Genomic DNA, 72,089 nt, shown 5'->3' on the forward strand with positions numbered 1-72,089 from the left:
AGATCCTTCTGTATCTTAAGCCTATCTTCTGGAGTGTTAGCTAGCTTGGTGTGGTCTGCAAATTTGATGAGTTCCCCATCTATCCCCTCATCTGAATCATTGATGAATATGTTGAAGAGTACTGTGCTGCAGCTGCCAAAAAAGCCAACAGAGTTCTAGGCTGCATAAACAGAGGGATAGAATCAATATCACATGAAGTGATATTTTATAATGCCTTAGTAAGGCCACACTTGGAATATTGCATCCAGTTTTGGTTGCCACAATGTAAAAAAGATGTGGAGACTCTGGAAAAAGTGCAGAGAAGAACAACAAAGATGATTAGGGGACTTGAGGATAAAACATATAAAGAATAGTTGCTGGAACTGGATATGTCTTATCCACTTTCTTATCTTATGAAAAGAAGGATTAGGGATGACATGATAGCAGTGTTCTGATATCTCAGGGGTTGCCACAAAGAAGAGGGAGTCAAAGTATTCTCCAAAGCACCTGAGAGTAGAACAAGAAGCAATGGGTGGAAACTAATCAAGGAGAGAAGCAACTTAGAACTAAGGAGAAATTTCCTGACAGTTAGAACAATTAATCAATGGAATAACTTGCCTCCAGAAGTTGTGAATGCTCCAACACTGGAGGTTTTTAAGAAGAGATTAGATAACCATTTGCCTGAAGTGGTGTAGGGTTTCCTGCTTAAGCAGGTGGTTGGACTTGAAGACCTCCAAGGTCCCTTCCAACTTTGTTAAATTATAACTAGCTACTACTGCATTCAACACCCAGCAAGTCTTCAGAGCTTCAGCATCTTGGCTTGTTACATACAAAATGGCACCCCACATTGTGCTCATATAGATAAAAGAGTTTGATGCAATATGGACATACACACCCCTTAGAGCTAAGTGCAAATCCCAATGGATTTGCACTGGATAGAAGGGACCAATGTAAATGTGACTTTTTCCTTCTTTTGGCCATGTAAGATGCATAAGTTGCATAATACTAGACAACACAATATCAACAGTAGAGACCTTCAAATTTCTAGGTTCTATCATATCGCAAGATCTAAAATGGACAGCTAACATTAAAACATTATCAAAAAAAGCACAACAAAGAATGTTCTGTCTGCACCAACTCAAAAAGCTCAAACTGCCGAAGGAGCTGGTGATTCAGTTCTACAGAGGAATTATTGAGTTTGTCATCTGCACCTCTATAACTGTCTGGTTTGGCTCTGCAACCCAACAAGACAGACACAGACTTCAGAGGATAATTAGAACTGCAGAAAAAACAATTGCTACCAACCTGCCTTCCATTGAGAACCTGTATACTGCACGAGTCAAAAAGAGGGCTGTGAAAATATTTACAGTCCCATCGCATCCTAGACATACACTGTATCAACTCCTACCCTCAAAATGACGCTATAGAGCATTGCACATTAAAACAACTAGACACAAGAACATTTTTTTCCTGAACGCCATCACTCTGTTAAACAAATAATTCCCTCAACACTTTCAAACTATTTACTAAGTCTACACTGCTATTAATCTTCTCATCGTTCCTACCACTTATGACTGTATGACTGTCTTTTTGTTGCCTGGATCCTTACGATTTATATTGATATTGTTTCCTGATTGCTTATTTGTAACTTATGACTATCATTAAGTGTTGTACCTTATGATTCTTGATGAAAATATCTTCTTTTATGTACACTGAGAGCATATGCACCAAGACAAATTCCTTGTGTCCAATCACAGTTGGCCTATTCTATTCTATTCTATTCTATTCTATTCTATTCTATTCTATTCTATTCTATTCTATTCTATTAAGTGGTTTGAATAAGCAACTCTTATGATAAAAGACCTTGCCATTTGAAAAACTCTCCACATAATCCTATGAAATTTGGCACACATAAAACTCTAAAATTCCTGCAAATTTCATCCTCTGCTGATAAAAACAAACATACAAACAAGTTATATATGCTCTTTCTAAATGTTTTTCCAAATGCATGTTAATGGAAAGTTATGCTTCCAGTTTTGATTCACATTCTACAATTGGAAATAGAATAAACTACCTGACCTGATATCCTTATGATTAAAAGCTTCTCTATGGCTTTGGTGTTACAGCACCAAAGAATCATTCTAAATGCATATCCAGATATCCGCTTGAAGAAGAAAGGTAAATTTCAAATTTTAAGGGATTGAAAATAAACCCATCGGCATTGCAATGCCCTTATACAAATCTGTGTCCCATGTACAGTACATCTTGAGAAATATATACACTTCTGCTCACACCATATGAAAAGAATAAAATAGTATAAAATTTTATTCCTTTATGGTTTGTAAATCGTGCAAATGAGAACAAACAAAATTAAGAGAGAATCAAACACCTTCCTTACAAAAGAATAAAAAGGATAGGTGGTTTAGGACTTCTTAGCTCAACAAAGACGTGACAGAGAAGAGATGTGATTGATGTATATAAAAACCAGGTATGTCATGAAGAAAGTAGATAGGAATAGATTTTTATTTATTTATTTATTGCAATCCAAAACCAGGTTTAGTCAGACTTGGTGGAGAGAAAAGATCTATTTCTTCATTCAGAATGTAATTAACCTCTGGAGTTTTTTACTGCAAGATATGTTGATGGCCAGCTTCAATAGTTTTATTTATATTTAACTTTTATTTTAAAAATATTAAAAAATAAAAACCACACACATTTTAAAAAAGAAAAGTAAGGAAAGTGAGGAAAAGTAATAAGTGAAAAAAGTGCAAAGAAAGAAATAGAAAAAAGAAAGCTTCTTTTAAAGAAGCAGCTTTTGGTCTTTTTAACAACAGATTTATATTTTTCTTTCTCCATCCAAGCTTACCATTTAATTTCCTTCCTTCCATAGTCCATCCTTTCTAAACATCAAACCCATAAATCACAAGTTCATTTTTTTCCCAGCAAAAAGTCCATAAGGGGTTTCCAGTCACTAATAAATGTAGTTATTATCCTTTCTCTGATGATACCTTTTTGCCATCTCTGCTAAATCTGTCATCTTCATCAGCCAGCCCTCCATTGTGGGTTTTTCAGAGTCTTTCCTCTCTCTTTTTTGTACACGTAACACTCTTACAGCACTTATCATATATTTTAAAAAAAAACTCAGCCTTTCATAACTCTTTTATAATTGTCTATCCATTAGACCCACCAAGAAAGGTCTGGTTTCAATTGAATATTAATCTTTAAATTGTTCTGCACTGCACAATAATACATACACTGCACTGTATGTATTATTTGAACCCAACATTTCCTGGCAAGGTTGAGTAGTGTTAAAAGGGGATTGGATAAATTGCAGAAGAAAGTCTATCTATTTTGGGAAGAGCACGCCTCCAAGTACTAGTTGAAGGAAATAATGATGGGAGAGAAATACAGCTGTATCTTCTCCTTGCAAGCACCCTAGAGACAGTTGTGAGAAACAAAATACTGGATAAAGATGAACCTTGAACTAATCCAGCAGGATCATTTTTACATTATCAGTTGTCACTAACTTTTGCGTAAAATGAAAATCAAGTGTTGTAACTACTCCCAAACAATGCATTTGTAAAACATTTCAGCACAATAACCACTTTGTGTAGTTTTGTCCTAGAGGAATTCAGAAATGGAAAGCATGTATCTTTTACAACATCAGATCCAGGTGAACAAGGTACTTAGCTCTGTTCAGTCACTCCTAATTAATTTTCTGTACTTTAGAGGCACAAGTGTTTTCTGAATGCTCTGGATTTCCTTAGGGAAGTGATCCTCCACATCTGTACTACACTATTGTTCATAAGCATTTTCAGGTCAAAAGGATGGATAGGAGGAGCGGTGATAACAGAGGAAGTAGCAGAAGAGGAGGAGGAGGACAATGACAAGTTGCCATTGCGTTTAGAAGAACGGCGCAACATAATAACACATCTATTTTAGGTAATGAAAAATCTGATATGGCATGTGGTGAGAAGGCAATTATCCTCTGTGTTAGCACAATATGGGTGGTTTGTGAGTGATTGATAGGCCAGTGACTTAAAGGAAAAGTGAGTTATGTTTGATGTCAGTCAGTTTTGACAGATTCCCCACTCTTACTGTAGCCATACATATCATTACTTTACAGCATGCACTTTGAAAGTTTAAAGTCATCAAAAACAAGCCTCAGACTTTATGAAATTAACAGAAGGAGAGCAGTGTCTGGGTTAACAAGCCAGAGAATAAACTCCAATTCCCATCCTGATCTGACCTGCACCCTATCATCATGCTAAGCAGCACAAAACATGTGAGTCATGTGTCGTGGTTTGCCAGGTGTTGACATCTTTTTCAATCCGATTCTGGTTGGTATAACAGAAAATTAATTAATAGATTAACAGAGTTGGAAGAGATTTATAGGTCACCTAGTCCAACCCTCCATTGAAAGGGGGAACTTATGTGTATTTCTGACAAATGGCAGTCCAATCTTTTCTTGAAAGTCTCAAGTGATGAAGCTCCCACAACTTCCGAAGGCAAGCTCTTCCACTGGTTGATTGTTCTCACTGTCAGAAAGTTCCTTCTCATTTCTAGGTTGAATCTCTCCTTTGTCCAGTGGTGGGTTGCTACCGGTTTGGCCCGGTTCTACTGAATAGGTAGTAACTTTAGGAACTAGTTTTCTGAACTGGTAGTAACAGCAGCCTGGCCATGCCCCCAAGCCAGTCCCCCGGTCGCTGCTTGCTCACCCACCCGACACGTCCATCAGGCGGTAAGCTGACCGGAGCAAAGAAGCCTCTCAGCCGCCTGGCTGCAGGGTGCCAAAAAGTCCTTCAGCCGGTGAGAAGAAATCTGCGTATGTGCGAAGATGGCGGCAGTGACCAGAGGTCTTTCCGGTGCTGTGCACCAGCAGCTGCATGGAAAAGAAGCATCTAAGCTTCCAAGTTCAGCAGCAGGCTCAGTCCCTTCAAAAGGTCACTTTTCTCCGCGCCTGAGAAAGTTAAAAAAGCACAGAGCAACCTTTAATGACAAAGTTGGCGCAGCTGCCTAGACGAGGTAAAAGAAAATGAACCACTGAGGGAAGGAGCCCCCTCCAAAACTGCCAGCATTGCACCCGCCCCCCTCCCCACAGCTTGGAGCTCCAAGCGGATGATGTCCTCGGCTGTTGCGAAGAAACTGCAGCTCTGGGTGCGCCATGCCAGCTTCTTTCTCTTTGAGAGGTGCTTTGCAAAGAAGGTGCAAAGCAGCTCTCAAAAAAACCAAAGTGGGTGTGGCACATCCAGAGCTGTTGCTTCTTCGCAACAGCTGAGGACGGAAGAGTTCACTCAGGAGGGATGCAGGTGGGAAGGCGGCCAGGTCGGAGGGAGGCGTAGCCCGAGCTGTCTGGGTAAACAAGTGTGGGGAGGCAAAGGAGTGTGGACTTGGGGCCCCGCATGTTGCATCCCCCTCCCAGCCTTCATACCACCAGCATCTCCAGAAGCCACCACCATTGGAGCCGTGACAGGGACTGGGGCAGCTAGTAGCAGCCATGAGCTATGCTTTCCTCAGGTGCTTCTCTCTGCACAGAGCTTTCTGGATGAGACTTGGAGGAAAGCACAGCTCATGGTTGCTAAATTTCACTGTGCTGTGCCAAACGCTTTCCCATAAAGAGCAACAAAGGAAAGAAACAGCCACTGACCTGAAGAACACGTGGACTGGACCAGCTCTGTGTGCTCTCCACTGGCTGTTTCTTCCCTTTCACTAGCACAGCACAGTGAAATGTAGCAGCCATGACCTGCGCTTTCCTCCAAGTCTCATCCGGAAAGCTCTGTGCAGAGAGAAACACTTGTTTCCGTCTGCCACCCACAGCGCTTAGAGGAAAGCCCAGCTCATGGCTGCTAAACCACCTCTGGTTTCTTCTCCTTCGCTCACGCAGCACAGTGAAATGTAGCAGCCATTAGCTGCTCCTCTAAGTCAAATCTGGAAAGATCTGGCTGGGGAGGGGTGCCTCCATCTGCCGGCTCAGGGCACTGTGCTCAGCTGCAGCCCAGATGAGCTGAGGAACTGCGAGGAGCCTCCCGTGTGTTGCAACCCCCTCCCAGCCTTCGCCCATGCCTCCGTGGCACCAGTGTCTCTCGAAGCCGCCGTTGTTGGACCCGTGACAGGGACGGGGGCAGCCCAGGAAGCTGGGCACCCGAAAACAGCGCGGAGGTGCAGGAGGAAGGTTGGGAGGGGGTGCAACACACGGGAGGCTCCCCGCAGTTCCTCGGCTCATCTGGGCTGCAGCTGAGTCCGCTGCCCTGAGCCAGCGGAGTAGGTTGCTCCAGCTGCAACCATGAGGAAGGCCCATCAGAGGTGAGAAGGGGCACTTTTTGCCAGGAAGGGCAACAGTGGGAAAGCCAAGATGACCACCGCCACCCCACCACATCCTGACCTTGATATGGGACCGGAGTGTCAAAAAAAAAAAGTGTCAAAAAGTCCCAAAAATTTTAGCCACCTTTTCGGTGGGCATGGCTTGGGGGGATCATGTGACTGAGTGCATGAGTGATGTCACATTGGCCATGCCCAATCAGTCATGCCCCCCCACCTGGCCACACCCACAGAACGGGTAGTAAAATAATTTAGAACCCACCACTGCCTTTGTCAGTTTCCATCCATTATTCCTTGTCTGCCCTTCAGGTGCTTTAGAAAATAGCTTGACCCCCTCCTCTCTGTGGCAACCCCTCACATATTGGAACACTGCTATCATGTCTCCCCTGGTCCTTCTCTTCACTAGACTAGCCATGCCCAATTCCTGTAACCGTTCTTCATATGTTTTAGTCTCCAACCCCCTAATCATCCTGGTTGCTCTCCTCTGCACTTTTTCTAGAGTCTCAACATCTTTTTTATAGTGTGGTGACCAAAACTGGATGCAGAACTCTAGGTGTTGTCTTACTTGGGCTTTATAGAGTGGTATTAGTACCTCACTTGATCTTGATTGTATCCCTCTGTTAATGCAATTTAGGATTGCATTGGCTTTTTTGGCTGCTGCTGCACACTACTGGCTCATATTTAGCTGGTTGTCCACTAAGACTCCAAGATCCCTCTCACAGTCACTGCTATTAAGCCTGGTTTCACCCAGTTTATATGTGTACTTTTGGTTTTTCTTACCTAAGTGTAGGACTTTACTTTTCTCTACATTGAATTTCATTTTGTTAGATAGGGTTCAGTGTTCAAATCAATGGTGAAATCCAATTTTTTTTACTACCAGTTCTGTGGGCATGGCTTGGTGGGTGTGGTGTGGCTTGGTGGCCATGGCTTGGTCGCTGTGGCTTGGTGGGCATAGCAGGGGAAGGATTCTGCAAAATCTCCATTCCCACCCCACTCCAGGGGAAGGATTCTGCAAAATCTCCATTCCCACTCCACTCCAGGGGAAGGATATTACAAAATCCCTATTCCCTCCCCACTCCTGGGGGAAGGATATTGCAAAATCTCCATTCCCACCCCACTCTGGGACTAGCCAGGGGTGGTATTTTCTGGTTACTCAAAATTTCCACTACCGGTTCTATGAACTGCTCAAAATTTCCACTACCAGTTTTCCAGAACCTGTCAGAACCTGCTGGATTTCACCCCTGGTTCAAGTCTGTCAAGATCCATCATTAAGTCACAGCAGAGGTTGCATCGTTTTCATTCCTGTCTTTTACAAGTAACAATGGACCCTACCAGCATCCTTGCCCACCATCCCATCTAGACCAATGGATAGAAGCCCTCTGTGCCAGCATAAAGTATAGCCCAAGGGCAGCCCTAACAAGTCAATTGCCACATAAAGGATCCTCAACATTCCATCCTCAATCAGCCTGATGACCTCAATTCTTCATTTTTTCAACAAGGTCTTTGCTGCTGCTCCTGGAAGGGAAGGTTTGCCCAACCAAAGAAGTAACCCCAGGTTCAGGAACAAGAACCTGCCTACCTTCTCCAAAAGTTGCCAGCAAATCAAATCTCAAAAATTTCCCACTTTGTAGCCCTCAACTTTTATATATATATAAAAAAACCCAACAAACTTTGTTTTCCCATTGTTTAGGATCTCCCTTTCTTAAAAACCCAAATATCCTAGCAAGAAACATAGATCTTCTGTTCAGGCTGTGCTCTGTACTTCTGAATTTTCCATGCTGCTAAATGACAGGTAGAAAATATTCATGATAGGAGAATTGAGTTTCAGACACTGCAGCAATATAGGGACACCTAAATTACCTTGAATAATTTCTCCTCCTCCCTCCAATAGAGAGAGAGAGAGAGAGAGAGAGAGAGAGAGAGAGAGAGAGAGAGAGAGAGAGAGAGAGAGAGAGCGCTAAACATGGTTGTCCTGAACTATTACTTGGGAAGGAGACCTTCAAGAAGTCTCAAGGTTATCGGTTGGATTGGGAAACTGAAAAGCATCTTGGAAGAAGCAAGTGGCAAAGGACTTCAGTCATGAAAATAATGGACATTTAGTCACAAGGAATTGAATGTAAAGCAAGGAAGCTTTTATCTTTGCTTTCACTCTATAGTTCAAAGAGGTTGGATTACTTCCAGAGGTGCTATCAAGATCCAGTGTTTTGCCATCACAATACAAGCTTTGTCCCTTTTTACACATATGCGCAGCATCATGGTCCAGATATAAAAGGGGCAGCCCTTGTGTCATGAGGGTACAGTGATGCATTTGTTCTTTGCTGTCCCCTTCTTCACCTCTGTGGCCCCCTATAATTATTAGAATCTGCTCTACATAGACTATTTGAGAGTTCTAACTAGTCTAAATTGGTGCTATTAGACATCTGACTAGAGCAAAATGTTAAAACAATACAACTCGTTCCTTTTATCAACTGCCCAGACTGCTGCTCTTTTCTGAGCATAATTCAGACAACAGTAAGTTTAAGAATAAGTATATTATTCTTATCAATAATAAGTATATTATTGTTTGTGTTGATAATATAAAACTTTATGGCATAATTCCCCATCTCTTCTGCCAACGTTTAGGATTGCTTATTAAGATTAAGGTTGTGAAGACATGCTTACAAGCCTATGAGAAGCCTCTTGGAAATGTCTCAAAAACAAATAAGGTTCTTGAATAGTACTTTTTCAGTGAAAGATTAGAACGGTTTTAGTCTGTTTAGTATCCTTCCAATGACTAGCAGCTGTGGAAATCAGAATGTATTGTGGAAAATTAAGCATAATGAAGCTTGCTTAGGGCTCCTCCTCATGGCTGTATCAAGGTGGTTTCCTTTAGCTTCTGAAGTAATGTGTGCTAGTTTGCCTCATTACTGAGATTTAATTTGCCTCAGTAACCAAGGTAAACTTCCTTACAGATTTATTGAGGAATAAATTAAGGAAAGTTATATACTTTGTTTTTCTCTCAGCAAAGTTACCGGTCAGCAGGGAAAACATCACACGATCATTCTCCCTAATGGGAGTTGGTTCTGAGAGAGGAGGCAAGCTTTGATGACGGTTGGACTTATAGGTTTTTCTGTCTGCCAAGCCTGGTTCTCAGACCACTGAGCTATAATTTGGATGAGCACAGCCTGCTAAAGCAGAAAAGGCTCCTTGCTATATTGGGCATCCCTCCCCCCTACCCCCAGTGTCATAGCAAGATAGATCGTGGCTGTCCAGTAAAGCAGGAAGCCACCATCCATCCTCTATTAACCAGTGGGGAGCCGACCCATCAACACTTGTTAGTCTGAGAAGTAGCTGACAGGCACTTTAGGGAAGCTTCAAGTGAAAATGAAGGGATCCTGGTGACTGTGTCTGTCTGTTTTAAAAATAGTTCCAAAACACAGTTGACAGTGGGGAGTTGTTACAAGATGCAGATGGGATCACTTCTTCTCACTTCAATTCATTTCACTTCCATTGCATTCCTCCATGCTGGTACATTGTTTGAGTGCTTTTAAACACAATTTAGAAATAGTAAACCCAGGTTTCATTGTAATCAGAAAAGAGTCTTGAAAGAGTTGTGTGAGTCATGTCAAGAAACAGGATCTCTCCCCCTTCTCTGTACTTCCCCTCCTGTCAACTCTTTTCTTTTCTGTTTTAGGTTGGCTGACAGGTTTTAGATAGTTGGCAGCCAACTGTTTACCTAACAGATCTCTAACACATTTTTCAGTTCTCTGGGATCAGAGACCTGGTGAGTAAACAGCTGGACTCCCTCGCCATTTTTATTGCCATGTCTTTTATAAACTGGCAGGAGAAACGAGAAGGGAAACTCTTTATCTTCTAAGACCACAGCCGTATGAATCAGCTCTGTGGGTGTAGATGAACAAACTCAGTTTCCTTTTCTTTTCATCCTGGTTACCTGAGGATAAGCTGCTGGTAAGGTAGGGATGGCGGGAGAAGTGGAAGGACTTAGTGGGTACAAGAGAAAACTCAACTGGACTATCCCATTGCTCAAAGTAGAACAATCCTATAAAACAACATTACAACCAAATGGACATGTCTGAAGCTGCCTGATATGGCCAGTAGGATGTGGGTAAATCCCAAACTCATCTAGAAAACATTTTACATATCTCATTCCCAGCCTATTGTGGTGACAGCTTAAAAGCATACAGTATATAAATGCTTCAGTTTTAAAGACTATTTTTTTGTGTGGACATGACATATGAAATTGTGACTTGTTTAAAACTGGAACATTTATTTAAATTGTCTCTACAGTGGACCGGAAATGAAAGCAAAGCTATATCATGTCATTTATAAATGGTTAGTGAAGCATCCTCTTGCTGCAGTTCCAGGAATGCATGGAGGGGCCATGATCCACAGAAGTGATAGTGGACTAGAAGTCTTCTACAATTACCTCAGGAAAAGTTATGCCATAAAGAAAGATCAATGTCGAAAGCAAAACTTTTGGCTAATTTAACCACATTGGTAAAACTGTCAATTGTAGCTTTTGGTCAGTAATTGATTGATGGTATAGAGCAGGGGTGTCAAACTGGTGGCCCATGGGCTGGATGCGTCACATGAAGCCCATGCCCACCCCAACTCTGCGAAGGGAAAAAATGTCACAAAAGTCACATGATGGCAACATGACGTGGCGAGTTAAACACCTGTGGTATAGAGCATTATAACTTTTGAAATGGGGGGGGGAGGAAGAGGAAGAGGGAGGATTTAAGAAAGGGGTTCTGTGTAGAAATTGGAACACTTTGTCAACATTTAGAGCCAACTTGATATAGTGGCAACAGGCTAGAAACCAGGAGATGGTTTCCAAGTCAAATAGCCATGAAATCAAATAAATGACTTTGGGGCAGTCATGCTCTCTCAGAAAGAAGAAAATGGCAAATCGCTTCCAAAATGATGCCTAGAAAACTGCAGAGACTTGTCCAAATAATCACTAGTAGTCAAAATGACTTGCAGTTTTACCCACTCTCCCCAAAAAAACCTTTCTAAGATTATTTAGTGACTATTTTGCCTTTTACATGACCGTAGAGCTATAAAATGAAGTGATGTTGCAGATGAAGAATTTGAAATACTTAGTCAATGTTATATACATGGATAGCGGTTTGTTCCTTTTATCCAGCATGTCTTTTTGGGTTAAGGTACAGGTTTCAAATCAACCATTATCACTTAATGCATTTATAGTAGCAGAGGTTACTTAAGATGAGGATCTAATTTATGTGATTTAGTAATTTTGCCAAATCAAGTTTATTTCTGGGTTTCTAGTGTGAAATATATACTGTGTGTTGTTCACAAGAATTTCCAGTTCAAGTTTATCAACTGCTGATAGAAAAATGTTGCCGTTCTTTTTCCTATTACTTCATTTCTCTTGATTTTGCTTTACTCTTCAACTCCATTACTGCTTCCATGACAATCCCTTGAAAAGGATTGCTTTAGATGATGAATCTCTAAGCACAGTTGGATTTGTGAATGTTATGAACATTCAAACTTATTGAATGTCACAGTGGGTGACAAGAAAAAGCTGTCTGGTTGCTTCTTATCACCTCCTTTCTTTTAGAATACTTCTTACCACCTCACTTTCCCTTTGATTTTTTTTTTGACAGATGGACACAATTCCAAGTAAAGCATTGAATCTTTTAATTTTCTAGTGAGACCTCACCCTTCCTCCCCATGTAAGATCTGGAGGCATTGTTGTATTACAAGTCACATTTGAGGCTAGCTTTTTTTTTTTTTTGCTCATTTCTATTTTTTTTTCATTAAAATAATCCTTTAAAAAATATAAAGTGAATTTGCCAAAACAGACATCAATTGGGGGCTTTGCTTTAGCTATCCCTACCCTTCTGATTTGTCCTTACTTTCTAAGAATTCAATCTATTTAACCCTTCCCTTCCCAAATATTACTAATGATGCATCTTTTATTTCTATTCTTTGTCTATTTGCATATCTGCAACTTAAGACATCCTCAATGCTTGAACTTCATTTGTTGCTTTAAATGCATTGATTGCCCTGAGTCTTCAGAGAAAGGTGGCATATAAATTGAACTAATAATAATAATAACCTCTAAGCATTCAGTTGTAGAACTTCCTACAGAGCATGAAGCCATGATGTCTTTCCACCATCTTGCAATTGCCTCAGAAAGACAATAATGAATAGGTATAAAGAAGCTCTGAACATCATACTGTAGAGTCGTATGATGAGAAACAGGTAGATGTTGAATAGGATAGGGAGGAATCAGAATAGCATTTTCAGAGACAACCATCTATTTATCCTGATGTGCAATTTCACCCTGACAGACAGAAGCAATCTAGAAAAATTAAAAACAAACAAAAAAAAATACCTGGATGGAGTATGGAATATGTTATCCTAAAACAATACTTGAATATGTGAATGGAATATCAATCATTACATTGGGCTTCAGAGTTAGAAAACCAAAAATACAGGTACCTAATAATCTAAGCCTACTCATTAAAATTGTGGAAGAGAATAACAGGGTGTCTGCTGAGGGGAAATTGTATATGTGCATCAAGGGACATGCATCATGGCATCATTGGGCAAATGAAACAAATTATATAATGTCATGATGCCAATTCTCCAACTTTTATTCCATCATTTATGTCACTGAGGCAGTGTTATACTTTATCTCACAAAGACACTCTCAGCTTTTGCAAATGTGAAAGGAGGCTAAAGGAAGCTGCAGAGGAGAGTTGAGCAGAGTGAAGTGAAGTAACATAGCCACTTTGTTTTACTCTTAGGAGTCCATGTTGCTTCATGAAAGAATTTCAAGCTTTGTCAAATGTATGACCAACAGAGAGAAGTGAGCAAGTGACAAAATATGACATGGCATCTTACATATCTGGATTTGATGCTGGCACTCGAGTTGAAAAGAATAAAGTAGGGTTAAACATGTTTCACCTTTAAAAACAAAAAACAACAAAAATAAAATAATAAAAACTATTTTTTAAAAAAGAATAAAGTAGGGTTTCCCGTTTGAGCAGGGGGTTAGAGTAGAAGACCACCAAGGTTCCTTCCAACTCTGTTATTCTATTGTTATTCTGTTATCCTGTTAGATCGTGAGTTCCCTATGCACATATCATTGCTTTATCATTGTGGTTACCTGCTGATACCTATGTGCATAGGGTGCTTCCCTCAAACCTTTGTAGAGTTCTAATATCTATTGCCCTGTTTCCGAAAATATTTCTCTTTATCTCAGAAAGGTTATGAAGTATTTCTCTGAAGCTTTGAAGCACATGCATACAAGATATGAATCCTTTTTTTCTTCTAAAGACTAACGAACTTCAATTATATCAACTTGCTGAATATACCAACTGCATTATCTTAAGAGCCATTTCATGTATATAGAAGGGCTTTTTGTTCCATTATAAAACAAACAGGTGTCAGTTCTGCCTTTTTTCCCCCGTTGCCAGCATCTGAATATGAAAGTTGCAGTCCTTTGTTAATGATTCATCCAGCTCATCTCCATTCTATTCATAGCTTCGCACTGCCACTGTCGCCTTGCCAGGGCTTCCATTGCTGAATCTTTTGTTTCAAATAAAGAAACAGGCTGTTCTGATCTCCTGTAGTGCCAGGACTGAAGAGACTGACTTCTCTTTTATTTTTTTTAAAATAGTAATAATCTTTAAAAATGTTGGAATAAGTTAAATACTTTATCAAAGATGGGTAGAATAAATAAGTATACAAGCTTCCCAAGTGCACCAACTTCAAGTAAATAACTTTCCGATATCTATGTCAGTTTCTGATTCATCAGTGCATATATTCAGGAATATATAGCAATAGCACTTAGACTTAGATACCGCTTTATAGTGCTTTGCAGCCCTCTTTAAGTGGTTTACAGAGCATAATGCTCCCAACAATCTGGGTCCTCATTTTACCGACCTCGGAAGGATAGAGACTGAGTCAACCTTGAGCCAGTGAGAATCAAACTGCTGGCAGTCAGCAGTCAGCCGAATTAACCTGCAATGCTGCATTCTAACCACTGTGCCACCACTAATAAACATTAGTCTCCCATGACCATCTCAACAACTCCCGATTTTCTACCTTGGGAACTCTTTAAGGTATTATTCTCTATCTATGGACATACTGCAAATCGTAAGAATTTCTGAACAGATGCATCATCCTTCCTTCTCCGATGCAAACATCATAATAAAAATACATAATAAAAAAGTATTATCATGTAAATATTCTGTTTTTAATACAGATTGTCATTTGCTTCTTTATTTCAGCCTCCAAAGAAATCCTACCTAATTATGTAAATAAGAATGCTATCTTTTTTCTGAAACCACTGAGTTCATTAAGATTCATATACATATTTCCATAAAAAGTAAGACAGACCTTATTTTTGTTAGTTTATCATTTTTTTATCCCAATTTCCCTTTCCATTTTGGAGACAATTAAACATCTTGCAAACTCAGAGCGGGTTGCTTGCCCATGTGCCAAATGCGTTACAAGCTTTTCTGAAGAATTTAATGCCAATCTATTCCTTCTCCTACTAACTTTCTCCATACTGCATATTATAGTTCTGAATTCAAGATGAATTCTCTATGTTCTCTTTTGTTTCAATTTAAATCTGCAAAGTGTTAATATGTCTTGTGTTACTGTTGTTGGAAGAAATGTCCATCTGGGTTCAGTTCCAAGTGGGAAGAAAGACACTGGAAACATGGAGGAAATTTGGAAAGATGGTTTAATGGTGGACAGGACCATATGGTTTGAGTCCTGGGCAACATGGATGAAAGAGAGAGAGAGAGATTTACACCCTCTCTTGGACTTTGAACTTGCTTCCTGTTCCTGTGAAAGAAATGTACTCTGATTGGTTGTCAGACTCCCATGGGGCAACGCAGGGGTAACTTTGTAGGTTGTCTTGAGTCCTAGGTTTGGCTGAATCTTGCTGGGGGATGTAATGAAGGGGCTTTGGGCAATTCCTATTATGTCTTAATGGCTTTGTCCTGGTTTGGATCTTGAGCGAGGGCTAATCCTATCACCCTGGAGCTGGAGATCTTTTGTCTTGTAGATAAACTGGCACCAAAATATCTGCTGGGCTGAGTTTCTGTATCCCTTAAGATTTCTATTCTTTTAGGGGAAATATTCTGCCTTTTTAATATTTCCTAGAATATTTCAATTTTCTAGGAGAAGGGTGGGTGCTAACTTTCTACATTGTACACAAAGCAAGTTTGGAATTTCCTTCTGCTTTCACACCAATTACGCTCAAAGGTTTTTAGAAATCAAACCACTAGTGGCACTAATGGAGAGTGTTGTGTGCTATTTTTAATATCTATATGTAAAAAGAGACAGGAGTAGGTGGAGAAATGTAGAGAAAAGTTTAACCTGTCTTTCTCCACACACAGCAGTTTTGATTGATATTGGTGCTTCTACAGCTATTAATATGTAATTGAAAAAACCTGAGAAGTACAGATAATCCTCGATTTACAACAGTTCTTTTAGTGACTGTTCAAAGTTAAAACAGCACTGAAAAAGTGACGTATGACCAGTTTTCACACTTATGACCATTGTAGCATCCCCATAGTCATGTGATCAAAATTCAGATGCTTGGCAATTGAGTCATATTTATGACGATTGCAGTGTTCCTTTTGCGACCTGAGAAGTCAGATTCATATAAACTTGTTTGACTAATTTAACAACTTGAGTGATTCATTTAACAACTGGAGCAAGAAAGGTCATAAAATGGGGCAAACTCACTTAACAAATGTTTCACTTAGCAACAGAAAGTTTGGACTCAATTGTAGTTGTAAGTCAAGGGCTAGGTAATTAATGTTACATTGGCAATTTTGGGAGGAATCCCTAAATAAAGGTCCATGGTAAAATAGAAGTAGTCTTCACAAAGCTTAAAGATATTTACTTTTGAACCCATGCAAAGCTTTTAAGCTCCTAAAGGGCAGGATATTGAGGAATTAAAATTAAGAATGGGAATGAAAACAGATGTCAGCCTTCCTAGGTAGTCCAGACTATTTTATTTTATTTTATTTTATTTTATTTTTCAAAGCTGCATTAACTGAATCTTGCAAGTCTGAAGGTACAACTCTCCTGACATCTCTTTTTATAGCTCATAATTTAGTGAGGATCCTTTCCGAGTTTCTTTCTCTGCCTGTTATGCAGCTTCAGTACATACATACATCCTTTATCTGATCATTCTCTTGGCAGCTTCTTCCCCCCCTCCCTCATCTGCCAAGGTCATTCCCAAATACCATTAAACAAGAGGCTTCCATTCTCATCTTTCAAAAGTCTCCAAATAGGTGAAAAACATACTGAAATCCAGCTATTTTGGCTTAGACAGTAACATGACTTTGGAAAGTACCTCATTGCATGAGAGAAGGGGTTAACAAGGTGGGAGGAATTAAGCACATTGCCTCCTAAAGCACCTCACACCTATTTCAGCTCTTAACTTTACCAAGGCAAAGCAGCAAGCTTTCTTCTAAATCCTCAGTTGCTGGAGAAAAATTGATCCTAACACAGTATCTGATACATCTGTTTGAATGATAAAAAGGCATATGGGGTTTGGATGGTGGAGGAGGAGCTGTGAAACAAAAGTCTGTTTGAGTGAGTGAAAGGCCTGTTGAGCATAGGGATATACTTGAAGGGAACCTTGTAGTGAGATGAAATATATTATTCATAAATCTCATGAAGACTAAAAGCTTGAAAGGAAGCCAAATGACATACTGTGTGTTCAAACTTGCCATAACATTTGTCAAAGGCAGTTAAATACTTGCGCCCATCTTTTATGAAAATCATTTAGAAGGTTCCCTCTAAGTTGCTAAAAAATAATGTTTGGTGTAGCAGTTGTAAGAATTCAGAGATTAGGGGGAAAAGGTAGAGATATCTGACATCTACAGAGTTTAGAAGTCAATAAACATAAATACCACCAAATGGCCCATCTTTCCTTTTAACAAAAAAATAAAAAATGTAGGCACTGAACTAGTGATGATGAGGAGAGAGTAAATCCCTTTTGCAATTTTTATCAAAAAATTTTAGGCAATCCTATTCCAGGAATAATTTCTTTCAGCAGGATATTATGCTTTGGAAAGAACTTTTATACAGCAGTCCCAAATCTGAAGGTTTATGCCTGTCCTTTCCCAAAAGTGGCAGCATAACCAGAGGATTTGAAACATAAGGCAAGATAAATGTTTTGTAGATCTATGTTGGAAAAGTATTTCAATATTTGAAAACAATGAGATTGAATGTCTATGGAGATTCTCGGTCATCCAGGTCATGGTTGTCCCAAATGTGCTTTTTCAAGAGGCAACTGGACTTTCTGATTTTTCTTTGAAGACATTTCACTTCTCATCCAAGAAGCTTCTTCAGCTCTTTTTAGATGAGAAGTGAAACGTCTTCAAAGAAAAAAACAGAAAGTCCAGTTGCCTCTTGAAAAAGCACCTTTGGGACAATGAGATTGAAGTTCCTAAAAATCAAATATAAAGAATTTTCATTTCAAATAAATATGCAGATTATATCATTAATTGTACTTGAAGTACCCAGTGTTAGGGCCTTGTATGAGCCCCACTTAATTTTCAGATGCTCTCCTCTGATCCTTTTGTTGGGGTGGGGGCTGCTGATTTTTATTTCAACAAGCCAGTTGGGCTCTCTTCTCACAGCACGCTATCCTTTACCACAGATTTGACACTTAACAGCTGCCTCAGATAGGGAGGTTTTAGCAGGACATTCTTGTGTAAATGGGCAGATCCTCCACAATTTTTAGCACAGACTATGTTTGTACTGGTGCTGTTTCTCTCCATCTGACAGCAGAGTCCAGCTGGTTCCCATAGGTTCAACATTCAAACTCTTTGATAAATGGGCAAAGAAGGAGAAGAATGTATGAAAGAGAATAGAGGAATTTCTCTCTTCTATTAAAAATCTGCCAAAATTCAGGCCTTCTATCAATACTCATGTAGAGCTGAATTAATGTTTCCAAGGTATCTGAGATCCCCTGTTGAATTATCTTTTTCTGTGGTAATGTCATCACTCTAAGACCCTGAATTGATTTAGAATTCGGGAAAGCTACAAAAAGATTATTTCATGAGGCTGAGTGCCTGGCTTATCCTGTGGTTTTGTCTATGTATGTTATTTGAACCGATATTTATGATATGTTTTGATAAAAGCTACTCAGATTCAGTGGAACTGAGCAGAATATATACTTTGTAAAATAAACCAATATAAATTTCATACTTTATGAAATATACTTTAACTGTTTCATTCATATCTATATTATCATTTTGAGCACATACCCACCAGCTGCACTCTACAAGGCTAGACTCCTTTTGTCTAGTTCTATTACATATTTCCCCTTTCTTTATATGAGTTTATTTTCCCTTTTCTTTTTCTTTTCTCCTTTAAGGCCATAATAATTAATAATTAATTAATAATAATTAATAAAATTGAAATTGCTTTTTTCTCTTTGTTTCATGCTCATAGTTAATATTTTAAAATTCATCTCGTATTAATTTGCATTCTTTACTATTTTTTTAAATAAATGTATTAGTAGGCTGTATTAGTAAAAAAAAAAAAATCTCAGCAGCACATACAGATCTCATTACAGCCTCTTACTCTTCTCACATTCTAAGTCACAGTTTTCCTTATGATCATCATGCAAGCCTTTAAAGTTTAGCTTCCACTGCTTATCATGCCTATTGAGGCTTCCACACTTTTGCTTTTCAGTATGCTAGAGAAAATATAGACTAGAATGTCAACCATAATGAGACCTGTATCCCATGCAGCATTTCCCACTAACAGTAAAGACAGTACTGATTGGTTCAGGCAAATTTTCACTAGTATGTCAAAAGTTCTCAAGCATGAACAAACCTCAGTACAGAACCTGTGGGATACTACTAAGGCCTATATAAGAGGCCTCACAACAGCATATACAACAACAACAAAAATAAAGATAAACAACAAAAGAGGAAGAATCTATTAGAAGAACTCAGCATATACGAGTCACAATTACAGGAAAAACCTGAAGATAAAACAATAAGGGCAAAACTGAACCTCACTAAACATAAATTGAATTTAATTATGCAAACAGAAATCGCACAGAAAATGAAAACGGCCAAACAGAAATATTTCGAACATGCAAACAAAACAGGTCACTGGCTGGCGTATAGACTGAAGAAAGAGAGGGAAAAGAGAATAATATATCAGTTGCAAGATGAAACAGGACAAACATATAATATGAACCACGACAAAAAACGTATAGTTAAGGAATTCTATCAAAACCTCTACATACAAGATGAGATTCAAGACCAAGATATTAAGAAATATCTACAAAAGGCAAATATCCCAAAATTGGAGGAAACCCACAGAGATATATTAAATAAACCGATAACAATGATGGAGTTGATGGAAGCACAAAAGAAACAGAAGAACAACAAGGTCCCAGGCCCAGACGGAATTCCAACAGAATTTTATAAAAACTGCCAGTCTGCAATAGATGAACTACTACTACAGGTCCTCAATGAGGCATTACTGGAAGCAGAAACACCTAAATCTTGGGCTGAAACAATCATCTCACTTATCCCTAAGGAAGATACGGACCCGACTAAGGTCCAAAATTATAGACCTATCTCACTGTTAAATGTTGACTATAAACTATTCACGACAATTATAGCACAGAGACTGAAAACAATTATACATAATTATATACATCCTGACCAAAATGGCTTCGTCTCAAGGAGGCAGATAAAAAATAACATGAGGACAATAATAAACGTTTTAGAATATTACGAGCAAAAAATTAACAAACAGGTAGCCTTAATTTTTCTTGATGTGCAAAAGGCGTTCGACAATTTGAATTGGAAATTTCTTATAGCACAATTAGAGACTATGGATTTTGGCGACAAATTTTTAAAAATGATTAAGAAAGTATATTCTTCTCAGACAGCGAGAATCACAATTAATGGGGACATGACTGAAAAAATAAACATACAAAAAGGGATAAGACAAGGATGTCCGCTATCGCCCCTATTGTTTATAATCTCATTGGAAGTCCTTCTAAACGAAGTAAGAAAGGAAGAAGAAATAAAAGGACTGAGGATTCGGAATGAGGATTTTAAATTACAGGCCTTCGCAGATGACGTGGTTTTCATAGTGGAACAACCAGAAGAAGTAGGAATTAAACTATTAGAGAAGATAGAAGAATATGGCAAAGTGGCGGGACTCAAAATTAACAGGCAAAAAACCAAAGTTTTGACTAAAAACATGACAACGACACAGGAGGAAAAATTAGAAGAGGAACTAGGAATACAAATTGTAAAGAAAGTAAAATACCTGGGAATCTGGCTCACCACAAAAGTAACAACTATTAGAGAAGACAATTATGTTAAATTGATGAAACAAATTAAAAAAGATTTGGAAAGATGGAATAAGGTACAACTGTCATTTCTAGGTAGAATAGCGTCAGTCAAAATGAACATATTACCAAGACTCCTCTACCTCTTTCAAGTAATATCAATTGGCCCAGGAAAAGACTTTTTTAAAGATCTTAATAAGACGATAAGGAAATACATTTGGCAAGGAAAGAAGGCCAGAATCAAAATAAAATGCTTACAGGACACAAAGGAGAAGGGAGGCCTTGGTTTACCAGACTGGGAGCTATACTACAAGGTGGCGGCGTTAAATTGGATCAGAGAATGGATTGACCTATCAGACAGGAGAACTCTATATTTAGAGGGATTTGACTTGAGTCGAGGTTGGCATGCCTTTCTGTGTGGGAAGGTGCAGACAAGCAACATGGGTACTTTCAGAGACATTTAATCAGAGGTTCACTATATAAAACGTGGCAAGGTATCAGAAGATAACACTATAGTAAAATCCCGCGATGGTGGTCGCCCATGGAAGCACTAATCTACCCAAATACTATAGAAATAGAAAAGATGAGGAAATACCAAGAGCTGCTGAATAGTGAAGGAGACCTATATACGAGACAAGAATTGGAAAGACGGGGTATAATTATCGAGTGGTGGCCATATCTCCAAATAGAATCAAGATTTACGGTAGACCGGACACAATATGGATTCCAAAGCAAACCGAACAAATTGGATAAAATATTAAAAGGCAAGGATGAGAAAATGATATCAAAATTTTATGGATATTTAATAAAATATAAATTAGAGGAGGAAACGGTGAAAGAAAACATGATAAGTTGGGCAAGAAATATAGGTCACAATATAGAATTGGACAGATGGGATAAACTATGGGCAGAAAATCTCAAGATGACAATGTCAATCCCATACAAAGAAAATCTATACAAGATATTCTATAGATGGCATCTCCCACCGGCACGTTTGGCTAAAATGTTTCCAAGTACATCACCAATGTGTTGGAAATGCAAGACACAAAAGGGGACATACTACCATCTCTGGTGGTCGTGCAGGAAGGCACAACACTACTGGCAGGAGATTAAGAGAATAATTGAAGAAATAAGGCAAAAAGTAGAAATGAAACCAGAATTTTTCCTATTCAGAATGACTACACCACAATACACTAAAGAGATAAAATATCTTACCATCCACATTTTGACAGCGGCACGTACAGTGTACGCTCAAAATTGGAAATCCGAACTATTACCAACAGAAGAAAAAATAATTGCAAAAATAACTGAATGTGCAGAGATGGATAAGCTCACTAAGGAGCTTCAAGAAAAAGAGGATACCGATTATTATTTAGTTTGACAAAGATGGTACCTATGGTTAGAGGGAAGGATAGGGCCAACAACATAGGATATCAGGAGAACTCAAATTAAGAAACATAGAACTAGTCACATGAGAAGAGTTGTATGATGGTATAAACAAATGGTTAACATGACTGTAGAAAGATACAGCTCAAAATGTATAAAGTATATCAAAGTGAAAGCAAACTAATCTGAAAACTGTAAGATAAAGGAAAAATAAGGGAAATAGAAATTAACCACTGATGCGAGAGTTTCTTAAGAGCTAGTCGATAGACTTCTTGTTTCTTTTTTGTTTTAGTACTGTGTTAATGTATATGTGTTCGTATGTATTTGTGTTTTACGTCTGTTCATGTTAATAAAAAATTTAAAAAAAAAAGTTCTCAAGCATGCTCATGCCATATTATGCAAAGTAGGGTTTCTAAATGACAAAGTACCTTGCAAGACAAATGATTGTTGACCTTGTCCCAACAGTGGGACAATGTCCAATCTCTAACTCAGATAAGTTGTTTTACCACTTTAACTAAAAAAAAGTCAAATTTAAATATTTAGCATGAGCTGCTACCCTAAGTAAGCAAAAAAAAAGTTAGATTATAATGACTCATATGTTTTATTCCCTTTAATGTTGCCAAAGGTGCTTTTTTCAATAGGCAACTGGACTTTCTGGTTTTTCTTTGAAGACATTTCACTTCTCATTCAAGAGGTTTCTTCAGCTCTGGATGACCTGGATGACTGAGAATATCCATAGACATTAATTCCCTTTAATGCAGTGCTTCTAAAAAAAATCAGGGATAAGTCTGAGATTCAAGTGGAAAAATATAATGCATAATATAGTTTCATATATGGTAGCATAACATAGAAGATTCTGTTTTTCAAATTAATAGCATAATTTGAAACAAGTATCCAGCTATTGGAAAAAAGTATGTGTTGTGAGTATGGTAGAGAAGGAAGATTTTGCAATAGTTTAACAACAATACTAACAGAATGAAGGAAGTCTTAAAAACATTATTTGTATCATGAACTCAATAAAGAGATGAAACAATCAAGAGACAAACTGAAGGAGAGAAAATCACACTGGACTCTCTGCTTAGTGTGAACATATTAATGATGTTATCAACTGGCTTTAATGATGGAGTCACCAAGTTATATACACACACACACACACACACACAACCCAAACAACAACAACAACAAAAACCCTTGAAACCTTTCTCTTTATCAACATTTCACAACCTTTCAGTGCAGTCTTTGGAAAAATATTAATATATTGATAAAGTACTAGAATTATTCATCTCAAATACAGGAGGAACTTAAACATAATTCCTGCTTGCACATTTATTGATTGAAACATTGATTACCTTTTGGCGAGAGCAATGATAATTCACGTACGGAAGTACTTTCTGGGTGTCCGTGTCATCTTTTATAACAAAGACATCATTTTCTTACTTACTTCTCTTACTCACCTGCTCTTGCTTTATTAAATGCAGGATATATATATTTTTCTCTTTCTCTATTGCAATCCATTCAGGTTTGCACACTCAGGACAAAAGAGCAGCTCTAAACCTTTTAACAACCGTTTGGAAATTGCTGTTAGTGCAGGGTCCTGCAGCGTTTTTCAAGGCAGGGACAAATCTCAGAGAGCATCTTATTTCTATTTTAGCTCAAGACTAACATGCTAAACCCTAAATAGTTGGGACCATTTCCAAGTCTGGCCTTTCATGCCTTCAATGGTTGGATACTGAATGTTTTAGAAAACCTCTACATCCGTATCTATTTTTTTTTCGCTAATTCATCGACAAAGAAGATGCTAGACTATGTTTTGCTTCATTTCGAACCTGACAGCTGTAGAGCTAGACAACCATTTCCTGTAACACCTTCATGGATGAGTTTCACACAGTCCCATTGCTGGCACTTTTTCTGAAATCATACTGTAAATTGGCTTTTTCAAATGACGTTTCCTGCTGGGAAATTGGATGCATTTTAACTGCTGTGCTTGCTTTTATTTGTTGTTGTTTTTTGAGTCTATTATCTAGCTCTTCTGACTGGGGCTTTATTAACAATCTTATATTACTGCAGTTAAATGCATTTTTTAATATGATTTGGGAACATTACTATTGCTATTCTCAATGTCATGCTGGGGCACAAAAAAAAAAAAAAAAAAAGGCACGCAAATGACCACACAAAAAACCTTGCTGTCATTGTCCATGCTTTATTCAGACTTGTGTGGAAGGATGAATTTTCTGCTCATTTGCAAAGTCTTTCAGTTGAACTTAGTTCAACCACTATCTCTCAGCTTGCAGTGGAATAAACATCTTCAATCTTCAGTGTCTATCCTATCTTTAAAAACAAAAACAAAAATCAGAACTGAAACCAGAAGCATTTTCTATTGGAAGGATTCTTATAATTAATTCCAAAATTCTTATTTCAAATCCATCTGGACCCTTAGTCCATTTGTAACTTTCCAGAAACAAATTTCTAGTCATCCTTTTGTTGTTTATTCCAAAATATGTTCTTAAGTCCTTAAACATGTATTTAAACTTCTTTGGATAAAGATTGTAAGAGACTGACCGGGTGCTGTAAACGTGTTGATCTAAAGATTCAGAATAGAATAGAATAGAATAGAATAGAATAGAATAGAATAGAATAGAATAGAATAGAATAGAATAGAATAGAATTCTTTATTGGCCAAGTGTGATTGGACACACAAGGAATTTGTCTTGGTGCATATGCTCTCAGTGTACATAAAATAAAAGACACGTTCATCAAGAATAATAAGGTACAACACTTAGTGATAGTCATAGGTTACAAATAAGCAATCAGGAAACAATATCAATATAAATCGTAAGGATACCAGCAACAAGGTTACAGTCATACAGTCATAAGTGGAAGGAGATGGTTGATGGGAACGATGAGAAGATTAATAGTAGTGCAGACCTAGTAAATAGTTTGACAGTGTTGAGGGAATTATTTGTTTAGCAGAGTAATGGCGTTCAGGAAAAAACTGTTCTTGTGTCTAGTTGTTCTGGTGTGCAGTGCTCAAGAGCGTTGTTTTGAGGGTAGGAGTTGAAACAGTTTATGTCCAGGATGCAAGGGGTCTGTAAATATTTCCACAGCCCTCTTTTTGACTCGTGCAGTATACAGGTCTTCAATGGAAGGCAGGTTGGTAGCAATTGTTTTTTATGCAGTTCTAGTTAGCTGAAAAGCTAATAAGAACCTTTGCAAAGAAGTACAATCCTTCCTGCAAAGAAAGGAAGTACAATTCCCGCAAAGCATAATTCTTCCTGCAAAGAAATACAATCCTTCCATCCTCTCCACCACCCTACAATCTGGTCAGAACCTATCCTTTCATTCCGCCAACCATCCAGTCTCAATTGTCAGTACCTATTCTTCCATTCTCCCCACCATCCTAACCGACGAAGTTTCTTGGATGAGAAATGAAACATTTTGTTCTTCCTCAAGGGAAAAAAAAAGAAAAGCAATCCAGTTGCCTTTTGAAAAAAACACCTTTGAGACAACTATGGCCTGAGAATCTCCACACACATTTAGCTGAAAAGCAGTTAACAAGCAATTTCCAAATGTGATTAGGAATGGAAGTATGCAAACCTAGGGTCCATTGGAAAGACACTGGTTATGGTTTGAGCAAAGATGCTTATCTCTTGTTCTCAGAGCTCTAAACCTGCTGTCTTGTGGTCTCCTTGTAAGGAGTAATTGTATTAATCTCTTGTGGGCAATCTCATGTCCCCTTCTTGTCTGGACAGGAATTACAAAGATCCAGTTTATTCACTAGGTCTTGATTCTGCCGTGTTCATCTTCAGTTGAGAGTGGATCTGTTTTCAGATCATTGTTTCTTCCCCAGAAGTCAATTACACCTATGTTCAAATCTGGATATTCTTCCAATTCACACCTTCGAAATACACAAATAAATGTTCATTAAGAGAAAGTATTTTAAAATGCCCATAATAAGTAAGCATCTAGAAATGCACTAAATAGCAGGCAAGTTTTCGCAGCAAAAATATGGGAGAAGAACCCCCCCCCTTTCTTATTGTGACCTTCTCAGATTACTTTTTCCAACTTTCCTGTTTAGTGTGTAACTCCAAGAACTCTAAATGGTCTCTCATCCATCTCACTCATATAATTATAAAGCCCGGTTCTATTTAGTTTTTTGAAATCAATCAAGTGGAATAAATGCAAATCCTTGCAGAGTGGAATGATAGATTAAAAAATCAGATAAACAGACATTTGATGTATGTAGGCATGTTATATATTCCAAAATTACCCTGGGTAGCCTTTGTTGAGCTAGAGTGGCTGTGACAAACTACAGTGTGATCTCATTCATTTTCTCATGATCAAAACTTACAAAGAAATGAATTGACATCATTTTAGTGGCTAAAATATAGCTGGGATCCAAGCTCTTATATATAAATGGATGTTATCGCTGCTATTATATAACACTGCTAGAGAGACTATTTTGCATTTAATGATTATTTACGGTATAAAATGATGGACAATGATTCCTAGTTTCAAATGGAAGGCTAAAGTATGCTTCCCTAGGATTCTTTTCTTCTTTTGCCCATACCTTGAAATATTGTGACTGAGCAACACTTTACATAAGAAGTACAAGTTGTCATTTTGAAATGAAGCTTTGCAGCAGGGAGCAAATAAAGTCACCTTCTCTGGGCTGCACTTTGAAGGCTTCCAAACAAAAACACACATTTGATTCCAGACAGTAAAGAAAACCAGCAGGTTTTTTTGCTATTATCTATATTGGCAGGTGGTAATGTTCAGCTCTCTCTCTCTCTCTCTCTCTCTCTCTTTCTCTCTCTCTCTCTCTCTCTCTCTCTCTCTCTCTCTCTCTCTCCTATCCCCCTCCCTCCCACCCTCCCTCCAGGGGTGAAATTCAATTTTTTTCCCTACTGGTTCTGTGGGCATGGCTTGGTGGGTGTGGTAGGGAAAGGATACTGCAAAATTTCAATTCCCTCCCCACTCCTGAGGGAAGGATATTGCAAAATCCCCATTCCCTCCCCACTCCTGAGGGAAGGATATTGCAAAATCCCCACTCCCACCCCACTCTGGGGCCAGCCAGAGGTGGTATTTGCCGGTTCTCTGAACTACTCAAAATTTTTGCTATGGGTTCTCCAGAACCTGTCAGAACCTTCTGGATTTCACCCCTGCCTCCCTCCCTCCCTTCTTTCTTTCCCTGTGTAAAGATATGTGAAAAAAGCAACATTATCTTTTTTCTCCCAAGGAATGACTTTACTTCCTGATTAAGTCAGTTGTCCCCAATGACATGAAAACTGATGATAGCTTCCCCATTTCATTCTCAAACATGATTGTTAAGTAGAGAAAATATATAGTTGAAGGAAGTTCATTAACCATGTGCTGCATATATCCATGAGACTTAAAAGTGCTTAATTTTGATAGGGTTCTGCACTTCTAAAAATATACTTTTCCTATTATACTTGGCTTTCTGTGATCCTTTTAAAAAAATGAAGAAATAAACTATGGAACTATTGATAAGTTTCTGCTTTGGAACTGTAGTTGGGATAATACTTAAACAGGAATTAAATTCATGGAAGCTAGAACTAGAGATAAGGTGGCCATACTAGCTAATTGGGGTTTTAATGTTCAGAAGTAATACTTGAATGTTCCATATTCAATGGTTAGCATATGGGTGCTATACTGAACATTCCATGTTTAAAATAAATGCTACATGAACATTCAGAATTTTTGTCTCAAGGTCAAAACAACATTATTTTGTTTTGTGCTTCAGGGGAAACACACTTGCCTAAAGTGGCATTCTTTTAAGTGCTAAAGGAGAATTGTGAAGGTCAGGCTAAAATCCCTTAGTCCAAATACACCTTCCCAAGAAAGTAGAATTGTTCAGCCAAAAGACATTTAATACAGTACATAATTCTTTTCTTTTAAAATTAGGGTCTAATGCTCAGACTTGCAATTAAGCTATATGTGTCCCAAAGGGCAGGGTCATGAAAGCAAGACTCATCATGTCCTTTCATGCACATGGTGAACATGTACTATAGAAGTTTGGAGCAGAACCTAAATATGTACCCCATGTTCTCCTGCCTATAGATATTTGTAAATGTTGAAGTTGAGAACAATACCGCCAATGGCATTTAAGGCAGAGTTTGTATCTACAGTACCTAAAAACATTAGACTTTTTTCTGGGAGAGAAAAATACAATTGTCAGTGTTCCAGAAAACCCCAACTCCAATTAACACTCCGAGACAGGTATTTCTCAAAGTTGCCATTTATTAGAGTAGGTATACTGGCACATCGGGAAAACCCAAATCTGAGAGTTCCAGGTTTTCCCTCAGTAAATCAAAACCCCAAATCCAGCCCCTGAACCCATCAGTCCATCACATGGTCCAATCACCATCCACCCCATCTTGAGGCACCACTCCAAACACTCCTTCTCCAGATGCAGGACTGTCATGACCTTGACCAAAAAGAAGAATGCTATTTTGTCTAACTACATTCCCTCTACTAAATCCCCCCTCCTAATTTCCCATGCACAGAAGGTGGCAACATGGAAACTTCCGGTGTTAATAGGGCTTCCAAAGCTGACAACACTCATGTATGGTTGAACAATGGCGGAATGTTCTATCAGGCAACTCAGATAAATCCTCATTATAGCCTTACTTTACTTGAATCAGGTACACAACTTATTTCATATCCAGGGCATGAAGGATGGCTGCATTTTGCCCTGGCCGTGAAGTTTTTTTTTTTTTCTTGATTGGGAGCAATTGCTCATTTCAAAATTGTGGCATATCTCTCTGCCTCTTTTTCTATGCATCCATGACAGAGAAAGAAGAACAGCTTGCATATGCTCCAACTATGAAAATGGTCCGTTCCATTTTGAGTTTCTACTCCATGTTCTGGCCAGTATAATACCAAATTAGCTGAAATGGGATATTTGTGGCTGTAGTCTTAGCCTGATATCCCTTACATATAGCCACAGCCATAATTAGGTTCATAGTGAGCTTGCAGTAATGCACCATGATCTAAGACTTCTAAAGTTTTTCAAAGAGGTTCATTTTCCTAGGGAATAGCAAGGTCAACATAAGGCGGCAGCAGCAGGGGGAAAATATATGTTCTATTCACTAATGTACCCAAAAAATAAGCAGTTAGTGCATTTGGGATGCAACTTTAACCTTCACATTGAGATTGCTGATGAGGGGACCCATTACTAGCCATTCTGAAGAAAAATGTTTCCCATGGGCTAAAAGCATCAATCCCTTTTGCAAAGGTTGCTAACCATCTGCCTGAAGAAAATTAGTTTGCCTGCTGCTAGACTGACCTTAAGTTGAACTACAGACCTGAATATAAAAGTTGTTCCAACATTGTAGGGAAAAAAAATACTTGCATCCAATGTATATAAAATCTATCTTTATCATAGCTTCCAGTTCCATGCACACAAACATACTCCCTCTATGAGAGAAAGAAAGAGAAAGAGAAAGAAAGAGAAAGGGAGGGAGGGAGGGAGAGGGAGAGGGAGGGAGGGAGAGAGGGAGACAGAGGGACAGAGAGACAGAGAGAGAGACAGAGACTGAGACTGAGACTTACACACCATCTTTATAAGTCATGCATTGTAACTCAGACTTTTGAAAAACTATTTTTAAAACTCTAGTAGTTTGTAGAAAGCATGCCTCTTTCCCCCTTAAGATCTCAGAGACAGAAGCTTCACATTTTGATAAATTAACTATGTCAAAACATTTATATTCAATAGCTACATTCCAGCCTTCAGTATATACTGAAAAGAGATAAATGGTTATGCCAAAATGCAGGCAGTTTCCAACATATTTCTCCTTGTAATGGCATGCATTTCTTCTTCTTTTTCTTCATTGTTCTTCCAATCTATATGCAGCTTTTTAGACATCAAGTTTTTCTAGAGTGAAAGTAAATATTTGCCATGTTCACACTTCAGACGCAGCCAGGTGTCTTGGCTTACTAAATCACAATATGAACAAGCAGCATGCTTGTTGGTATTCACTGTCACTTCATTCTTCCTGTTTCGGTTAGTGGGTAAAGGATAATTTAAAATGAGGGTGTAGAAGTGAACCACCACTAAAGAATTGATTTCCTTCTCTTTTGCAAGAAAGGGAGAGCAGTTGCCTTGCACAAATAGTTGGTGTGGGAATAATGAAAGTAAGATGAAAAAGAGACAGACACAGGAATAGTATAGAGATAAGGAGAACTTCAACATCATATCTCTGGCTAGGTTCAATGAACAGATTTGTCTGTCATGATAGTATCTCCATCCTCTCATGTTGTGTCTATATAACAGAATAACAGAGTTGGAAGGGATCTTGTAGGTCATCTAGTCCAACCCTCCACACAAGCAGGAGACCCTACACCCTACACCCTTATTTCTAGGTTGAATCTCTCCTTGATTAGTTTCCATCCATTAGTCCCTGTCTGACCTTCAGGTGCTTTGTAAAATAGGTTGACACCCGCCCCCCCTCATCTCTGTGATAGCCCTTCAAATATTGGAACAAGATTGGAACAAGATTATGTGTTTGTACAAGACATGGTACATACACTTTGGGTTATGAAGAAAAGAGAGAGAGAGAGAGGAAGGGAGGGAGAGAGAGAGAGAGAGAGAAAGAAAGAAAGAAAGAAAGAAAGAAAGAAAGAAAGAAAGAAAGAAAGAAAGAAAGAAAGAAAGAAAGAAAGAAAGAAAAGTTGCTAAATACCAAGTGTTTTTAAAGTTGCCTCTTAGGGATCCACAGGGCATTTCAAGGTGGGTGGATTCCCCCTCCTCTTCTTCTTCTTCTTCTTCTTCTTCTTCTTCTTCTTCTTCTTCTTCTTCTTCTTCTTCTTCTTCTTCTTCTTCTTCTTCTTCTTCTTCTTCTTCTTCTTCTTTTCTTTACATTTCCCATCTGGTTACTTTCTAAGCCTGCCAATGGAAGAACGATTCCGTTAGTGAGGCACTTCTCATAGTTGGTACTTGGTCCAAAAAAGGACTAGGATTTCCAGGAAGCCAATATTAAAAGAAAAATAAATAGGATATAAACTGGAGTAATTGAGGGACACCCCATTAAGTCTAGATGGATAATGAACCATGGTTTCTAATGCTTTATTCATATTTTTAAAAAAGTTATAAGCAAGTGTTAACCATTGTTGGTCTTGGGTATGGAAATTGTACTAAGCTATCCTGACCTGGTTATTTTAAAGGGTAAGTAAAGTGACTGTATGTGCCACAATACATTCAGTCCATATTTCAGAAGATTTAAATGCTGTAGGAATAAGTTTGCTAGAATTTGTGGTTAGTTGGCACAGGATTATTCCTTTCTCTTTCCTTTTCACCACTGAGCCTTCTAGATACTTGGTGCAGATGCATCACATCAAGGTAGAATTTTCATTAATCCCTCACCCCCACACACAAAAAATAGATTTTGTTGTCAATGACAACCGATCAAAAGTTAACCTTTGCTCTGTTAACATATTCCATATTTCTCCAGACAGTCCAATTTATAGATTTTGAATGTTTTGTCTGGCTGGAAATGTAAAGAACTAAAATCTTCAGATTATTCATTGGTTTTATAAAAGACTGAAGCAATCACTAAAGAGTCTTACTTTCCTATGTTTTCCTTCATCTCCCAACCATAATGTGCTTACTATGCCAACTGTAGTAGAATCTGTATGTAGGTATTAAAACAGGTAGGATTAGTATTGCAAAGCCTTCCCCTTTTGTATATATTATATTGAGATCAGGGTTAGGCTGCTGCCGGTTTGGACCGGTTTGGACAAACCGGTAGTTCCAACCACCAGCTCAGCCCACCTACCTGCCCCAGTGCTATCTCCTATATATCTCACTCTCTGGCTCATTCACCTGAGCCATGCAGCCCAGCTGATTGCTGAGCCTTGCCCTCTCTATTCACTGTGGCTGCCTGAGAAACTGTGCACATGAAATTGCCGTGTGTTTGAAGCAGCGCGCAACTGTTTTGGTTCTGCTCACATTTTTGGTTCAGCACTAGGCGAACCGATTGTTAAATTATGTGAAGCCCACCTCTGATTAAGAAGTCACAATCCCAATCTTGGCTGCTTTAATACTCTACTCCCTATCCTCATGGATACTACTGGCCATCCACAGCACTCCTCCAAATGCTTTTCTATTTGCTGTCTGCCTGCTTATTTTGTTTCCCATCACTAAGCTCAGCCTGTAATCTAATATGTATCTCTTTTTTCACATTCCCCACTTTAGAATTTACTTTGTTCTAGCCAAGGATTCTCATATTCAAACTTCTTTTCTGTATATGTTTTGTAAATGAGTTTGAAAGTGTTAAACCAAGGGTGTCAAACTCAGTTTCATTGAGGGCCATATCAGGGTTGTGTTTGACTTCAGGGGGAGGGGCTGGAGGGCATGGCCAGGATGGGCATGGCCAGCTCGACCAGAGGTGGGTTTTAGCAGGTTCCGACCAGTTCTGGAGAACCGGTAGCAGAAATTTTGAGTAGTTCAGAGAACCGGTAAATACTACCTCTGACTGGCCCCACCCCATCTATTCTCTGTCTCCTGTGTTCCAGCTGATTGGGAGGAAATGGGGATTTTGCAGTAACCTTCCCCTGGAGTGGGGAGGAAATGGAGATCTTGCAGTATCTTTTCCCTGTCATGCCCATCAAACCACGCCCACCAAGCCATGCCATGCCCACCAAGCCACACCTACAGAACCGGTAGTAAAAATTTTTGAAACCCACCACTGAGCTCGACGTCATTCATGTCGAGAGTGCTGATGGTAGCCTGAGTGCTCTACCAGCAAAAACGGTCTCCTCAACTCCATTTTTGGCTGTGACGGCCTCCTGGAACCTCTGCCAGCAAAAACAGAGCTTGGGAGGGCTGCACATGGCCCTTGCAAGCTCCATTTTCGACTGCAATGGCCTCCTACAACCCTCTGCCAATAAAAATGGAGCTCAGGAGAGTGCCATGCAGCTCTCCTGAGCTCCATTTTTGCTGGCAGAGGAACCACAGGCTTTTTATTTCTCTGTAGTATGCTAATCACTGGAAATAAGGCAAATAAAATGAAAAACATTCAAAAAATGTAGTTAATTTCATTTTACTGTACCAAAACTGTGATCCTCGTAGTAAATTTACCTCATTCATTTGAGAGTTAAACAGCAAGAATCTTTCAGTTAGATTTTCATGTCTTTGCAATGATAATGCATAATAATGAAAATATTATTTAGTTTTTGAGGAAGTTTATAATCAAGGTTTAAAATCCAAAGAATAAATAAACACCCATAAAAATGCAATGTCGTATAATAAATTGTGATGCATTTAGTGAAATAATATGAATGAAAAAATATTTAAGCTAATACATCTCAAGACCTAACCATTTAAAAAAGTAGTATTTCACATATGAAAGTTTCAATTGTTCTCACAAATTTCTATAAAATAGTTTTCTAGGATGTTTCTTTTTCCTGTCAGTAATTGATAAAGGTGAAGGCAGTGGCTTTCTCTTCTTCCAAAAAATGGTTCCTTCATTTCTCTGTTGCTTCAGTTTCTCTGTTGGAGAAAAATCTATAAAAAGAAACTCCTGTTCCATCTCATTTGCCACTTACAAGTTGAGATTTGTTTCATGTATTCAAGCAGAACACTTTGTTTTGTTTCATGTATTCAAGCAGTTTCTAAACACTTTATTAGGAGTTTGCAAAGCCAGGTCATGCACACATAGACAGGTTTAATATAAAGAGACCCCCAGATACACAGAAAATAAGAATAGGAATATTCTTTATTAGTCAAGTGTGATTGGACACACAAGGAATTTGTCTCCAGTGCATAAGTTCTCAGTATACATATTTCCAGAAAATGGTAAGTCATATATCATACATTGTAAGATACAATCATAAATCATAGACATAAACAAGTGATAAATCATAAGATACCAATAGGAGAAGGTAATGGGAAAGATGAGACGATGAGAAAATAGGGCATATTTACTGTCAGAATATTCATGACTGGGAAGACATGGTAACAAGGTCAGATAAATAATAACCAAATTCAAATAATAACCAGTTTCATTGTATACGTGATGTACAATGACAATATACTAAGTCATGTTGACTGCTAACTATTTAATTAATAGGGTGTGGAGTTCCTCCATTAATGATACTCCATATGCAGTGCTATATGGGAGGAAGCCATCTCTGGCACATTTAAGAGTTTTTGGAAGCAATGCATGGGTGCATATTCCAAAAGCAGTTAGAAGAAAGGGACAACCAAAGGCTAGAAAACTCAGGTTTATGTGCTATGAGCTAGGCTCAAAAAGCTATCGTTTTAGTGATGGGAGCAAAAGAATAGTCATTTCAAGGTCTGCTAGCATTGCAGAGCAAAATTGGAACAGAATTGATGCAAATTTATGGAATGATCCACTTAGTGATGGTGATTCACTTAGTGGCAGTAACTCACTTAGTGACGGTAACTCACTCAGTGATGGTGTCAGTGTTCAGGGAGGAGAAGCTGAAAAAGATATGAAGCAAGAGAGGGTTGAAACACAGGAGCAGTCAATGCCACGTGGATCAGAGCGATGGAACAAGGGGATTCCACCTGACAGGTATTCTGCTAGTAGCATAAAGATGTGTAATGTATGGTATGAGCCAAGGAACTATAAGGAGATATTGGCATTACCTAAAATTGAACAAATAAAGTAGAAAGAAGCCATGGATAAGGAAATGAAATCCATGGATGACCATAAAGTGTTCACTTCTATGGCTTTGCCACAGGGTAGCAAAGCTGTAGGATGCAAGTGGGTATACAAGAAGAAAGTACTGCCCAATAATGAGGTCCAGTATAAAGCAAGGTTAGTGGCATAAGGTTTTTCACAGATGAAAAAATGTGCACTATGATGAAGTATTTGCACCAACTGTAAAGAGTGAAAGCATAAGATTCGCACTAGCGTTGGCACGGCATATGGTCATAATATTTGGCATTTTGACATAACCACTGAATTCCTCAATGCAGAATTAGATGAAGAAATTTACTTGGTTCAAGCACCAGGTATGAAAGAAAAACGCCTAACACAGTGTATAAATTGGACAGGGCCATTTATGGGCTGAAGCAGTCAGCCAGGAATTGGAAATATGTCTAGAGAAGGAGTTGAAGGGTCTTGGGTTCAAGAGTTGCAAGGCTGATGGTTGCATATACACTGGAAAGTTACAAGGTGGGGATTGTCAACTATTAGCATTTGTGTATGATCTTTGTTTCATTGCAAAGGATGTGTCACAGTAAAAGGGTTCTCAGGTATTTGAAGGGAACTGTGAATTTGAGTCTTCAAATACAGGTATCTGAAGAATATTAAGGTAATTTGATTTTATGTCTACTCCAGTCATGAAGGGAGGAGTGTTAGAATATTCATGACTGGGAAGACATGGTAACAAGATCAGCCAATGAATAGGCATAACAACTAAGTCGGCCAATTGGAAGCTGAGACAGACTGGAGCCAGGGCGTGTCTTAGTCTGCAGCTTCTGATTCTGTGCAGAGAATTGAAACTGAAACCAAGCAGTCTGTGCATGCTTTCTGCTCAGCTGAAATGAAACTGTGAATCTGCTGTTGGTATTGTAAACGTACTTCGTGTATTATTGTGTAGATAAAGAAGTTAATGAATCCTGTTGCATCAGTTTATCTGTGTGTGCGTCTGGATTTGTTTTTTGCAACAAACTCTAACATTTACAATCGTGCAACAAAGAAATGCAAGATTTCAAATGTGTTTGGTTACAAGTTAATTACAAAATGAAAATAAAAGTTCAAAACAGACCCATGTTGCTATGCTATATTCACAAAATGACCAGCCTGTCCCCACCAATGGCTGGTGGGGTGGGGATTTGTTTTCTTAGGTAAAAATCAAATGACAATAGTTTGAAAAGCTGATTTTCTTTTTCAAGATTGGGAAGGATCTTCAGGATAGGAATAAATGTCATAAATTAATAAATAAAATAAATATTTCCAACACAAAAGCTATGATTAGGGGTTACCCTGTCAGCAGTTTCAATTATTTGCAAAAATTGCACTTTTGTCGGGATCACTATTAAATATCAATACATGTAAACCAAAGTCAGATGTCAGGGTTCCAAGTAACATCCCTAACCAAATAAGACTCAGAGGCAAGCAGTTCCTCAAAGTTCCATTTTATTAGAGATGTCCTATTGGCACATTTGGGAAAACCCGAATCTGAAAGCTCCCTGGTTTTCCCCACCCAAAGGAAAGTCAAAGCCCCTTCCCCTGCACCCACATGTCCATCACATGGTCCAATCAATCCACCATCCAAACTGGAGATGTCCCCCAGTCATGGCTCTCCAGGTGCAGGCTGAACATCCTTGATTCCCAGAGAAAAGAATGTTGTTATGGCTATATTTTATTGTATTTATTTATTTATTTATTTATTTCTCAAGCATATATAAGATAACAGATAAAAGTGTGTGTGTGTGTATGTATTTGTATTTGTATTTGTGTGTGTGTGTATGTATGTATGTATGTATGTATGTATGTATGTATGTATGTATACCCATTCCTTACAAACCCCTCCCACATTCTCACAGCACTAAGTGTGGCAGCCCTGAAGATCCAAAGAAAAAGATGGCTTCCAGGGCTGACATCAGGTTTGTTTTATTTTTTCCCCTTTTTGCTTCATTGGGCTTGATCTATCAGACCTTACAGGAAGGGCAGGTACCATGGGAGAAAGACAGTCCCTCAGATAACAAGAAGGCCAAGAATGGCTGGTTGTCACCTTAAACTTAAAGTCTACTAGTAACCAGTATAGCTTGTATTTCATTTCATGCCCATAACTGGCCATGACCATGCATTCTGGACTAATGAAATGTTGAAGTGGTTTTCTAGGGCATTGGAGTAATCCACATGAGCTTTGATAACTACTCTGAAGCAAAATGTTCTTCTAAAATGAAATGAAGGTTGAGGGGGAAAAATGTCAACTAGCTTTTACCATTGACCTTTTCTTTAGGATTACAATTTTCTTAGGCTATGACTTTTAGAAAGATACTAGGGTACACTTTGGAAATTACTGCCTGCTGGGAAAAAAATTCAAAAGAAATTTCCTCAGCCGAATAAAAATTTCTCCCTCCCTCTATCTCACACCAAAAAAAAAAAAAATAAAAAAAAAAAATTGGGAGGAAGACTTAAAAAACAAAACACAGATTCTCACTTTAGGTTAAACTTTTAGACTTCATCACTCTGTCTATATCGCAATGGGACATTAGCAACTGGAAAAACTAACTAGACAACCCTATTTAACCTTAACCAATTGGGTCAGCCTTTCAAAAATATTTCCATACTGAAACAGAGAAACAGAATGACCTTGGTGGGAAGAGAATAAAGTGATTTGCCAACTGCAAGTATAACTGTACCCCACTCCCCATCCTTGCATGTCCCCATGGACCCCCTCCATGAGGAAAGATGGCTCACTCATCAGTTTCTGGTCTCCCTAACCAGCAGGCATCGGAGTCTCCCCCACGTCCTTCCCTCATCAGCCACAACCATTATTTCAGATTGCAATCTTGGTTCCAAAGCAGCCAATCACCACTCACTGTCAGGCTTTGCTGACAGCTGATTGGATGCAGGGGCAGAGGGAGTTAGGACAGAAGATGGGGATACAAAGTATTGTAAAGTTGGATGATCTCTTCACTGGCTTGTGAGAGCTGGGAAGACAAATTTATTTTACAAAAGGAAAGCTTAGGAAAAAAATTACAAACCCTTCAATTTAAAAATCAATCTGAATAATAAACTTTTTCTGTAAGTTATGTATCGATACTTTATTCTAGAAAACTCAATTTTATTATATTTTTACATCTTTGTATTCTATATCTCCAATATATTTGTTTATTGATGGTTTCTATTTTGGTTGCCTTAATCCTTGTATATTGCTATTGTCTCTCATTCTAGAGCTATGCCCTTTTTCTACAGAATTGATTCCATCTTTTATCTTTTTCTTGTTTCTGTTCTCTATTCTGTTCTGTCAGAATCTTTACTTTTCTGTTATCTTTCAACTTATTTGTTCCTGGCTGGGCTTTTTGATTCTCCTCTTCTGAATATTGACTCCATCTGACAGATGGAGAACATTTTCATATCAATTCTGAGGGAAGGGTGGGGGGAGTTCTCTTCCCAGTTTTCTCAGCTTCTGCCTCTTTTCTCATTTTCTTGTCTGGTTGTCTTTTCTCATCAGGTTTGTCTATCTTTTAATTGGCCTTTTTATCTGTCACCTGGGCTTCGGCTGACTTTATTCAGCCTATTCTTTGTGAGGCCTATGGCTGCAGATCTCCCAGGCAGCTATCTTGTCCCTGATTCTTCTTGTTTCCTGCACAACTGTTTTGTTTGATTGGCAGATGTTATTTGATTGGCAGCTGGGTCATCTCTTGGAGAGTCCAAAAGAAATGGGCTGGTAGGACCATAGATGTTTATAATCTGTTCAGGCAGTTTGTCCTTCCACACCACTCTATCAATGTGGGCTGCCTTGTCATCACTTTTTAATCTTGCTTTCTGAAGAAACATTGGAAGTTTTATTCTGTTTGTAAAATACTATGGCTACAATAAATTGCAAGGTATGGTCAAGCATTTAGTTGATGAAGGAAGGAAGGAAGGAAGGAAGGAAGGTTCAACAGAGATAATATTACCCTGACATTCAGTTTCAGTTTTCTAAATAGAACTAGAAATTATCCTGATTCTGCTAATCCCAGATGTATGTGAATAATCATGGCTAATGAGCGGGAAAGGACAGACACACATTGACTAGTTATGGCTACTAAGTTATCCCCTACATCACAGGTGTCAAACTCGCAATGTCATGTTGCCGTCACGTGATGTTTTGCAACATTTTTCCCATTCGCGGAGCTGGGATGGGTGTGGCCTGTGTGTGATGCACCTGGCTCACGGGCTGCCAGTTTGACACCCCTTCCCTACATTTTTGTGAAGTAGAAGTAATATTATAACAAAAGATGTCTGGCCCCACATTTGTAATGGTTTATTCTCTGAGTTAGAAAAGAACACCAGCTCCTAACAACTTGGCTGATATAGTCCATTCCTACCTAAATGTTGCCATTGGGAAGGTTGAATAGTACATAGGGGACAAAGGTTATTCTATTTAAGTGTCAGGCTAAAAGACTGAAAAGACCTCTGCCTGAGTTCCTGCAAAGGTACTGCCAATCAAAGTAAACAGTACTGGGCTAAATAAATACATAGCCAACATGAGAAAAGGAAGTTTTCTATATCCCTGTATCAACATAATACCTTGCTGGGCTGTACTATTTTACCGTATCAGATTGGATGCAGATTGAATTAATGTACTTCATTTAAATGTTAATGTACATTCTGTTTTATAATAGCCTTTCAAAACAATTAAAGGAAAAAGAAATGAGATACAGTAAAGGGGACAGATGTGATGATTCATTGTGGGAATAACAGTGTGGAATTACAATCTGAAAGGAGTTATAGTATTCCCATAATGCATTTCCATATACCCTGTTTTCCCCAAAAGAAGATATCCCCTGATAATAAGCTCAATCGGGCTTTTGAGCGCATGGCAATAAGGCCAAGCGCTTATTTCAGGGTTCAAAAAAATATAAGACAGGGTCTTATTTTTGGGGAAACACAGTAATACAGATAGTGGGTTTGAACTGGACAGATTCATATAAATTATTTGTTTTTCTTTCCCATGTCTTCACTATATCTCAGTGGCTGAGAAATACCTCAGAGGCTGCCACAAAGTAGAGGGAGTCAAGCTATTCTTCAAAGCACCTGAGAGCAAGACAAGAAGCAATGGGTGGAAACTAATCAAGGAGAGAAGCAACTTAGAACTAAGAAGAAATGTCCTGACAGTTAGAACAGTTAATCAGTGGAACAACTTGCCTCCAGAAGTTGTGAATGCTTCAAAACTGGAAGTTTTTAAGAAGGTGTTGGATAACCATTTGTCTGAAGTGGTATAGGGCTTCCTGCCTAAGCAGGGGGTTGGACTAGAAGACATCCAAGGTCCCTTCCAACTCTGTTATTCTATTCTATTCTATTCTATTCTATTCTATTCTATTCTATTCTATTCTATTCTATTCTATTCTATTCTATTCTATTCTATTCTATCCTTCAGTTTGCTTGAAATCTACATGAAAAAAGGTTATGGAAAATGGTGTACCTTTTCATTTCCCTCTCTCCTAATGTGTATATTTTTGCATTTTTTTTCCTTCTAAACTGAAGACGAGCATCTTTTCTAATCAAATGCAATTGGGGACATATCATATGTATGCTTATATTTTTTTTATAATTACACTTTACTTAAGAAAAATGAAGAAAATGTGGAAGATGACATAAAATTGTATGTTTTGATTCTCATACAGATTTGAGAAGGACAAGTTGAATAAATGTGCATTAAAGTACTCAACAAATTTTTCTTCTTACTCTAATGCAAAGGGTTTTTTAAAAAATCTGAAAGCACACATTCCCTTTGCATTAGAGTAAGAGAAATTTGTTGCATACTTTAATATAGATTTACTCAGCTTGTCCATCTCAAGCCTGTGTGAGAATCAAAACACACAATTTATGTCATATTCCATTCCCCCCCCCCCATTTTGGATAGAAACCAATACCAGATTTTGTTTGAAATAAATAAATAAGGGAGGCCTAGCAGAAGCTTCACATTTCTGAAGATCTAGAAAAACTTGGAATATGGAAAAAAAGCCATCGTATTATTTATAGTTTGCTGTGTTTAGCTTTCAAACTCAAGCCAACTTTGCTGCAAGAATGAAAGAACTCTGATTTAAAATACACTCTATGAATTATTTGCGTGGAGTCCAGTATCAAGATGTGTGTTTCATTAATAAGCAGAGATGTAATCCTAAGAGATATCAATGAAATACAAAAATTTATCCTTTCTTATAACTTTTTTGTTTTCATGTATACATCAAAATATCCTTCAGATTTTGTAGGTATTTTCAATAGCTGTTTTGTTTTTGTTTTGTTTTGTTTTTGCATGATAAAGATGGCTTGTGAGGCTGTGTACATTTTGTGGGTGTCACCAGGCATGGAGGCTTTCTTCATTCCTCTTTAACGTCTACATGAACCTGCTAGGTGAAATGATCCATGGGATGAGATCACATCAGTATATAAATGATTCATATCAACTGTATCCAGTTGTACATCTTCATCACAGTGAACTGAGTGTTGATGTGAATATCCTTCCATGGTGCTTGGAGGCTGTGGGTGTCTGGATGGGGAAAAACATATGTCAATTAAAGCTATGTGGTCTGAGCTGTGAGTGGGGGTTCCCCCTGCATCTTTGGTCTTAGATAGGGTTGCACTGGCCCAGATGGACCTGTTGAGTAGCCTAGGAGAACTCACAACTCCTGCTTGATGAGCAGGAAGCAGTTGTGTTGTACACCAGTTACACCCTTTCCTGGATTAGGAAACTCTTCTTTCAATCATTCATTCCTGATCATTTTCTATATGGACTATTGCAATGTGTTTTACATGGGACTACCCTTGAAGAATATATGGAAGCTGCAGCTGGTACAGAATGCAGCAGTGTGAGCAGTTTTGGGTACACTTAGGGTCACACATGTAACACCCATGGGGTGTGAGCTGTATTAGGTGCTAGTTTGTTCCCAAGTCCAATTCAAGATGTTGGTTATCATTTTTAAAGCCTTTCATTCATGGGGCTAGATTACCAGAGGCACTGTCTTGACCCAGTTACAACAACCCATCCCTGGTCAGGTATGTTACACCGTTCCTGTGGATTAAGGATTTTTTAGGAATTCTAGGAAAAGAGTCTTCTCTGCCATTTTCTCTGCCTTATGGAATATTTTGCCCCCAGAGGTGAGGTTGCCCTTCTGGAAGAGGATTGAGACCCAGCTCTGCCAACTAATATGGAGATTCAGGAGTGGTATGTAACCCTGGGGTGCTTGATGTCTTGAGTGGGCTTCTTCTGCCCTTTAGTTTTTGACTCTGTTTTTAATTCTGTCTTTTAAACTATGTTTGTTTATATGGTTTTTATGATTTTAAAACATAAACCACCCAGAGTCACGTAGGTAGTGAGATGGATGGTATATAAATTTGATAGATACTTTATTAATATGTATTTGTTTCACTTCACTAAACTTTTAATGAGGCAGTCACTAGGAACAGATTTTAGGTTACTCTCTGTGAAAGAAATAAAAGCACTTTGCTGCTTTGGAATATGTCAGAAAAAGAGAAAGGTTCACTTTTTTCTTCTTTTTCAGAATGGAACACAGGTGTCTGTGCATCCAGATGTTCTTGGTAGACTGATACTTTTGTGCCATTTCTCAAACTAATGACCAGTGGAACTTTCTATATGAGGCATCTAACTATGTGTAATGAGGTAGTGTTCCCATAATTTTGAGGACAGAATATATACTTCCACTTATCGCATATTGCATATATAGGAAGACTTTGAAGATAGTGCTTTGAAGGGCTACCTATGTCCAGTCTATGGATAGAGAAAATAGCAAAAGCTTTTTCTGAATTTCTGAATATTTCCTTCAGGCAGGGCACCACCTTTCATATGCTAATTTTCAGATCCTTGTTGCATCATAGATTCCATCTAACATTTATTGCAAATCTCTCAGATTCTCAGTGAAGAGAATTGTCAACATTTTAAAATAACTTACATTCAGGTCCTAAACAGCATACCTTTAACATTACTATGCATTCCTTATACATTGTACACTGTACATTGATGCATCATTAGATTCAGTAAGAGATTGCACATCCTTATCTTATTATATCTTAATGTTATACTATTTGCTCTGCATTCTAGTCAACTCTGCCTGTGCTTTACTTGCATTATATCATATTCAGCAATCAACCTTAAAATTCATATTGGTGTAAAACATTCTATAGTTCAAGCCTATTCACTTTATCATATGCCTTCTTTAAGCATACAAATCATACAAAGAAAGTGTACAATAAACTTTCTTTTTTCACATTCATATATTCATGAATATAAATATTCATATATTTTCCTGGGCTCCAAGATCACTGCAGATGGGGACTGCAGCCAAGAAATTAAAAGACGCTTGCTCCTGGGGAGGAAAGCTATGGCAAATTTAGACAGCATACTAAAAAGCAGACACATCACCCTGCCAACAAAAGTACGTATAGTCAAGGCTATGGTTTTTCCAGTTGCGATGTATGGCTGTGAAAGTTGGACCATAAGAAAGGCTGAGCACCAAAGAATTGAGGCCTCTGAACTATTTTTTTTTTATTTGATTTATATGCCGCCCTTCTCCGGAGACTCAGGACGGCTTACAATGTGCTAAGCAATAGCCTTCATCCTTTTGTATATTTATACAAAGTCAGCTTATTGCCCCCACAAACTGGGTCCTCATTTCACCTACCTTAGAAAGGATGGAAGGCTGAGTCAACCTTGAGCCTGGCGAGATTCGAACCTGCAGTAATTGCAGGCAGCTGGTCTTAATAACAGGGTACTTTAGACCATTGTACTACCAAGGCTCCTAACTATGGTGCTGGAGAAGACTCCTGCGAGTCCCTTGGACTGCAAGGCAATCAAACCGGTCAGTCCTAGAGGAGATCAAACCTGACTGCTCTTTAGAAGGTGCAATATGCTGAAGATGAAACTCAAATATTTTGGCCACCTAATGAGAAGGAAGGACTCACTGGAGAAGAGCCTAATGCTGGGAAAGATTGAGGGCAAAAGAAGAAGGGGACGACAGAGAACGAGGTGGCTGGATGGAGTCACTGAAGCAGTAGCGTGAGCTTAAATGGACTCCAGAGGATGGTAGAGAACAGGAAAGTCTGGAGGAATGTTGTCCATGGGGTCGCGATGGGTCAGACATGACTTCGCAATTAACAACAACAAATATTTATGACACCTGCTGAGGTGTAGTATGCTGTTCTACACACACTTTTCAAACTTTGCTTATTGTTAATTTTTATACTCCTTTTTACTTTATACTTCTTTATACTTTATACTTAGAATATCACAAAATACTCTCCAAGACACTGCAAAAAGTAACCTCTCTCCCATGCCCCCCATAGCATTTCCATCTATTCTTTCTGGCTTTCGCTTTCTATAGGGGAATAATAATGGCAGTCTTCCAATTGTATTAGGTATTGATATAGCCTTTACATATATGCATTAAACAAGCCACACAATCACTCTAAGCAAACAAATAAATAATCCCTAGATTTATAAATAAATATTTACAATTCCACTGTAAATATTTAGTGCTATAGCAACATTATTGTTAATGCAGTACTGAAACTGAAATTATGTAGAGCGCTATGAATTAATGCTATTTTATTGGAGCAGAAAAAAAAAGTACTGAATGTAGGAAAAAGAATTAGATCTGAGCCACACTCTAGATTAAAAGTATTTATGGTATTAGTAAAAAGCAATTACTTTTTTAAACCTTATAATACAATAAATATATACTACAATAAAATCAGCATTCTAAGAATTAGAGCTTTAAAAAAATAGTATTAACTTAAACCACACTAATTGTTTTACAAGTTTCACCTACTAAGGAGTCCACAAAGAACCTGACACACACATGATGATGGTGGCAATAATGATAAACAAAAAGAAAAGTGGGCCTGACTCTCATCTGTTTATAGGTGGAGCCAGTTCTTTATCCCCCCTAATGTATAGCTTCCTATACATTTTGAAAAACAAGGGGAGATAGAATGGAAACCTACAGCATCCTGCATTCTAAAACTGCAGAGAAATGCAGTGATTTTTCCAAGGCAGTTATCTGGTCCTTGCCTTTGAGGTAAAATTGGAACCATGGGAAAACTGGGCTTCCAAATCCCCAAATTCGTATGTCGACCCAAGAAGGTGCCATGACTGAAGGTTTCAAAAGCCAAATGTTCCAGAAGCTCAAGTAGAGAAATGTCACTCTTGTTGTTGTTCTTTCCTCTGATTGAAATAGATTCAGATAACTTAAGAATATGAAATGCACTATTTTTACTTTATGTAAAAAAAGGAATTTATAGGACTGTTCTCACCTCATAGATGTGTCCCATTTTCTTCACCCAACCTGCACATATTACCAACTTATAGTTCCCCAAAATGTAAGGTGAAGGGCTAGAGGCCCATTGCAGGGTTTTTCATTTGCAGATCCTATATTATGCCCATGCTCTTGGCCTTCTACAAGCTACTGGAGATAGTGTTCCTTGGAATTTGGGGGCAACATAAAGAATGTTCATCAACATTAACATCAACAATGGTCAACATTATACCTATAGTATTGTTCCCAAATTGTCTTTTGCTTGGTTTTAGTTTAGTTTTTATTTTTATCATGTTTTATGTTTTTATGATGCATATTGCCAGGAATTCAGTAGGAAAAATAAATAAATAATTCAATTCAATTTATTTGCATACACTATTTTATGTTCGGAAAATGGTTCTCTAGTATTTTTTTTTTTCATGTTCATGTTTAAGCCATCATTCTGCTTTTTCTTCCCAGTTTTGGATTTAAGATAATTGGAACTGCCTTGGTGTCAATTATCATAAATTGAAAATATTTAGCAAATTTACATTAGTGGTAAAAGGTCTCATAAGGAGAATGATTAAATAGTATTTATTTATTTATTTATTTATTTATTTATTTATTTATTTATTTATTTATTAGTCATATTTCTATGCTGCCCACTCTCCGAGGACTCTGGGCGGCTTACACCAAAGACAGTATACTAAATAGCATATTGCCCCCTAACAATCTAGGGTCCTCATTTTACCCACCTCGGAAGGATGGAAGGCTGAGTCAACCTTGAGCCGGTGAGATTTGATCCGCTGATCTGCTGAACTAGCAGTCAGCTGAAGTAGCTGCAGTACTGCACTGTGCTACCTCAGCTCTATCAAGTATGATCCAAATCAAGAAATAAATTTGATGCCAAAACAGTACTCTGGCGTAGGCACATATTTTCTATTTTTTTGTTTATTTTTCTCACCTTTATTATTTTTACAAATAATTCAAGGCAGTGAACATAACCAACACACCTTCCTTCTGTTTTCTAGGCAATTCTGTTCTCTAGATTGGACTTTTGCTCTTGTCTAGAACTTTGCTGTTCTTTACTCTGTATTGACATTGTGTCATTTTGTTTTACTTGTCAAATCAATTAATTAAAACAGGGGTCAGTGAGTATTCCTTGAATGAATTAAAACAGGAATCAGTAGTTGCAGTAACAACGCTAAGGTGAGGCATATGGCTATTATTTCTGAACTTCAAAAAAACATTGAACATGAGATGGCAGCAAAGATAGATAGACAAATCATTGCTCCCATTTGGAGCAACTATCATCTTGTCTCCAACCTTTGCTTTGTGGCGAAGGTTGTCGAGAGTGTGGTTGCATGACAGTTTCCTCAGTACCTGGAGGAAACGTCTTATCTAAATCTGTTCCAGTCAGGTTTCAGGCCCGGGCACAGCACGGAAACGGCATTGGTCGTGTTGGTAGATGATCTCTGGAGGGCTCGGGACAGCGGTTGCTCCTCTGTTCTGGCCCTGTTAGACTTCTCAGCGGCTTTTGATACCATCGACCATAGTATCATGCCTCCCATCGACCTGTGCGCTCCCACAGAGAGGGCCTCCTTGGGGTGCCATCAGCCAAACAATGTAGGCTGGTGACCCCCAGGGGGAGGGCCTTCTCTGTGGGGGCACCTACCCTCTGGAATCAGCTACCCCCAGAGATAAGGAGAATCCAAGACCTCGGTGCCTTCCGCCGTGCCCTTAAAACTTTCTTTTTCCAGCAAGCCGGGCTGGCCTAACACTTTTTAAAATGTTTTTAATTGTTTGTTATTGTTTTTAATCATGGGACCAAATTTATATATATATATATTTAATTGTATTTTAATGTTTATAGTTTATGCTTTTACTTGGCTGTTCACCGCCCTGAGTCCTCAGGGAGAAGGGCGGTATACAAATTTAAAAATAAATAAATAAATAAATAGATAGATAGATAGATAGATAGATAGATAGATAGATAGTATGGTAGGTGTAGTCCAATGCACGGGTGAAATGCTACCAGTTCAGACCAGTTCGGACCGGTAGCAGAGATTGGGGCTAGTTCGCTGTACCGGTAGCAATTGCTGGCTGGCCACGCCTTGAACCGGACCATGGCCCTCAGCCCTGCCATTCTTCCCTGCCTTCCATGCGGCCTTCCTGTGGCCAGCTTACGAAGGCAGACAAGCGGAAGGCCACATGAAAGGCAGGCAAGCATGGCAGGGCTGCAGGGAAGGGAGCTAGCAGCTTACTCCCTTCCCAACAGCCCTGCAATGCTTGCATGCCTTCCACACTGCCAAACTCATTGTTCGGAGTATCAGCAATCTGAAGAAATGTCTTCCAACTCTTCAAGATCAACTTGAAGAGTGCTAAGAAGCTGACAGCAAAAGTAGCAGCAGCAGGGGCAACAGGTGTGTGTGTGTGTGTGTGTGTGTGTGTGTGTGTGTGTGTCCCTGTTCTGCCCCAGCTACACACCCCAAAGAACGCAGCACACACAAAGTCTGTACATACCTTAGTTTACTAAATTAAATCAGTCTTTTTCAGACAAAGGCTGTTAATTAACTTTCTTAACAGCCTACAAGAATCCAAAGAATAAATAATCGTAATCTTACTATGGTTGGCAGAAAGCCCAGAAGCAATTTGCAGGAAACTGATAAGAGAACGAAGATCAGGATGCGAAGGAGAGTGAACAAAGTTGTTCCCTGCAAATTGCCTCAGTTGTTGTCCTTCCTTAAATAGGCTAAGGGAGTGGCCAATTAGTCCCAAGCCTTACTCTCGAGGAGACCGCCTCCTGAGGAACCACTCCTGCCTTTTGGAAGCTCTGCATGCCCGTGCATTGAGAAGAGGCTCCTTCTCTTCTTCCTCTTCACTTATGGGAGCTTCTGGAGGTTCTGAAGGCCTTGGCTGAATCCCCGCCACTGGCACCATATCTTCTCCAGCCTTCTCATTGTCTGACTCTAGTGCTGGCGCAGCACCACACCAGCCTCCTTGCTGGCGGAATCAGCTACTAGCTGCACAGGCTGCTGACGGGCCACAACAGTCCCCCTCTGTGGTCCTCTCCCAGGTGAGTAAGATTTCTGATCTTACCTGGTAACATTCAGGTGAAATCTATATTTGGACTCTTGACAGACACTTTGGACTATTCCAATTCTAGAATAATAATTCTGTTCTGAACAATTATACCAATTGTCTACTTAAAATGAGATCTCTGTTTCAAGATTCTACCAGAAGGAGAAGAGCTAGATGATAGATAGATAGATAGATAGATAGATAGATAGATAGATAGATAGATAGATAGATGATAGATAGATAGATAGATGATAGATAGATAGATAGATAGATAGATAGATAGATAGATAGATAGATACCAGTATTATGGGGTTCCCCTTTTAAAAGAGTGGGGCTTCAATTGCTCATTTATTCTCATAATTTTGATGTCATTGACAACCTGTTCAAATAGGACAGTTTCCTAAATAATACAAAGGACAATTCCCATTCAGAATCTCCTACCCCCACCCCCTCACCCCCACGCACACAAGTGGGAATTCTGGCACACAAATTTAACCAGAGAGGGTGTACTTTGCATGTATCATGCTGATGTGGATGAACGTTGTTTAACCTCAATTTATCATTCTTTTGTCCTTGCCCTTTTCTCAAGAAGTCAGTCCTTGCTGTAATATTCATTGGGTCCCAGCCAATTTAAGCTTAACAAAATCTGAGATATGAAAGATTGAATAGTCTCAATAACCAAACTTCTAGTGTTAAAAACCTTGTTAATTTCAGACACAGCTCTAAGGAAAAAAAATATCACTAATTCTCTGCTTCATGTAACCCAAAAGGAAAATGTTGTAATGTTATACTGAATGTAAAACAGCAAAACTGATCTTTAAGAAAATGTGCTGGTTTTGAGAAATGTATCTGTGTTCTGTGCTTAGGGATATGAATGTCTTAATAAAATCAGTCAGGAAATCATGTATCATTCATTTCATAGGAAATAGTTGAAATTATAGATTTGTTTCAGTGGTACTGATGGTACTGATAATAAGAAACTCTGGTGGGGGACAAAAGCTGAGAAAAAGCCATTTCCTTTCCCTTTCAGAGTGATTTGGGACATCTGCTGAGAAAAGTCCATTTATTTCTCCTATTTTAGTGACTATAGAAGGAGTGGACCATAAAATTAATAGATATTGCTCTTGTATATGCCAACAATTTTAAAATAACTAGCCACTTGCTCCTAAATTACAATTAACAATCTGTAAATAATGCAGCCCTTTTAAAAAAAATGCTGGCACTTTATCTCAAATTTAAATGACCCATGTTATTTATTAGATTTATATCTTACCTGTTGTTTAAGAACTCAAGGCAGCAGTGTATGTACTGTAGGGCTGATTTCTCCCTAAGCTAACCCTAACCCTGACCTTTAATTGTCATGAGACCTTCTATGCTGAGGGGAGACTGGATCTCCCCAGTCCTAATACAACATCTTCATCACTCTGGCCATTCAATATTTTCTTTTTTATTATTATTAAAAAGTTTTACAAAAAAAAATAATATTACAAATATTTCCCCAACCCCCCTCCCTTCCTTACCCCCCCATCCCCCCGAACTTCCCAGAACAAAATACAGGATATAACAATTAACAATCATATGCTAAACTAAGCTAATTAACTAAGGATTCCTATCCTCCCCTTCACACTTTAACTCCCCTTTTACTTAACTAAATATTAATACTCTTAATTTTTCTATTCATTCATAAGCTATTTGATAATTTTTAGTCCAATATTTGTTTTGAATATAATCAATCCATCTTCTCCATTCCGATATATATCTTTCTTGTGAATGATCTTTCAAATATGCTGAAATTTTCGCCATTTCTGCCAGATTCGCTACTTTTAATGTCCATTCTTCAAGAGTAGGCAAATCTTCCTTCTTCCAATATTGCGCCACCAGAAGTCTAGCTGCAGTTATTAAATTTAAAATCAATTTAGTCTCTATAACCGTACAATCTGTAATTATACCCAGCAAAAACAATTGTGGAGTAAACTTTATCTTCTTTTTAAGAATATTTTGGATAATCCACCATATTTTAATCCAAAATGCTTTAACTTTTTTACAAGTCCACCATATATGATAATAAGTGGCATCATCACAATCACATCTCCAACACTTAGATTGCAAATTCGGATACATACAAGCCAACTTTTTAGGATCTAAATGCCATCTATAAAACATTTTGTAAAAAATTTCTCTTAAATTTTGTGCTTGCGTAAATTTTACATTTCTAACCCATATTTTTTCCCAAGTTTCCATCATTATTGGTTCCTGAATGTTTTGTGCCCATTTTATCATACAATCCTTAACTAATTCCGTTTCTGAATCTATTTCTATCAATATATTATATAATCTTTTTATATGCATTTGACCTTGGTCTCTAATTTGTTTTACCAAATTTTCCTCGTTCTGCATGATACCAATTCTCTGATCTTCTTTCCATCTAGCTTGCAACTGACCATACTGAAACCAAATTTGAATTATTCTTTTTTTTTAATGCATTTAAGGATTTTAACTGCAATACACCCCCTTCCATTTTAAGAAGCTCTTTCTAGGTAATCACCTCTTGCTTTTGTTCTACATTTATATTCTCTATCGCATGTCTGGGTATTGCCCATATAGGTATCTTATAATTTAACTTATATTGATACTTTTTCCAAACTCGTAACAAAGCATTCCTTAATATATGGCTTTTAAAGGTCTTGTCCACCTTTTTATCATATAAGTAAGCATGCCAGCCATATAAAAAATCATATCCTTCAATATTCAATATTCTTTCTTCTGTTGAATTAATCCAGTCACTAATTATTGCTAGGACAGCTGCTTCATAGTATAATCTTAAATTAGGCATTTTAAGACCTCCTCTTTCACATATATCTTGCATTATTTTTAACTTTATTCTCGGTCTTTTCCCTGCCCAAACAAAATTATTAATACCCTTCTGCCATTCCCTCAGATTTTCATCTTTCTTGAGTATTGGTATCATTTGGAACAAAAATAGAAACCTAGGTAGAACATTAATTTTATTTCTGCTATTCTTCCCAACAGGGATAATTGTAGTTTTCCCCAATTCTCCATCTCTTTCTGTATTTTTTGCCATAACAATTCATAAATATTTTTATATAATTTTACATTTGAGGCTGTAATATATACCCCTAAATATTTAACCTTTTTTACTATTTCAAATCCTGTTAGTCTTTCTAGTTCTTCTTTTTGCTTTACCGTCATGTTTTTAGTTATTATCTTTGTTTTTTATTTATTTATTTTAAATCCAGACATTTGTCCATATTAGCTAATTATATCCATTAAACCTGTAGCTGATTGTACTGGTTGAGTTAAAGTAACAACCAAGTCATCTGCAAATTCTCTTAATCTATAATCATGATGTCTAATTTTAATTCCCTTTATTTTATTTGTCCCTTGTATTTTATTCAATAAAGGTTCCAAAGTTAAAATAAACAATAACGGTGATAAAGGGCATCCCTGTCTTGTTCCTTTTTCAATTTTAAAAGTTTCTGTTAAACCACCATTAATTATTATTTGTGCTGTTTGTTTCTGATATATTGCTGTAATAGATTGTGTAAAATATTTTCCAAACTGCATCTTTTCTATTATTTTCAATAAAAATTGCCAATTCAATCGATCAAATGCCTTCTCTGCATCCAAAAAGATAACCGCTGCAAGGACTTGGTTGTTCCTTTCCAAGTATTCCAATAAGTTTACAATCTGTTTTACATTACATTTCATTTGTCTCCCACTTATAAATCCAGATTGGTCATTATGAATCATTTCGTGCATGATTACCATTAACCTATTTGCTAATATTTTAGTAAAAATCTTATAGTCAGTATTTAAAAGTGATATTGGCCTATAATTCTTAGGTTGACTACGATCTTGGTCCTGCTTTGGAATCAATGAAATAAAAGCTGTTCTCAGGAAGGGGGTACATCTCCTCCAGCTTGAATCTTACAAAATAGTTCCTTAAGCGGTTCTACCATTTCTAACTGCAAATGTTTATAATAAACAGCTGTCAGTCCATCTGTGCCTGGAGCTTTACCCCCCCCCCCCCTTTAACTGCTTAATTGCTAAAATAATTTCTTCCGAAGTTATTGGTTGATTCAGTCCTTCCCTTTTCTCTGGTGTAATTACAGGGATATTCTCCTACTGTAAATATCTGTCTATGTCTTTGCCTTGAATTGTATCACTAGCATATAATTCTAAAAAAGCTTTTTTAATCATATTTTGTTGATATACCTCTTTACCTTTGTATTCTATTTTTTCTATAGTACGTAGCTTTTGTTTTTTCCTTAACAAGTAAGCTAACCATCTACCTGTTTTATTTGCATTACAAAAAGTGTTATGTTTAACACATTGTAAATTAGTTGCCACTTGGTCTGACATCAACATATTAAACTGCCCTCGCAACAAATTTATTGTTTCCTTTATTTTCTTATCTGTTGGATTTAATATAAGTGCCTGCTCTTTCTTTTTTATTTCCTCTTCTAAGTCCCTCCATTTCTTTTCCTGTCTACGTCTATGTTTATTATTCAAATGTATTAAGGTTCCTCTCATATATGCTTTACTTGCATCCCAAACCATTTCCATAGGTGTACCCTTGTGCATATTCATAACAAAAAATTCTTTCATTTGTTTTTTTTACATTCTTTCACATTTTCCTCATATCTAAACAAATTTTCATTTAACCTCCAAGACCTTCTGGCTCCCTTTTCCTGCTCTAATTCCATCCACATCAGACTATGATCAGATAAAATTCTTGAACATATCTTTGTCTTCTTTACCCTAGAAAAGAAATCATTAGTGATTAAAATAAAGTCAATCCTAGAAAAAGATTGATGTCTATCAGACAAAAAAGTAAAATCCTTTTCTTCAGCATTTCGTTCCCGCCAGATATCTCTCAGCTCCATATCATCCATTATATCAAAAAAAAAAAAAAAAAAAAAAAAGATTTGGACAATCTTGCACGATTTTGGGTATTTTTGTCCTTTTGGGTATCCAATACTCCATTCCAATCACCCATTAATATACACGATTTATAATCCATTGTATTATTTTGGTATGCAAAAGCTTATAAAATTTTTCTTGCTAATGGTTAGGAGTATATACTCCAATTAAAAGTGTTTTCTTCCCTTCTATTAGAAATTCAATTGCAATATATCTGCCTCAATTAATTTGGCTGTTAAATCTGCCTTTAGGTATATCACTATACCATTTTTCTTCTCTGGAGCTGACGCAACAAAATGTGTCTCCAATCTTGAATTTATCAGATATTTTTGATCTGTCACTCTAATATGTGTTTCTTGTAGGAAAATTACATCATTTTTAAACTGTTTCAAATAATGAAATATTTTCTTTCTCTTTTGTGGTGAATTTAAACCATTGACATTCCAAGTCAAAAGTTTAGTTTCCATTCTTGGCACCTTGAAGCTTTAAGAGCGCCAGCTGAAGATCCTCCCACACCTTTCTCTTCGGCCTTGCTCCTCCCACTGCTTCTGTTTTTGTAGCTTCTTGAGCTTTCATTTGGATTTGCTGTATCTATAAATCTTGTTCTTTTCACTTTGCTGCAGCACAAGTCTGCCTTTGATCTTTTGGTTCTTCTCTTTTTTCTGCTACTTCCAAAGATTGATCAGTGCCAAAAAATTGCAATAAATCTTCAATAAGCGAAGTCTCTCCTGCAGCTTGTGGCTGTTTACTTTCCTTCTGTCCCTGTATTACCAGCTCTTCTTTTCTTCTCCTCATTTCCTGAGATGGTGGGCATCCAGCCTTTAATACGGTAGTATAAAAATTTCTTGCCTTCCAAACTGTATTAAGACAAAACCTTTTTCCCATATAATTCACTACCAGTCCAGCTGGAACAGCCCATCTAAACTGAATCTGTCGATTTCTAAGTTCACCCTCCAAAAAAGCAAACTCCTTTCTACTTCTCAACATTTTTGGGGGAATTTCTTTCAGCACTAAAACCTCTTGTCCGGCAATTTGAAGTTTATTTTTGTAGAAAGCTTGTAAAATTTCATTTTGGGTCCTCCTCGTTTTAAAGTAAATCACAATGTCTCTTGGCAATTGATTCTGTCTAGCAAATCAGGAATTGAAACAATATATTTTGTCAATTTGCAATGAGAGATCTGCTTGTTGCTCCCCAGTTATCTTTGCAAAAGCCTCTGCAAAGATCTCTCTCAAGTTCTCTCGATTATGTTCTCTCAGACCTCTTACTCTCAGGGCAAACTCCATCGCTCTATATTGTAGCATCACCACTTCATCATCTGCCCTATCCACCTTGGTCTGAACTTCATCCATTTCATTTTCCAAATTCAAATTAGACTGATTAATTTCTTCTACTCTTTCATCCAACAATTCAATGTGTTTTGCCAGACCCTGAAATGCCATTACTATATCTTCTCTTATGTCCTTATTCTGAGTTTGAATGACTTCTTTAATTTCAGCCATCTCTTCAGACACTCCCTTAATTTTCCCTTCTAAAAAAGAAGTTTGTTGCTTCAAAGCCTCCTGCAGAGATTCCTGTAAAACTTCCAAAGTCAATATTTGTGGGTTTGAAGTAGACAAAGATTGTAGTGTTGATGGTTGTGCTGGCGATCCTCCAGCACTTTTAAAGCCAGATTTTATTTGCTTAGAAGCCATTTTTAGCTTTCAATTTATACTTTCTACAGCAACCAAATCAATAAGTCCAAATGTTTTTAAATCTGTTATAAGTATTATAGTTTATTTAAAGTCCAAACTGTAGTCTTTCCACTTTAAATCTTTCTTTCTTTGGTGTAGAATCCAATAATCTTAAACAGCCTTAGAAGCGCTAACGATGTTAACTATCACTTTCACTATCACTTTCACTTTCACTTTTTAAAAGTCTTAGAAGGAAGAAGTATAGACCCAGAGTTAAAGTTCAGTACTTGCAGTTGCTAGGACTCCTGTTCTTGTTCTGCCTGCTTTGAGATTATTTTGGCCATTCAATATTTTCTAAGTCATCTGTCAGTGCTTCTCAGAGATCTCAAGCACAGTCTAATGGCTAGAAATTTACCACCCAGCTAAACTCAGTCCAAAATCTGCTATTATGATCAGGAAGTATTTTATGAAAATTTTGCTGAGCCTAATTTGCTTTAGTGGCTGATAATATGCAGATAGGTTATACATTCAAATTACCAACCTTGCTTATTCTGATTTGAAAAGCAATACATGTGCAAATGTCCCAAAGATGCTTTTTTCAAGAGGCAACTGGACTTTCTTGTTTTCTTTGAAGACATTTTGCTTCTCATCCAAGAAACTTCTTCAGCTTTGATTGGCTTCTCATCCAGTCAGAACTGAAGAAGCTTCTTGGATGAGATGAGAAGCAAAATGTCTTCAAAGAAAAACAAGAAAGTCCAGTTGCCTCTTGAAAAACCTCTTTGGGACAATCATGACAGTGGTGGATTGCTCCCAGTTCTGTGCAGTCCTATAGAACCAGTAGTAAAACCGGTGGGAGGCTCCGCCCACCTGCCATGATGTCATCATGGGTGATCTGCACATGCACAGAATTGTGTGCATGTGAGTGAAGCAAGCGCATGTACGTGTTCCCGCTGCAAACCGGTAGTAAAGGTAAGTAGAACTCACCCCTGAACCATGACCTGGATGACTGAGAATCTCTATAGACATTTACATGTGCAAATGTAATTGTACATGAACTATCATTTATTTCTTCAGTTTTCCTGAACATTCTTCCCAATTCCTTCATTTTTTCCCCTAAAATAATAATAATAAATTGAGTCAAAGGATATGTTCATTGTAATTGTTTTTTTTTTTAATAGCAATCCATTTTAATCTTGGGAAATCTATCAGTAATCTATCGGTTTGTGGTCAGTAATTCTTATGTATTCCTTTCCTATGAGAAACAGAAAGATTTTAAGCATTTGTAGACATGATGCACGATTAATATATTTATGCAGACTTTTATGGAGACATGAACTTTTTATATGAATCATTTTAGTTGTTCTAGTCATTACAGTAAAAATAAAATTTAACTTCCAGAGCTATAATATTTGTTTTTCCTTAAATTAAGTAGTGAATGCCATATATAATTCAACTGAATATCCTAGCTGACATCTAGCCAGAGTAAGAAGTTGTAAAAGATTTAAGTAAGGACTTGAAAATCATTTTCAGGGCAATCATAATATAATTGATCTCATCTGTTGATGGAAGTTAAAACAAATATTCCCTGGCACTGTTTACTATCACACAAGTGCTCTAAAGAGCTAGTATTTTCTTGGACAAGTGGTCCATTATGATTCATTCTGCTACTTTAGAAAGTTTTGCTCAATTCTGCCCACCCTCTCTTTTTGTTACAAAAATAACACAAAGACAATCTTCTGGCTCCCATATGAATTAGTCTATATCAGGATGCCATACTTTTAAGTTTGCATCAGGTATGAAGTACAACAATCAGCATCCCCCTTGCTTCAGAATTTACAATAGTTGTGGTCACTGAATTGAAATGCTAGATTTCTTCTTCTTCTTCTTCTTCTTCTTCTTCTTCTTCTTCTTCTTCTTCTTCTTCTTCTTCTTCTTCTTCTTCTTCTTCTTCTTCTTCTTCTTCTTCTTCTCCTCCTCCTCCTCTTCCTCCTCCTCCTCCTCCTCCTCCTCCTCCTCCTCCTCCTCCTCCTCCTCCTCCACCACCACCACCTCCACCTCCACCTCCACCTCCACCTCCACCTCCACCTCCTCCTTCTTCCTAATGTATTCCCGAAAGTGTAAGGTCTGCTGAATTGAAATGCTAGATATAGCATTTTTAGTTTTGTCATGACATATAAACTAAATAACGGAAAGTGTTTCAAAATATTATCTGGAAATATAAATAGACAAATACAATGATTGTAATGTACATGGCTGCACACTAAAGCACCTTTGCAAAGAAGTATGAGTAAGCCACGTCAACGCCTAATGAGCAATTTGAACAGAAAAAAAATCTAAAGAGAAACTGTGCCAAAGTCCATTGCTCAAGGTGAAAGAGTTAGGATCAGTAAATGGTGAAAAGTTGTACAACGTGCATTTACTGTTTGTTTATCAGTGAATGATGAAATGAGGAAACATGCAAGTATTCAATATGATTTATATAATAACATTTAAGAAGTGCTGTCTTCCCTAAAATGTGATTCAGAATTAAACTACTTATCTGCCTTGAAAAAGATGTTTGACAGACAGGATGCTTTAACTTTCTGAGAAATTTATATGATTTTAAGCTCCATTTTGGTAGATGGTTAATTGATATTAACAATAAGACAGTGTTTTAATTACAGAAATATTAGAAGGAGTTCAGTTTACTTCAGGATTTCTTATGGAAATTTATATCTTGCTACTTCAATCTATCAAGTAATAATTAAGACTTAACAAGTATTCTTTTTCTGTTTCAACCTATAACAAAAGCAGACATTTAGAAGACACTGTATCCTTTCAGAATACTTTTAAATAATTCAGGTTCTGATATCTCAAAACAGTTTAATTAATAAGATAATATATACCTTATTAAATATATTACTGAATATGTGTTGTTTAAATGGGGAAAAAATGGAGAAGGGTGCAAGGTCTCCATATTTTAACAAGTGTTTGTGCATAGATGGACTGAATCCCTAGTAATTCTAAATAAACATTTTAATTAAAGTAATCTTAATCAACTACAGAAAATTAACAAAGGTCCAGTGGCTTCCACGGTGCTAGCTATATCCAGATAGAGTCAAACCATGGTGCTATTTTGTTCAAAACCAAGCTTTTCGTAGCTTCTGTTTACATCAGGCTATAGTCTCTCTGGTAAATTGATCAGTATGTGAAATGGTCACTAAATGAACCACATGACAGACAGTTGCTGTGAAGATTGTTGGTTGCTGCTGTCATATTCAGTTAAAGCTCTCTCATGCAGTAATACCAACATTACTTTCAATCTGGCATGTGTTGCTATCAGGTAGCTGGGGTGGTGGTGGATACCCCCAGACTTATGGTTATGGGGGATTTTAACCTGCCGTCTGTCGGCGAGATGTTGGAAGCGGCTCGGGAGTTCATGGCTTCCATGATGGCTATGGACCTGACCCAGGTAGTTCATGGCCCGACGCACACAGGGGGACACACTCTGGACCTGATTTTTGTCTCAGGTCAGTGGATGAATGATCTAGATATAGGGGATGTAGTCATTGAACTCTTGTCATGGTCTAATCATTCGCTCCTCCGACTGGATTTCTGTACCACTGCCCCCCCCCCCCGCAGGGAGGCGGAACCGGTTAGGTGGTTCTGCTCCAGGCGCCTGATGGATCCGGATGGATTCCAGAGAGAGATTGGGCCATTTCCTGAGGTTCTGGCTCACGATTCGATCGAGGACCTGGTAGCTGCCTGGGATAGGGCAGCCACTGGAGCCTTGGATCGTGTCGTACCTTTGTGGCCTCTGACCCAGTGCCAATCCCGTCTGGCTCCCTGGTTCTCCGAGGAGCTCAGGGAAATGAAGCACCAGAAAAGACACCTAGAGAGCAGTTGGAGGGCCAGCCGATCCGAATCTGACTGGACACTGGTGAGGTCTCATATTACGACCTACCTAGTGGCAATAAAAGTGTCGAAATCTGAGTATTTCTCCACTCTTATCACGTCATCAGATAATCACCCAGCCACCCTGTTTAGGGTGACCTGCTCCCTACTCCATCAGGGACCGAGGGACGATCCCTTACACAGAAGAGCTGAGGACTTTGTGCAATATCTGCATGACAAAATCGCTCAGATTCAGGAAGGATTGGACTCTGACTGGGTAGTTTCAGGTGGAGTGATGGAGGCGGGCCTTGAGAATGTCATTTGGAAGGAGTTTGACCCTGTGGCTCCCGAGGATGTGGACAGGATTCTGGGCAGGCTTAGCACAGCCACATGTCCCTCCTGGTTGGTACTGGCCTCCCGGGAGGTTACACGAGGCTGGCTCCAGGGGATTATCAATGCTTCTCTGAGTGAGGGTAACTTCCCCACCACCTTGAAGGAGGCGGTGGTGAGGCCCCTCCTTAAGAAGCCTTCCCTGGACCCGGCTGTATTAGCAAATTATCGTCCTGTCTCCAACCTTTGCTTTGTGGCAAAGGTTATTGAGAGTGTGGTGGCACGACAGTTTCCCCGGTTCCTGGAGGAAACTGTTTATCTAGATCTGTTCCAGTCGGGTTTCAGGCCTGGGCACAGCACGGAAATGGCATTGGTCACGTTGGTGGATGATCTCTGGAGGGCTCAGGACAGGGGTTGTTCCTCTATCCTGGTCCTATTAGATCTCTCGGTGGCTTTTGATACCATCGACCATGGTATCATGCTGTGCCGACTGGAGGGGTTGAGGACAGGGGGCACCGTGTTGCAGTGGTTCTCCTCCTTCCTCTCCGACCGGTCACAGTTCGTGTTGACAGGGGGGCAGAGATTGACCTTGAGGTGCCTTGTGTGTGGGGTGCCACAAGGTCGGTTCTCTTGCTCATTCTGTTCAATATTTATGTGAAGCCGCCGGGTGAGATCATCCGTGGTTTTGGGATGAAGTGTCATCTGTACGCTGATGATACTCAGCTGTACATCTCCACCCCGGACCACCCCAACGATGCCCTTGATGTGATGTCCCAGTGCCTGGAGGCCATGCAGATCTGGATGGGGAGAAACAGGCTCAGGCTCAACCTGTCCAAGACCGAGTGGCTGTGGTTTCCGGCATCCCAATATAGTCAGTTGGTACCATCACTGACTTTTGGGGTGAGTCATTGGCCCCCACAGAGAGGGCTCGCAACTTGGGTGTCCTCCTGGATACACGGCTGTCTTTGGAAGAGCATATGACGGATGTGGCCAGGGGGGCTTTTTATCAGGTTTGCCTGATCCACCAGTTGTGTCCCTTTCTGGATCGGGATGCCTTACGCACAGTCACTCATGCCCTCGTCATGTCCCACTTGGACTACTGTAATGCTCTCTACATAGGGCTCCCCTTGAGGACACCCGGAGGCTCCAACTGGTCCAGAATGTGGCTGCGCAGGTGGTGATGGGGGCAACTCAGCGCTCCCATGTAACACCTCTCCTGCGTGAGCTGCACTGGCTCCCAGTGGTCTTCCGGGTGCACTTCAAGGTATTGGTTACCATCTTTAGAGCGCTCCATGGCTTAGGGCCCAGGTATTTACGAGACCACCTTCTGCTGCCAGTAGCCTCCCACCGACCAGTACGCTCCCACAGAGAGGGGCTCCTCAGGGTTCCATCAGCCAAACAATGTCCCAGGGGAAGAGCCTTCTCTGTGGGGGCACTGACCCTCTGGAACGAGTTGCCCCCAGAGATACGGCGGATCCCGGATCTGCGCACTTTCCGCTGTGCCTTAAAGATGTTTTTGTTTCATCAAGCTGGGCTGACCTGACCATATTTTTTTAAGTTGCTTTAATTTTAAATTGCTAAATTATGGGGTTTTTTTTTTAATATGGAGGTGTTTTAACTGTGGGCCAAATTAATTTAATTGGTTTTTAATATTGTTTTAATTTTTGTATTTTCTGTATTTTATCTGTTGGCTGTTCAGCGCCCCAAGTCCTTCGGGAGAAGGGCGGTATACAAAATAAATAAATAAATAAATAAATAAATAAATAAATAAATAAATAAATAAATAAATAAATAATAATGATGATGGTGCAGAAATTTGGATGTAAGTGTATTTTATTTTATTTTTTTACTATAGTGTACTATTATGTATTACTGTATTGGTGAGTGGATGCTGATTAGCTGGTAAAGGAGAATTGGCTGTATATGCTGACTTGAGAACATTCTGTTCAGATGAGGTGCTTTGTCCTTAAGTCTAGACTCCAGCTATCATCATGTCCTCTTATTGGGCAATTTCTTGGTTTCTGTATCCTCCACTTTGATATTCCAGGAGAGTAATTGGCATTGTAAAGTTAAAGCGTCAAAGTTATATGCAGACACAACAGGCAGCTTTAAAATTAAATTTCCTTTCTTTCCTTTTTTCTGCTTTTCCTGAGAAATAGCCACTGCAGGTCCTGTTACAGCATGTTTTCTTTTGTAGGATAATGGTTACAATGCGTGTCTAACTTGTAGAATGTAGGATGTTCAGCAGATTTTTTTTCCTTTCCCCGAACTGCGTACTTTTCAGCTATTTTCTTAATTAAGTCCACTGGTGCATCATTTCATTATTATTATTATTTTTGCAGTCTTTCAAGTCACAGAAAAGTAAGCAGCACAAGGAAGGAAAAAAATGCTAATTAAAAAAAAATCTGCTGGTTTCCAAATCTTTTTATCTGTCAGGTATGTGTTATTATAATAATTAAGGAAGGCGTACTGTAATAGAATCTACAATCAGTGTAATTCAGGTAAAGCACAAAAAATGCTGTGGGTCTTCCTGTTTCTAGCCAGTCAAAAATGGAATTTAGAAGAAAATGAATTGCATCAGGCAAACCGGACAATGAAGCTTGAGCTGACCAAAGCAACAAAACATGATTTTGGAATTAGAGTAGGACAATGTGACCAGATATGACATTCACAGTGAGTAGGAGTAAATAACGGCAGTGGTGGGTCTTATCCAGGATAAAAATGAAGATGCTTATAGGGGAAGAGGTGAAGGCTCTGGTGGACTGGTGCAATAAAAGTAACCTGGTTCTAAATGTTAAAATAAAACAAAGGACATCATTGCAGATTTTAGATAGAGCCAGCATAGTCATATTCCACTCAGTATCAAGGATGAAGCTGTAGAGGTGGTCAACAGTATTAAGTATCTGACGGTGCAGATAACTAATGATCTGAATTGGTCTCTCCACACATCATCCTTAGTAAAGTGTGCAAACCAGCGTCTGCATTTCTTGCGTCGGATGAGGAGAATACATCTTTCTCCTTGGCCACTTTCTACAGAGGTACAATTGAGACCATTTTAACAAACTGCATCATGGTTTGGTTTGGTTTGGTGGCAGCAGTGCCTCAGATAGAAAGTCCATACAGAGAGTGGTAAGTCAGCTGAGAAGATTATAGGAAGCTTACTTCCTGTTATTCAGGATACTGCTTATAAGCGCTAAGTGCTTAGTGAGCAAAGCATTGTTAGAGACCCCACATACTCACTTTACAGTCTGTTTCTGTTGCTCCCCTCTGGGAGGAGGTTTTGAAGTATTTCTAGCAGGACTTCCAGATTCTGTAACAGCTTTGTTCCCTATGCCATCCGTCTGGTAAATTCGCAAGATTTGTTTTTCTCACCATGTACATGTATACATCTGAACCAGACTGTGTTGTTTCTCTGTGTCATATAATATATGTGGGTATATGCATAATTTTGTTTTTATTTATTTATTTAGTCATTTGTATGTAGCATATATTGGAGGGGGTGACCCTTTGAGAGCTGTATGCACCAAAATTTCATTTTAATGTATGTCGATTAGTGTACGTTCAAAGTGACAATAAACATATTCTAAATTCTAAGGGGCTATATCAGCTATTTCTGGTCTCCAAGGTCACTTATCCGTATTGGTGATGGTACAACTTGGCAATGCAGAGAAGCTCTGTGATTAGATGTTCAGTGGAAGTCTTTAATGGTTGAGTTCCTGGAGGTGAGGAATCATAAGTGTAATGCACATAGTTTTTCTTGAGTAGATTATGTTCTCAGCATGATACTTGATAAGACTCTGTATTGAGAGTTTCTTCTACTGCATATGTTTCCTAGCACTTTGAAAATATAATCAGTATGGTGAAGTTCAACCAATACAATTGCAAAAGTCATGCCCTAGCAAGAATAATAAAATTGTTTTGGTCTTCCTTGATATTTTGAAACTATAGAGAACAAAGAAAAGAAAGTAAGCAAAAACATCGAACTGAATTTTCTTTTTGTCTGTGAACTTCTTATTTGTAGAATCTGTAACCTACAAAGTTAGATATACTTTGCTTTGTCTAACTTGTGCTTTTAAAGATGAGTCAGTAAAGATACCAGAGAATGATGGCATGGAGAAAAGACTGGAAGAAATTATTTGACTCATGATTCTATCAGCTTTCAGAAGCTCATACCATTAAAGTAATAGAGTTTTCTTCTTAAAGATCTTGCTATTTAAAGCATTATTTTTACAATACGATTAAATACTAATAACAGTACATGAACCTACAGTATTATTCTGTAAAACCACACTGCATTCATGTAACATTATAAAGAGTACAAATGTCGTCACCTCCAATCTTTGCACATTTTTTTGTTTACCTCGCTTACGTTCTTTTTGTTCCAACAATATTTTTTGTTGCATACGCTCAAAGAAAAGCCTCCATCACATCTGACAATTTATGTTCGTGCTTAGAAAACTGCTCAAAACTACAATCCCACATTTCCTTCAGGAGCTTATAGCAGTGCATATAACACTCCACTTTCTATTTTTTCCCTCTACAATAAACCTGTGATGCCGGTTGGACTGAAAGCAAGTATCTAGTCCAAAACATTCTAATAATGATGTTCTGTGGTGGAGCATGTATTAAAATGTGTGTTGCTTAGCTCCTACTAAAACATATATTGGCTGTCTAATTTTGATGCCACAAAGATAAAATTTATGATATTTTTCATGTAGCAAATAACTTTTACTTTTAAAAGTAAAAAGTAAAAGTAAAAAGGGTGCCCCAGTGCCCAGAAATTCACCAGATAGATTGGCAGCCTTACAAATTTAATTAATGCATATATTAATAAACAAGGTCATGGATTGCTGAATAACTTCACAAGTATTTGAAGGTAATTTGAGCTAATAAGATACTGCTGCATTTTTATAATGAATAAAAGGAAGTATTCATAACATTTTACATCTATTGTCATAAATTGCAAAATGTGTCAATGTCTTAGTAGTAAGGCATATGTTTTCATGGAGATGGTCCTAAGTTCTGTCCTCGCTACTTATAAGTTCAGACTGAAGAACTGCTGCCAGTCAGAATAATTAAAAATAGCTGGCTAGATGAACCAATAGTCTGACTTAATGGCTGGTTTTGCACAATACACTAACCCATTATGGTTTAGATGTTGTTATTAGAAGAACAGTGCTCATGGATTAAGTTTGTGAACTCACCTTGGGGAATGTGTGTATGAGACTCATTAAATGATGTTTAAAGCAAAACATGGCTTAGTGCAATGTATGAACCAGAATAAGACTTATTCCAGTATATTTTTAAATATCTTTTAGCAAAGCTTCTGGAACAGGACATTAGTTATATTTCTGTGTAAGTTAGTGGTGGGTTGCTCTCGGTTCGCACCAGTTCGCAAGAACCGGTAGTAAAAATTTGTAGTAGTTCAGAGAAACGGTAATAACATTGGCTGGCCATGCCTCCGAACCGGTCCCCAGCCCGGTTGCCACTCGCTTACCTCATCAGAGCTTTTTTTTTTTTTTTTTTTTTTACTTTTAAAAGCATTTTTTCTGCAACCTCTTTGGCCGAAAAAATGCTTTTAAAAGTTAAAAAAAAAAGCCTCTGATGATCGTGTGGCTCAGCTGGGATCGTCAGAGGCTTCTAAAAGCATTTTTTTCTGCAACCTCTTAAGGTTGTAGAAAAAATGCTTTTAAAAGTTAAAAAAAATTGGCCACGCCCACACAGTCACATTATCCCCCCACCAAGCCACATCCTCAAAATAAGCCACACCCACAGAACCGGTAGTAAAAATTTTACCGCTGATGTAAGTTGTTGGCTGTCTGTACAAATATTGGAAGAAACTCATTATTACACAGATATTTTTGAGAGATATGTACAGAATTTAAATGGTTGAAATTAAGCAATTCCATTTAGGAAAGAAATGATTGATGTACAATATGTCTAGTTGCTTAAAATGCTTATAGTAAAAAAGATAAAGGTTCAAGACCAACTATTGAAATATCTTTAAAGTAAGAAAAGCTTAAAATAATTTAGACTACTCTTAAAAAAAAAAAGAAGTCTAATAGACCAAAAGAAGAAGGTGATGACAGAGAATAAGGTGGCTGGATGGAGTCACTGAAGCAGTAGGCGTGAGTTTAAATGGACACCAGAGGATGGTAGAGGACAGGAAAGCCTAGAGGAACATTGTTCATGGGATTGCGATGGGTCAGACACGACTTCACAACTAACAACAAAAATAGCCCAAATTGTAATAAAATTCCCCCAAACTCACAAATTATATTAAGAGGCATGAACTTTTGTGAACTGCATCTCAACTGTCAGAACAGTTGGCATGACAACTCTTGTTTTTGTTTATAATTCTACCAGTTTAAGAATTATAATTCTTTTAATGTGATACTTTTAATGCTATGTGCCATTTTGCCTGTTAGAAATTAAATATTGTTTACTAAAAAGGCCACACATGATTTAGCTAAAATTGAGATTGATCAATTGGTATCTTTTTTCAATTTTCATTAAAGCCCTTTGTAAATTATACAGTGCAGAGCCTATTTGCAAATCCCTCTTGCTAATGGAGGGCTTGGGGGATCCAAGATAGCTTTCAGAAATGAGCCAGAATATTTGTCAGGAGTAACAAAGTAAAATATAGATCCAAAGAAGCTATTATAGAATTGAACTGGATGATGCCAGCCTCCTCTGAAATTAGCAAGCACATATTTGGATTCAGAAGGCATGACTTCCAGCCTAATTGAACATTGGACATTAGCTCATAGAAGAGCTTCTTCCCTTTCAAGGAAACAATACAGTAATATACATACCTCATCATTTTTGAACCGATGCCCGAGCCCTGCTGGAAAATTTAACTACTGATCCTTCCTATAGTTGTCTTGTTCTCTCTGGAGTTCATAGGCCCAAATTGTATTCCTTTTCATTTTTAAAAAAATATTAAGAATACTTTAGAATAGAACTGAGAATGTTATGAAAAGCTGAATATGTTAAGGTGTTACAGTTGCAATAGAACTCAATGATAGTCTACATATTTTAAGATATTTTATTCAATAAAAATGAACCACAGACATCATTCATCTTAAAATTTGGCTGTTGATGCTATCAATCATCATCAACTTCAACATCACCACCACCTTGCCACTAAATATTGGTACTGAATTTGAATCTCACTAAATTATCTTTCCTTACACTGACAAATTCCAGAACTAATGTCCTTCATTTGCTGAAGTAAACATTTCCAATTTTGATATTGGCAGATTCCAGATTTTCCACACTATACTTTCTTCAAACTTTCCTTCTGTCACCCACAATAAGCTCCTTATTTAAATAAAACACACAATATGGTGTGTTAATTTTTCTGATATTCTTATGTAAAGCTATCCAAAACTCATATATAATCTTTTTTAAAAACTTTCCACAATATGTACTGGGTGGTTTTCTTCTATGACAGAAATGGCCACTATTTTAGGAATATGTATAAGGAGAAGGTATTGATCCTTGAAATAAAATTGGGGAGAATCTTTTGGTGATTACTTGAATTAATGGTATCAGTGATGAGGTAGGGTTCCTGAAAAACCTACACATGATATGAAATATTAGCAGAAATGCTAATAGTCAAGGTCAGATAATCTGAGCATGTGTCATCACAATCTATACTGTAATTTCCCAATTCCTGGGTACAACCTATTTGGTATTCTGTCAGTCATTCACTTTCTTTCTGAGAAAAAATATCTCCTCACTATTGCATTATGGTTCCTCTTCCTCCTCTTCCTCCTCCTCCTCCCCTCCTCCTCCTCCTCCTCCTCCTCCTCCTCCTCCTCCTCCTCCTCCTCCTCCTCTTTTTAACTATTGTCTATCCCAGGGGTGGGTTCTAATTTTTTTTACTACTGGTTCTGTTTTATTGGCTTATTTTGTTCTTATTTTTTACTACCGGTTCTGTTTTATCGGCTTATTTTGTAGGCGTGGCTTGATGGTCATGTGACAATTATTTAGGATTTAGCAGAGGTACTGGTCTACCAGGTTTTTAACTTCTTGCAGAGCTATAACAATCTACCCATTTATTTTTGCAGGCACTGGTCTACCCATTTATTTTTGCAGGCACTGGTTTACTCATGTATTTTTGTAGGCACTGGTCTACCCATTTATTTTTGCAGGCACCGGTCTACCCATTTATTTTTGCAGGCACCGGTCTACTCATTTGTTTTCTTTTAACACTGATCAGCTGTAGGGTGGCCCTTTGAAGCCCCATGGCAAGAGTTTACACAGTGTTTTTCTTTCTAGCCATCAGCTGGGACTCAGGAGGCAGCAATAGATTGGGGGTGGGGGCAAATAAAAGGTAAGAATAACACGGGAGGTGGCTGGAGGGGCGGGGGGCGGGGGGGCAGAACCGGTTCGGTGACATCATATTGTCACTGCTACCAGCTCAGCGGAACTGGGCAGAACCGGGAGGAACCCGCCACTGGTCTATCTACTGCAGGATGAAGGCCTCTTTTGCATGTTTCCAAACAATACGGTTCTGAGCTTTCTTTTGTCAATTGGGTCTACAATATTGTTGATGTTGCCAATTCCATCTTGTTTTAGGTCTCTTTCGTGGACGCTTTTTATCAAGTGGAATCCATTCTATGGGTTTCAATTTCAGCCGCTACTGGGGCTCGCTACTGGGGCATTCATGCGCTCACATGTGTGCGCAACACTTCTGCACATGCGCAGAAGCTTCTGCGATGCGCAGAGATGTCCCGGTGGGTGGGCAAAGCCACCTGCCACGGCCACTACCGTTCCACCCAATCCGGAGCAAACCGGTAGCAACCCACCACTGCATCTATTCTTCTTGCTATGTGAGCAGCCCATTTCCATTTCAATTCATTTACTCTCTTGATGATATTGTATACTTTCTTTTGTTCTCTAATCCATGTAGAGGTCTTTCTATCTTGTCTTGTAATGCCGAGCATGTATCTTTTCATTGCTCTTTGTGTCACTCATAGCTTTTGCATCGATTGTAAGGTTAGTGTCCATGTTTCACCGGCATATGTTAGAGCAGGTAGCACACACTGATCAAAAACTTTTCTCTTCAGGCATAGGGGGAGGTTGTTCTTGAAAATTACGCTTAGCTTGTCAAATGCCTGCCAACCACATTTAACACACCATTCAATTTCCTTTATTGTATCACCTTCCACTGAGTTCCATTGGCCAAGGTATACAAAATAGTCTACCATGTGTAGCTCTTCTCGAGATATTTTTTTCTTTCTGTAGTGAATTTATTAAACATAACTTGCTTACTGATATATGAATGAAAATATATGCAAAGAGATTAATGTTTGCACCATGATTGCTACTTGCACCATTTTTTTTCTTTTCTTGGGCAGCATGGCTGAGGACCATAGCTAGATTAGGACTATAAATAAAGGTAAAGGTTCCCCTCGCACATATGTGCTAGTCGTTCCTGACTCTAGGGGGCAGTGCTCATCTCCGTTTCAAAGCCGAAGAGCCAGCACTGTCCGAAGATGTCTCCGTGGTCATGTGGCCAGCATGACTCAGTGCCAAAGGCACATGGAACACTGTTACCTTCCCAGCAAAGGTGGTCCCTATTTTTTCTACTTGCATTTTTTACGTGCTTTCGAACTTTCAATCAACAAGCTCAGCTTCTTAGCCACTGAGCCACCACGTCCCCTACAGATCAGGACTATAGCAAATATTAAATCTCTCCATTCCCCCACCCACCCACCCACTTCACAGAGGAGAGTCTTAAACTACATTGTCTCTCCACACTACAGTATTTACAAGAGCCTTAACATCATATCTAGCTTGTCAACAAGTGATTACAGGCTAAATCTACTGAGATGGCTCCTTGAGAAAGCAAGCAAGCTAACAATATTTTTTTTATTGTCTCAAACAAACAAAATTGCCAGTTGATGGATACATAAAATCACTTAAGTGAGCTCATTTATATTTTAGTAGCTTCCCCTCTGCTGCCAAACAGGCACATCCCCATGTACACTAGCTATACATTTTTGTTTTAATTTTTGCTGCCTCTTTTTATGATTATTCATCCTAATGTTCATAAATGAAACTCTATTAAAGCATTTCTTAGGCTGTTGTAAATTCAAACAGATATAAAGACCACATATAATGCTGAGCACACAGAATTGCTTGCACAACAAACATTTAAAATTTCTTTCTTTCTTTTTATTTGAAAAGTAAATCAACGGACTTTTCAATAGGTTGAGAGGGAAACCGTAAGTATAAATAAGTATTAGAGTTTGTCTATTCTTTTATATTGCCCTCATAAACTAAAATATTAATAATTTATCATGTGCCTTCAGGGTACCTCTCCCCCACTCCCCTGTAAAAAGCAGCTTACTGAGTTCCTTAACAACAAATGGACTGTAATGTAAGTGAGAAATTTACAGGTTTGTCTGGTTAACATCGGCTAATGGAAAATATTGCTATAAAATTTCGTTTACCATTTACCAGAATGCTGTTCCTAAGCACTCAAAGTCTCTTCATGTATGTTCATAAATTACACTTTAAAAGAAGCTTTTGTTTTTATTATGTAGCTCCATTAACTACTGGGTGAAAAGAGATAACTTATCACCTTTAAAAATATAGTCTCATCATGTTAGGATTTATGCCCAGTTAGGGAGAAATGATTAAATATATAAATATTTTAGAGTCACCCTATTGGGGAAATAGGCACCATATAAATTTCATCAATAAATAAATGTTTTTGCATGCATACAATTATGTGCTTGGTATATGGACTAAGCTAATGCTAACTCCTCAGACAAAAATTTGTCTATTTTCTAGAGTATTGGTGAGATTTCCCTTTTTTCTGCTTTTGAAATATTACATTTAGCAACAATAAAAAAGAAAAACTTTTGTAATATCATTTCTCACTTTCCCTCCCTCCCTCTCTTTTCCTCCCTCCCTCTCTTTCTCTCTCTGTTTCTGTCTCTCTTTCCCACTCTCTGCCTTTCTTTCTCTCTCCCTCTTTCCCTCCCTCTCTCTCTCTCTCTTTCCCTCCATCTCTCTCCCTATCACTCTCTGCCTCTCTGTTTCTCTTGCTCTCTCTCTTTCTATCTCTTTTTCCCTCCCTCTCTCTCTCTCTCTCTTTCCTCCTCCCTTTCTATCTCTCTCTGCCTCTCTCTCTTTTCCTCCCTCCCACTCTCTCTGTGTTTCTCTCACTCTCCCTATCTCTCCCTCTTTCCCTCCCTCCCTCTCTCTCTCTCTCTCTCTCTTTCCCACCAAAATAATCACCAGGTCTTATTTTCGGGGGTATCTCACCTTGTGGTGGCAGCATTGACAGCCCTGCCCAGCAGGAACCCACTGCTGGCCCACTTCTTCTGCAGCCACTTGTCACTGCTTGCATGCATCATCCCTGACCTCTATTTCACTGTCAGAGACCTTCAGGAAAGGCCTCTACAGCTGAGAAACAAGGTCTGGATTGATGCGTGCATTGCCCCTGTTTCTCTCTCTTTCTCTTCCTCTCTTTCGCTCCATCTCTCTCTGTCTTCCCCACTCTCTCTTTCCCTCTCTCTCTTTCCACTCTCTCTCTCTCTCTTTCCTTCCCTCTTTCTCTTCTCAGAAACAGAGAGGCAGAGAGAGAGGCCTCTGCAGCCAATAATGGATCTCCAGATCTATCTGGATGCATCAATCTGTCCATTTCTCAGCTAGAGAGGCCTTTACTGAAGGCATATGACAGTGAAATAGAGGCTGGGGGCAACATACACAAGTGACAGCAAGTGGCTGCAGAAGAAGTGGGCCGGCAAGGCAAGGCAGGTGTCATGGTGTGCGAGGCCTGGTAAGTAGGGCAGCTCTGCCCCCCCTCCCCACCCTAGCTTAATTTTTACCCATGTGCCTCACTACACCGCGTGCACCCCGGAGTGGGCAGGATCTTAACTAAGGCTTATTTTGGGAATAGGGCTTATATTAGGCACATATGTAAAAATCAAGCGAGGGCTTAGGTCATTTTTTTGGGGAAACATGCATACATCTTTTGCTTCACTCCATCCCAGTCTCATCCTTTTGTCCACATGGACAGATGCCTGCCTACTTGCCTGCCTGCCTGTTAATCCATCCATCTGACCATCTGTCTGTCCATCTGTCTGTCCATCTTCTGTCTGTCTGTCTGTCTGTCCCTCCCACCCTCCCTCCCTCCCTCCCCCCCTTCCTCCATCTATCTACCCTGTTTCCCCTAAAATAAGACATCCCCTGATAATAAGCCTAATTGGGCTTTTGAGTGCATGGCAATAAGGCCAAGCACTTATTTCAGGGTTCAAAAAAAAAAAAAAGGTAGGGTCTTATTTTTGGGAAAACATGGTATCTGTCTGTCTGTCTGTCTGTCTGTCTGTCTGTCTGTCTGTCTGTCTGTCTATCTATCTATCTATCTATCTATCTATCTATCTATCTATCTATCTATCATCTATCTAAATTCTTCTTCCATTCATTGAAGAATTTTGGATCCAACTGTATATATAAGGAAGAAAGGGTAAATAGCTTTAATTCATACCACTTTTCCCATGTGCCCCATCACATCATGTTCCCTATCATCCTACAGGTTCTATCAGACCTTTTGATACAGTTTCTTGGAAGCAGAGAAGCTGCAGGAAGAAGGGAAAGAAATCATGAAGCTAATCTCTTGGCCGTTTTCCTCTAGCAATGGCAGAATTTTGCTAAACCTTAAACTGGATCCAAGCTCTTATTAATTATTTTAATTTTGCAGCTTCTTTTTGTGATTATTTTGTTTTAGTTTTTATTATTCATTTCTTTTAGTTTTCAACAACACTAACAAGGGAACCAATGGATTCAGGGATGCAACAGCTGCATTTGCAGAAGTCAACTGGACCAGCAATTTGAAATAATTTCTATATTGCTATGAGATTCCCTTTCTACCTGAAACAACCATTTCATTCCTTTTAATGGCTGGTGCTTGGCAATTTCTAAGATAGAAATGGTGTGCATTGCCTGAAAGCTGCCCATCCTGTTTCTTGATGACTTGATGACTCAGGCAAGTATTTAAATAACCTTGAAAGAAGAATTGGAATGACCTTCATTACTGCAGGCCAGCCTTACCATTATGAAGGTTGCAATGGCAAAGCAATGGCAGTAATAAAACTAATTGCACGTCTTGCTCTTACAAGAAGCCTTAAGCATTTCAGACACAATTTGGTTGTATCAGATTCTCCCTCCTTTCTTTCTCTAATAGCTTTCCTG

This window comes from Pituophis catenifer, unplaced genomic scaffold (genome assembly GCF_029215685.1).
Source record: "Pituophis catenifer annectens isolate HBS135680 unplaced genomic scaffold, rPitCat1.0.hap2 SCAF_3, whole genome shotgun sequence".
NCBI classification, from domain to species: domain Eukaryota; kingdom Metazoa; phylum Chordata; class Lepidosauria; order Squamata; family Colubridae; genus Pituophis; species Pituophis catenifer.